The sequence below is a fragment of the Lactuca sativa genome, chromosome 1 (assembly GCF_002870075.4).
Source record: "Lactuca sativa cultivar Salinas chromosome 1, Lsat_Salinas_v11, whole genome shotgun sequence".
Classification (NCBI taxonomy): domain Eukaryota; kingdom Viridiplantae; phylum Streptophyta; class Magnoliopsida; order Asterales; family Asteraceae; genus Lactuca; species Lactuca sativa.
Window position 1 is genome coordinate 71,118,986 of NC_056623.2, and position 72,089 is coordinate 71,191,074.

Genomic DNA, 72,089 nt, shown 5'->3' on the forward strand with positions numbered 1-72,089 from the left:
ACATTAACCTATTGGCCTACATTCCATTCCCCTTTCATTATAATCATCTCAACTCATATGTGCTTTCGTATCACTACCTGTGATATAAGGAAACTAAGTGTGTCAGACTTGGGGAAGTCTAGTGAGCACATAGGTTTCAACCCACAATAATTAGATTCTTTAGTTATATTCTTTTCACCAAACAATTCAATCCTATTACCTATTCCCGTTATCCTCACATTATGAACCTAAATACTAGTCTCAGGGACATACCCTAAGGATCATTGTAAGCATTAGGGTAGACAACACTACTTGGGGGATTCCTTTGAAAATACATGTTCATAAGGTAACCATGAGGGGATGGAGTACATCTTTAGTGAACACATAGTTCAATAACACCTATAGGTTACGAGCCTGCCAGCGTTCTGCTGGACTGTCTAAAATAGTTTGTGGTCGTTATCTATACTTCGTTAGCTGACTAGATCATCTATAAAGTCAAGGCCTCTCATTTATTTCATGATTATCAGCACTTTTCTACCCAATATATAAAAATATATGTATATATACGTTTAAATAAAATAAAATCATGTTATAATATTTCATCTAGCACAAATATCAGGAAGTACATATAATAAGCACATTTATCATATAATCATCTAGATACTTCATATCTATATGTAAGTCGAAATTACTATGCACTCACTTGTTAAAGTGATGATTCAAAATTTGGGTCGCGCTTCGCTTCTAGCATTTGACATTTCCTTTGACGTGACCTTGTATCATTATTACTAAGTCTTAGTCTAACTTTCTAATGATAGTCTAGACCTATCAATCATTCTAATAAATAACGATCGTTCTATCAAATAAGGATCAAACAGGTAGGATAGTTGGGAGGCAGGACCATTTTGGTGTGTAATCTTTCTGAAATCCAACAATCAAGTCAACATGATCATTCTAGTCACCTCTCCCGTAAATAGATCAATCAATATTATAACTTGGAATCACTGATATTTCTTATTTAAAGGTTCATAATAACGACTTATGACTATAAATATGAGCTACACTGAAAGAACTAGAGTGTAGCTTAATTTATAGAGGTTCCTCCTGACCAAAGTCCGGAAATCATACTCGTAGGGCTCCTACTTGATGGATACTACTTGGTTGAATACCTCAGGTATCGCAGGGCTTTGCCGAAACATAGAAACAAAGTGAAAATGGCCTAAAAGTGAAGAGTTCTCGAGAGAGAAAGTGTGTAGGGGTGATTTCTTATACGAACGCCAATATTTATAGCCAAGAAAAGTCAACCACCGGCTCTTTTGGGCTTCTGTCAAGTGTCGTCGCCTCATTCGTCCGCGTATGCCCTTTCTAGAAAGTTCAATGTGTCAAAATCTCCTTGGTCCACGTTGGCATGTCTCGGAAGAAAGGGGCTACCCCAACAGGGCCACGTGGCTCTCTCTCGTGGTGCCATGTCATCAGTACACGCGACGCACTTCGCTCATGCAATTTTCTAGATTTTCAAAATGCCATAACTACTTTACACGAACTCCGTTTTTGATGTTCGTTATATCCCCGGAAAGCTATCGATGAGATATACAACTTTCCTTTGGACCCAAATAGCTAATTCTCACTCTATCAAAATTTATATTTTTCAAAGGCTTAGGTTGTTGAATTTGCTGCGGAAATCTGAACTCCTACATACGGACTCCGTTCTCAATGTTCTCTATATTGACGAACTCCTATTAATGAGATCTTCAATTCTGCTTTGGTTTATTTTGTATAAAAGCTACCATTCTAGAATTTGATTTTTGTGCCAACACTGCTACGCTGAAACTTTGAAAAATCATAACTTCCTCTCACGAAGTCAGATTTGGACATTCTCTATATTCACACTCTCGCTTTAATGACTTCTATGAATTTTGTTTAGATCACTAAGGCTAAAAAGTAATTTATCAAAATTTCACTTTTTACAATACGCAGAGTTGTGTTAGTTTAATTGCGAAACTTCGAATAAGCATAACTTCTTCATACGAAGTCGGATTTCAGTGTTCACTATAGATCTGGAATCCTCATATCGACTACTTCATCTTTCATCAAGTATATTCAGCCTAATTATTATCTTATTTTAGACGTGTATTTTATTTCTATTTTTATTATATTACTATAAGTACATATATTTCATATAACTACACATAGAAAACATAATACTCAAATAATTCTCTTTATTTACTTCATATAAATGTTACAATTATTAACCATAACTATTACATAATCTTATTAATGCATAGCAATAAACGTAGGTGTTGCACTACAGGGGTTCACAATGATATTTTTCAACATTTAACTTTTCGAAAAATATTTTTCGTGCATCCGGGATAGTACAAGACGTGAAAACCGTTCTAGGAAAATATCTAAAACCTTGTATAAAGAACAAATTGATTAAACAATATTTTTTACTATCTGAAAATTGGTTTTTATAGTGAAAACCGGTTTCTAAATTGGTTTTTCAAACTAGTTTCACCAAACCACTACAAACCAATTGTTCGATTTCAAATCGGACCAGTTTCAACCAAACCAATTTATAAACTGGATCAGGTGCCATTTTCAAATCAGTTTCGGATGATGAAATGTTTTTGTGCACCTATACCAAAAGGCCTGACAACCTCTACGCCTAACTCGCCTAAGGTAGTCCACCTATCTTAGCATAACCAACATTTGCTAACTCACAACCCACCATCAGTGGACTTTTAACAATGACGACAATACCAACAACCTTCCTATAGTTTTTTTGGTATCATAAATTGTTTTCATCTCCTAATATTTGACCAATTAATTTTGTGGGCATATAAATTAATGAGTAAATTAGACGAGTTGTCCCTATGGTTTATGGTAGTTTGTGCGTTTAGACCCTAACTCTTTTTAAATCAAACGGTCCTTATTATATCTTTTTGTTTCATCTTTAGTCCCTAACATATATTAAAAAAGATATTTTGCCCTTATGTATATCTTTTTAATTTATGTTATTTATTATCACTTTAAATTAAAAAAGAAAAGAAAAATAAAGCCATGCAGCTAATGTTAACCTACACCGTAATAAAAGAAAAGTTGCTCGCCATCCCTATTCCTTCCTTCGTCTCGATACCTCTATCTCAATCTTGTCGACATATCCACAAGTTGCCGCTACATCCTATTCTCCATTTTAACTTAACGAGGGAAATGGATGAAAGTGAGAAAAAAGTAAATGAAATTGATGTTCCTTTTTTTCATTGAAGGAAGGAAGTGGAAGAAATGGAAGTAAAATTTTCCCTCCTAACTTTCCTTCCAATTTGGAAGGATTTGGAGAGAAATTAACAAAATGTTTAATTTTCCCTTCACTCTCCTACTCGGAAACACAAAATACAACTTTCTTACACTTTTCTTTCTTTTCTTTTCTCTCCTTACTTTCTTTCCATTTCATTTATTTTCTTTGTTAAAATCCGGGAACTAGGAACTAGAGATAATGACCTCCATCATCAGCACTCCCCTCTCCATCTCCATCATTTTCTCGCCAGAAAAACTCTACCCTTGAAGCCTCCCTACCTCTGTCGCCCCCTCTCTTAGCTCTCTATCCTTTACATATTGGAAAACAAACAAACCAATAAGTCACTATAAAAACTCGAACCATAATCATGGGCTTGCTTCATTTTGATTTGATTTATTTCATCTTTGAGAAGAAGTTTTCATAAACTTGATTTTTCGCAGAAACCACAAAATAGAAATTTAGTTTCTCCGATGATGGTGGTGACGCTTCTCAATTTTTGGTTTTCAATTGTTATAAAACATTATTCAATTTCAATTTGTAAGTTTGTTTTTCCATGCGATTGTAATCAATTTGAAACAAATGTTAATGGTGTCCAATGAACCTTAACATTCCTAAATTCTTTAATGGAGGTCATTTTGATTTGATATGGTATTTTCATATTAACTTTTAGGGTTAATGGTGACAAGGCAAGAAAAATAAATATCTGATGATGGGTTGGTCGAAGAAGATGACCCGATAGAGTAGGCTGAAAAGGGGCGGTTGAGAAGAGACGAAAGGTATGGTTTTAATCATGGTGGGCTTCATCGACGATTGCAGATGATGATTCAAGTGAAGAAGATGATGAACCTGGAACCCTCGCTTTTTGTTTGGATTTGAATCCTTCCAAAGTTTGGGGGTATTGTTGTTTCATCTAGGTGCATTTTGAAAGCTTAAAGATTCACTGGTCTAGCGAAAAACATATTTCATTGATTTTGATTTTCCGTTGGGTTTATCTTTTGCGGTTAACTAATGGTAGATAGTAGAGGTTAACTGACAACGGATGTGGTATCCTGTCAAAACTCTTGTTTTTGTAGGCTAGTTGTAGAAGATGACCGAACTAGATGGAGGTGACATAAAAATTATCGGAAAATGGAACCATATCAAACACCTTTTCCGAAAACTATGGTTGCAATGTGTGGGTTTTATGGCAAGAAAAGGGGAGAGTTATACATGTTTCCGACGAAGGGATTGAATGGAAGGGAGGGAGAAAAAAGGAGTATGTGGCAGATGAAGTCGTCAGTGGTTTTGGAGTTTGAAGAAGATGATGGGGGAAGGTGATGGTGAGGGGTATGAGTGGGCCCCACCTTATTTAATAAACATTTTTAATAGATAGATAACAAATAAATAATAAACAAATTATAAAAGAAATACAGAAGGATAATTTAGTCTTTTAACATGCAACAAAAATATATAATAGAGACCGTTTGGGTTAAAAAATATTAGGGACCAAACACGTCAGTTACTCCAAACTACATGGATCATTCGTAATTTCCTCTAAATTAATTTATGACTTAGACTAATGTGTATATGTTTTTACTTAGACTAATCTTCATAAATGGTCCCTGTGGTTTTCAAGAATATCAAGCTTAATCTTTAAAATCATTTACCAAAGAAAAAACATCATAAATGGTCCCTGTGTTTTCCCAGATTCTGAAGTTTAGTCCCCGTGGTTTAAAAATCTCATAGATGGTCCCTGTGCTTTCAAAACTTTTGACAGATGGTCCTTATCCCTCACACCGTTAGAACCCCACCTTTAACCCTTATTTCATTAAAATAATATAAGGGTAAATCGGTCTTTTCACCTGTGCCCTCTTCTTTATTAAGGGAAATGATTATGCCACTGTCTTCTTCACGTCAAATCCCAAACACTCTTCATCACCCAAGAGTACAGTGACTTCGTCTTCAACATATCACTCTCATCCAAGAAACAAAAGTGGGGTTTAGGGTTTACACAGCACCAAAGGACAATGGTTCTGTCAATATGGTGTTTGCATGAAAAAAATGCGTGCTTGAAGGACTTGCAATCGAGACATGGTAAGATTTTTCATAAAAAAAAACTTAAGTTTTTGTTTTCCTTGAATGTATTCGTGAAGATAAATCATCTTCTTTACCCTTTCTATTTTTGTGTTTGTAGAGGGATATGATAAATGTTTCACGTTGAAGATACACTATAGTGGTGTCTTCACCAAGTCACATGGAAGGAAATACGTCGATGGTACTGTATCATACGTAGATGACGTTGACACTGATTTATTTTCAGTCCATGAACTCGATGACATGGTTCGAGAATTAGGGTACAAAGGTGAACAAACTCTTTACTACCATTTTTGTATCCCTGGATTTCCCTTAGACTACGAGTTATTGCCTTTAGGTAATGACCAAGATATTCTTAAATTGGTTTCGTATGTCCCTAAGCACAAACTTATAAAGGTCTATATTGAAATTCGTCAGACTAGGGTAGCAAGTTATTTTAAGTCTCCTACCAAAGTTGTTATTGAGGAACTAGAACCTGAGAGTCTGTCACCTGAACTTAATAGAAAAAAACCTTGTAGAAGAGAAGTAGGATCGTGTAGTAAAAAGCTTGAGTTGGACCACCTTACCAACCATGTTGTTGACCAGTCACATGTAATAGATATGGATGAAAGTCAGGATCATTCAAAGACAACGAAGTAATGTCATTGATGTGAATGACAGATTGATCATGGGCCACATAGAAGAAGCGTGTAAGGGTAATTTAGGCAATCTTGCAGAGGAACCAATTTGTGAAGATATTGATGGACAACAAAGTGTAAGACTCGATGAATTTGAAGCATTTACAGATGATTATTCAACTTATGTTGACTTTGATGCTGAGTACAATGTACCAAACGGTGAAGACAATCAAGTAGAAATGGAAATTCTATAGGGCATGGTAAGTGATGACACCTGAACTGCTGAACTCAGTTGATAACCCTCTGGCTGCTAACTGACAACTCTCTGAAATGCTGCTCCTATAGCTCCCTGAGCAACCAATACCAATAACAACATTGAGACTAAACTATCCTCCCGGGGTCAACTAAGTCAACTTTGGCCAAAGTCCTGGTCAAAGTCAACCTTCCTGATTGACTCTACTCGTTGAGTCAACCCGTCAACTCGTCGAGTTCTTATACTCATAAAACTCCCATAACACGACTTAACTCGTCGAGATGAACGATCTCTAAATTCCGTCTTGACCAACTCACTGAGTCGCCAACTGACTTACAGATCCGAAGCTTAACCAAAAGAGGTTGGGGGTCTGCGACCTGACTCGCCGAGTCCAAGGCAATCTTCAACAGACTCGCCGAGTTGTTCTTCCAACTCGTCGATTCCATGCCCATCTTTATATGACTCACCGAGTCTCTTCAATCCTTCATCCATACAGAAGTTTTTTGAGCCATGCAGGGGCTCCAAACTGTAGTTCCACTCTTCTAGGGCATAGCCCCCACGTAAAGTTGCAAACTTTACATGAAACCAAGGAGTTAAAGGTCCAAATCACTCTAGGGCTAGGGCTTAAGACAAAAGGGTTTTACCAACAAATCTTTGACTGATGCTTTATGACATTTTAGACCAACAAAAGTCTAGACCTAAAGTAGCAACCTCAGATCTAAACTCCAAACCTAAAATAAATCTCAAACATACCAAAATGGCCCCAAAGCTCATCCATGAATAGATCTAGATGAAAAAGAGGGAAGGTAACAACTTATTACCTTCAAGATGTGCCCAAACTGAAATAGATTCTGGATCCACACCACTCTCTTGATGCAAGCCCTTTTGATCTTCAAGTTTCTTCCACTAGAAACAACTTCCAAAGCTTCAATCTTCCCCCAAAGGCCTCACACACACACACACACGAGGTTAGGGTTTTCTGGTTCTCAAGGGCAATAATAAGGCTGAGATAAGGACATAAAGTCCTTTAAATAGGGTGCAACCCTCGAGATTAGGGTTTTTCTCATTCCAGCACCAACTCGTCGAGTCCAGCTTCCGACTCGGCGAGTTGGTCACTTAATTCGCGACCCAAAACCTGCTCCAACTCGGCGAGTAAGTATACCTACTCATCAAGTCCCTTCTTCAATTTACACTTTAAGCCCTTAACTCAAACTTCTGAAATTCGGGATGTTACAAACGTCATATCATTCCAACGCCTGAAGAACGTTGTGACAGGCAGTCTGGGTCAATAGTACGGTTATAAAACTCACATGAAGTATTAAAACATTTGATTTACGAGGCTATCAAACGCTTTAGTGATTATATATATACATATATAAATCTACTTGCACTATTTTAGGTATGGAAAATACTTATGCATTCCGGTTTTTGGGACTTTTAAAACTACTATTCATTTATGGAAAATATAGGATTTTCTAGAAACAAACTCAGTTACTTTATACAAAAAGACATACAATTCTTATACAAAAACGCTTATGAACTCACCAACTTAATTGTTGACACTTTTTCAAAACTACTTGTATTTCTCAGGGATTCAGTAATACAAGTAACAACAACTTTTGGGGAAGGGACGCTAAGGCGTCAATTTCGAACTTATTTTATCATCATAATGTAATTTCTTTTGAAACATGTAATACAATCAACAATGTAACTTTTTAGATTATATTTATGATGGTTGTGTTTGCTTTCTTTAACATATATTCAACTGTTATGATACTACATGAAGTCATTCGCCCTCGAATGATTCCACCGTTCTGGTTTAGGGGTGTGACATATATATATATATATATATACACACACACACACACACAAATATTTATATAATAAAATCGAGTAAAATCATGTCATATAGGTTTATCCAACACATATTGCAGATAATAAGCGCATATAACATTTAATTATTTAACAACTTCATATTTATGTGTAAGATGAAAGTAACTATGCATTCACTTGATAAAAGTGGATGCCTCGTAATTTGGGCAAAACTTCACCTTAGTACTTTATCTTTTCCTCTAACGTGACCTAGGTACAAATATCACTAAGTCTTAGTCTTATATTCCTGGCGACTAATGATAGTCTAGATTCTTCACTAATCCCAATGCTACATCAAGATCTATCAAGTAAGGATCAACCAGGTGGGATCGTAATAGAGGTAGGGTCTGTTTGGTGTACATAGTATACTGTTTGGAATTCCCACTTTAAACACCTCATTAAATCCAACATAGACATCATCCCCGTAAGTAGATCAGTCAGTATAATGATTTGCAATTACAGTTAAATCTTATTTATAGGTTCATATTAACGACTGTGACTATAAATATTAGTTACACTAAAAGTGCTATAAGTGTAGCTTAACTTATAGAGGTTTTCCTAACAAAAGTCCTAAAATTGCACTGGAAGATCTCTGGCCTGATAGCTACTAGTTTTCGGTCTCTCGGGGACCTTAGTACTAACCAAAATACCCTAAATACCAAAAATTTTGAACTAGGGAGAAGAGATTTGAGAGGGATTGTGTGGAAAAGGTGTGGAGATCAAATGAGGGTTGGAGGCTATCTATAAGGTTGAAAATGACACTGCGCGCTACACACAGACCATATGTGCGCCATGCATCTGGCCTGGTCGACCTCCCAGCTACCGACACATGTCATCTTTTGCGTGGTGCGACGTGACGACTTCTAGAAGGTGCGCGTTGCACCTTATTTGAGCGAGGTGCACTCGTGAAACTTCAAAAGTTTGTAACTTCTTCATACGAACTCCGTTTTTTACGTTCTTTATATCCACACGTAGCTATGATCGAGACCTACAAATTTCTTTAGACTTCGTTGGCTAATTATCACTTTATTTTTTATTTATTATTTTAGACGGCTTAGACTGCTAATCTCTGTTTAAATTTCATATCTTTTGCATACGACGTCCGTTCTCAACCGTCTTTATATCGACAGACTCCTATTAACGATATCTTCAACTCCCTTTTAGATTGTTTCAACTAAAAATCAACCAATCTAAAATCCGATTTCTGTGCTAACACAATTGTGCAGAAACTTTGAAAAATCATAACTTCCTCTCACGAATTCAGATTTGGACATTCTTTATATGCAAGCTCTCGGTTTTACGTCTACTGTGACTTTCGTTTAGATTTCTTAGGCTAATAAAAAACCTATCTAAAATTCAGTTTTTATGATATGCAGAGTCGTGTCGGTTTAATCGCGAAACTTCGAAGAAGCATAACTTCTTCATACGAAGTCGAATTTCGTAGTTTTTTTTATATGTACGTGATCCTTGTCGCATATACTATAAATCCAGTTAAGATTATTATCCTAAACAATATTCTATCAAAAATTTGTTGTATCGCCTAGTTGTGCAGCCCGAATATGCGGGCGTTACATCGACAGTAGGTAGGTGGCAAGGAATGGCGACTTAAAGCGGAGGAGGCGGCAGTCGGTGGCGACGTCGTTATCGGTGATTGAAAAACAAGGCTGGGAGAGCGAGAGAGAGCAGTGGGGAGAGAGGGCAACCCCCTCTCTCTATGTATAGGAATTTTTGGAGCACAAAATGTTGACAAGTGGCACCCCCTAAGCTTGACAAGTGTCACGCTCACAACACGACACTACCTCACCAAGATCTACATGCAATTTGACATCTCACATTTATTCGCACATTACTTCATTGTCCCGAAAATTATAGTTCGAAATATGTAAAAATAGTATTCTAACGAATAGTATAACTGTAACGACCCAATTTTCACGTCCAAAAATTTTGTTATATAACATTACATAAAAGCATTAATAGTTAAAACATTGTTTGATTAAACCATTTCACATCGAAAACCAAATTGAAAACCACAACATTCGATCAATCAAATATCAGAGTATCAATCCCAGAATAAACTCGTAACTGCGGAAACAAGAGAGTGTGTGTGTGTGACATGCTTCTACCGCGCCGACTCCTTTCCCCTAGCTGAGGAGGTACCTGAAACCAAAACTAAAAACCGTAAGCACGAAGCTTAGTGAGTTCCCCCACTGTACCACATACCATATAATCTCATATCATACACATATTGTCAGGCATATCTGGGTGCCCGACCTACCCCTTCGGCCCTCTCGACCGGATATTGCCTAGCATATCTGGGTGCTGGCCTCCCTTTCGGTCCTCTCAACCGGATACTTCCTAGCATATCTGTGTGCTGGCCTCCCCTTCGGTCCTCTCGACCGGATACTGGGGAACTATTTCTCCCCTCTACTACTACTACATAACATGTATCACAATATCATAATCTATCTAACATGGCTGGGTATGACTACCCCTTCGGCCCTACCGACCAGATATCTCGGAGACTATCTCCCCCTACTGTCACTAGCACATAGCATCATATCATACTAGCACATAAACACAACACAGGTAGTAGTAATCCCTAGATGAATATCACAGAGACAATCATCTACATACAACTCCTATTGGTGGGCCGACATTGTGGCCGTAGACCCACCGCTACTGGAAGGTAACTCACCTCGAAGTAGCTGCTGATCTGATCGGAAACTGATTGTCTACTGCTGCTGTTGCTGCTCCGGAAATCCTCCGGTTGAAATTCCCACAACATACTCAATCAAACACTGCTAACTGACCTTTGGGTAAAATGACCATTTTACCCCTGATCATGCCCTAGGTCAAAGTCAGAGTCAACTTTCAGTTGACCCGACTCGCCGAGTTGGCTCTCCAACTCGCCGAGTCCCTACCCAAACGATTGTCCCGAATCCCGTTTCTACTCGTCGAGTTAGGCGATGACTCGACGAGTTCTCCTTTTAAACTGATATTCAAGTCCTTCATCCTACTCGCCGAGTTGTATGAACAACTCGTCGAGTTCATCTTCATCCGATGAACACTTATGCTAAGACTCGCCGAGTTGTATGAACAGCTCGCCGAGTCAGTTCTTGATCTAAGGAGATTGCCTTGAACTCGCCGAGTCAGGGCATTGACTCGCAGAGTTCCTCCATAGATGAGTTCAGCTTCCGACTCACTGAGTCACACCCCGTGACTCACTGCTCACTCGACACTACGAAAAGGGGACAAACTCGGAGACTTGCGAACCGACTCTCCGAGTTAGATGAACGACTCGCCGTCGTCACCATGCAACCACTAACTACACGGATTTGCTCGATTCCAGTCCATGCCATTCACAGATCTGGGTTCCTAGAGCATGAATCACACGTAAAGTTTCCAACTTTACGTGTAGATATTCACCCATAAGGGTTTTAGGGTTCAAAATGCACCCAAAAGGGTAGATCTAGGGTCTTCATGCAATGAGGGTCCATAAAGGCAACAGATCTGAGCTCCTGGAGCTCAACCATGCCTAGATCTAAGGGCCAATCAGCTTATTACGAAATAATTTGCACATACAAGCTTGGGGATTGGCTCAAGAATGACTTAAATGAAGTAATAAGCATATAAACAGGGGGAAAACGGGTTATACCTCAAAGGAACTGCTGAGAGAGCACAAAGATGCTTGGATTCCTTCCCTTCCTCTTGATCTACTCCCCTTTTGCCTCAAAACCTTCAAGAACACACAACAATTGCTTCAAACTCTCAATGAACAAGCTTAGAACGAGGGTTGGGAGTTCTGAGGGTGAATGGGGGCTGGCTTGGGGCGGATATGATGTTTAAATAGGGTGCAAACCCCTGAAACTTAGGGTTTCATCCAACAGCGGTGACTCGCCGAGTCCAGGATATGGACTCGCCGAGTCGCCAACTTAAACGTGTCCCGGGTCCCGTATCTACTCAGCGAGTCGGACTTATGACTCGCCGAGTCCAAGGCTAAAAAAGAGAGAATACTCAAATAAGATTTACGTACCAGGAACCAGGTGCTACAATAACTATATTAAATTTATGTTTGAAGTCATTTGTCAGGGGATTTCGGTTTCAACGAATCGACTGTTTTTCATAAAAGTGTTATGACTTCAAGTTACGGTAATTTATAAAATAGAATCCAATATTAGAGTATTGTCTTATTCATGAAATATTTTCAAAATCACTTAACAAGATGCGTAGCTATTCCAACAAATCGTTTGAAGATTCGTTTGCGGAAAAGCCAGTATTGTGTTGTTTCATGTCGAACTTTTTTCGGGCAAAAATAGTTAGTTCCAAAATCAAATACTAAATTGACTAGTGATCATGGGAAAATTGTTCGGGATCAAAAATTCATGTTTTAAAGTACAATACATAGTGTTTGAACTTTGAAGTGACGTTTCCAGGCCTCAGATTGTTATCTGACAGTTTGTGTTCTTTAAAAGGTCGTAACTTTTGTATATAAACTCCGTTTTCAACGTTCTTTATATCCATGAAATCGTGTTCTCATGCTCTATCAGTCTAGGGTGTTATTCGTACATAATAATATTTAATACATAAATCTTATTTTCAATGCATTAATTAATTACTTATGTATAGTCCATGGGGAGAACTAGTAGGGGGGTTGTCGGACGCTTTGCCCCCCTCAATCTCCTTTACAATTCAAACTATTAGTTAAATAAATAATGAACCTATCACTAATTTGAAGCCCATGTCGGTTTTTTGTTGCTAAGACTCTTCAACCTTTTAAATTTCCAATTATTATAAAGAAAAATAATAAGGCTATACTATGACTAAAATTGAAGTACACAACTAAAATTCCACATTTATTTTAGTTTATGTCATTAATAGCTCTTTTAATTGCCGATTTACAAGTATATTAAGTTACTTTTTTCTTTTTATTCGTAGTAGTGGTTTAATTAAAAAAAATATAGTATTTAACTCCTTTTTATATGATTTTTTCTTAATCATTTTTATTTCTAATTTTTTCACTATTGTCCAAGACCTTTGGCGGGTATTAATATAAGCTCCCCCTTATCCTCAAATCATGGCTTCGCCCCTGTATAGTGGATAGAGTTTGTTTGACAAAGTTTTATATTCATAGAAGACTTGAGTGGTATTCCGCATGCATTTCCAAGTATAAAAACTTTATTTGCATTAAACTACATTGCATTAGGTCTATTACATGAGGTGTTTGTGGTGGTTTGACCGACGATCTTTGACCTAATTTCTTGATTGTCACATGTAGTTTCCACGGATGGTGCCATTTGATGCGCCTCGGGTTTCCGAGTCTAAGATCTATTGTTAACTTCTTCGCGTATGGATTATGTGACTAGCTCTTGTACCTGAATTGCATCATAAATCGTTACACGTTCATCGGGATGAACTCCCAGCAGAACGCCCCGAAGCTTAAGTTAGAAGACAAATATCAAATAAACCTCAAGGAATAGTGAATTTGATCAATGGTACATACCTTTGTTATTCGTTATGGCTTGCTTTTATACCTATTTTCCATGGGAAATAGCGGCTTGGACATGTCGAGGCGATAGTCTAGTCGCCATTAACGTTCTTGCTACCGAAGGTAGAAAATGTTGTACTTAGGTTGTGTAATTAGTCTTATCAATACGGATTCATGAACTGTTATGATTCGTTAGTGCATTACAACCTGTTTAACGACAATACTAATGTTTATATGATTTGATGTCATTCGTTAGTGTAACCGATTTGTTACTAGTGTAACCGATCTGATCATCTGAATGGTTCAGAAAGACCATACTTGCAGTAACCTCGGTGACTCAATCTAAACCATGGTTAAGGTTCGGCGAGTATTGTTGTTCTCGTTCGGGATAGTATGCCTCTCTAAGCATATACCTCATTATTTATTAAGGGCATATATAAAATAACCAAAAGTTATAGGGGTGGAATGCAAATATCCCCACCTAACCAAAATCCGATTTTGGGCGCACAGTAAACAAACATTTCAGTTAAAGTATCTTCCCAATGCATTCCAAGTTCAGTTTTTTAACTTCAACATTCTACTACAATTAGCAGCAATACCATGTGGGTGGCTCCCCAAATTTGCCACTGATATCATTATATCGCCATCTCCAATTGCGTCGATCTTCCTAACCGAAACCCCTTTCCGATTGAATTTCAGTAGCCATGTCAATTGTCACCAATAGTTGCTCTATGCTCCCTCAGTTCTGCACAAATGATATTCCATCTTCAACTTCTTCTAAACCCTATCGCTTCAGTGCGAATCCGAGAACATGTCGAATCAGGTAACTCAATTTGAAATTCTAGGAGAACATAGAAATCCATTCGGCTGCTTCATCTGTGTTAAGTTTTTTTTGTTAAAGAGGTGATTTGGACATTCAATTTACTCTGTGTGGTGGCATGAATTACTTAAATTGATTACAAATTTTTTGAATCCGATTATAAGAGATTAGTTGTGGTTGTGTCGTATGATGAATGCAGATGTCAATCAACAAGTACAGATGAGAAGACGAATAAGAGTAGGAATGTTTTGGATAACGCAAGCAATTTATTGACTAATTTCTTGAGTGGTGGAAGCATAGGTTCCATGCCTGTAGCTGAAGGTGCTGTGTCTGATTTGTTTGGGAAACCTCTTTTCTTCTCTTTGTTTGACTGGTTTATAGAGGTACTTCTCATTTATCTTTTCATTTTTCTTCTCTTTGTATGATTAATTCATAAGCTATTAACATCTATGACACCTCAATGATGATTTGTTGAACAGCATGGCTCGGTTTATAAACTTGCTTTTGGTCCAAAAGCATTTGTAGTTGTATCTGATCCAATTGTTGCCCGATATATTCTTCGTGAAAATGCATTTTCATATGATAAGGTACAATTCTTAAGTTCTTGATTTTTTTTTCCTTCACTCTCTGTAATGATACTTGATATGTATCAATTAGGGTGTTCTTGCTGATATTCTGGAACCAATCATGGGGAAAGGATTAATTCCTGCTGACTTGGAGACTTGGAAGCAAAGGAGAAGAGGTAAACTGGATATTTATTAAGCCCTTTTTTGTATTGTTTAAAAATGAGAGTTAATTGTTAAGACAGGTGTCTGTTGATTTGTAACTTTTCACAGTTATAGCTCCCGGATTCCACACCTTATATCTGGAAGCCATGGTGCAAATGTTTGCCAATTGTTCAGAAAGAACAATATCTAAACTCGAGAACCTTCTAGAAGCAAAAAACTCACAAGGAGAACATGAGATCGAGTTAGATCTCGAAGCAGAATTCTCAAATTTGGCACTTGACATAATCGGTCTTGGTGTTTTCAATTATGACTTTGGTTCTGTCACAAAAGAATCTCCTGTCATTAAGGTCTAGTCATCATTCAATACATTAACAAATTTTATTTTTTCTAAAAAATAAATAATAAAATCTTTTTTTTTTTTTAATCTCAGGCAGTATATGGTACACTTTTTGAAGCTGAACATCGTTCTACATTCTACATTCCTTACTGGAAATTTCCTTTAGCTAGATGGCTTGTTCCAAGACAAAGAAAGTTTGCAAATGATCTCAAGATTATTAATGATTGTCTCGATGGTCTTATAAAAAATGCAAAAGATACAAGACAGGTGACTCTCATTAATAAAAGTATAAAACCCACAAATGTTTTTTTTAAACTTATAAACTTTTTGTTGATAGGAAACAGATGTTGAGAAATTGCAACAAAGGGACTACAAAAATCTTAAGGATGCGAGTCTTTTGCGTTTCTTGGTTGACATGAGAGGAGTTGATGTTGATGATCGTCAAGTAAGTCTGTCATGACTCATGTGTTAAGTGTTATCTCACTTTTTTAAATTAAAATAATAATTTTCAATTTGAATAATATTTTTTTAGAAATTTTATGTAACAGTTACGAGATGACTTGATGACAATGCTTATTGCTGGGCATGAAACAACAGCTGCTGTTCTTACTTGGGCTGTCTTCCTTCTTGCTCAAGTACAAATCAAACCAAAATATTACCATTTTGGACATTTTTGTAATTATCACTTAATTTTATATGTCTAAATTTCTTATTATTTAGCATCCAGACAAAATGAAGAAAGCACAAGCTGAAATCGATACAGTCATCTCAGAGGATGGAATAACTTTGGAGTCCCTTAAAAAACTAGAGTAGGTTTCGGGTTTTCCAAATGAATGTTACTTTTTCAATAAGTATATTGCTATAATTTATAATGATTACTATTTTTGTTGCACTTGACAGATACGTTAGACTCATCATTTCTGAGAGTTTACGTTTATACCCTCAGCCTCCATTGCTCATCAGACGTTCTTTAAAATCAGATATATTACCAGGAGGTTGTAAGGGTGATAAACAGGGATACCAAATTCCTGCTGGAACAGATATTTTTATTTCAGTAAGTTAAAAATCAAACATTTTTCATAATCTTTCAAGTGGGAATTCAATTGTTCTTATGTAAAGATTTTTATTAAATTTTCAAACAGATATATAATCTCCATAGATCTCCATACTTCTGGGAGAATCCGAATGAATTTGAACCAGAAAGGTTTCTAGTTCAAAAAGATAACAATAATATTGAAGGGTGGGCTGGTTTTGATCCATCTAGAAGCCCTGGAGCTCTTTACCCAAATGAGGTTTTTACTTTTTACTTTTACTTTTTATTGTTCTTACTTGATGAATTGTTGAAAGCGTGATCTAACAGATTCATGGGTGGTGATGTGATAACAGATTGTATCAGATTTTGCTTTCTTACCATTTGGTGGAGGACCTAGAAGATGTGTAGGAGATCAGTTTGCGTTAATGGAGTCGACAATAGCTTTAGCCATGCTATTATGGAAGTTTGATGTGGAGTTGAAAGGATCGCCGGAGTCTGTGGAGCTTGTCACCGGAGCAACCATCCATACTAAGAACGGACTCTTCTGCAAACTCAAGAACAGATCTCGCAGAGAAGATTGAATTCAGGTGATTTTTGTTGTATTATTGTAGTGAAATTAATCAAATATTGATACAGAAATTAACGAAGAAAATAGAAGAATGAATATCATCTCATCTGCCATTAAATTACAATACTATGAACACCGATCAAACCAGAAAACATCAATCTCAGCATCTCACCCACGAATATGAACAAATAATTGGAAAACAAAAACTAATAAACATACCAAAAGGTACAAGTATTGGAGCGCAGAGTACAGGTTTCTACTTCCATGGTCTAATGGACAAGACGATGATGGCGATGATAATCAGTAACAGAAGGATCGCATAACAAGTCCACTTTCGTGTGTTCTTTTGTTTCTTCCTGGCTTCATTCAATTGAACAGTTCCACGAGTCACGTACGAGTTGGCTCTGTTGACATGGTCCTCGATGTTATCGAGTTGCGCTCCTTGATGTTCCACAAGCACAGCCATATCCATGAAAACCTGATGAAGCTCCTTAAGGTTTCTCTCGATCACTGTAACGGCGTCGTGTCGTTCCTGAATTTCAAGCACTGTATCCATCACCTGTCCTCTTCCTTGCTCCTGAATCGCCTTCTGTAGAAAAGTCTCGCTTTGTCCTGTTGAGATTAGGTTATCGACCGTAGCTTCATCAGCGTTTTCGCCGGTGACGGTGTAGTACCTTCTCTGAACGGTTTCCCGGTGTTCGGCGGTCATTTTCTGACGGAGCTCGTTGAAGGACTTCATCGACGTCTGGAGTTGCTTACGGAGACCGTTTACGACGGAGGTTCGTGTCCGGTCGGTGGAGGTCCCCGGACCACAGCCGGGGAGATTCCGGTTGGATGCATTGGAACGGTCTAGGACTTCTAGACGATTCTTAATAAGCTTCGCTTTCTTCAGAGACAAAGCGACGTCGTTGTCCATCTTCGTTCGTAGGGTTTTGATGGATTTAGCGTTGTGTAGGGTTTTGCTCTCCTCGTTCGACGATTGAAGTTGATCGTGAAGTAACTCAAGACCTTTGAGCTCCTCCTTTATCGCCTCCACATCTTCAAAGAACTTGTCGAGGTTCGTACCGTCGCCATCGGCGGCGTTCCCCATCTCAATATCACCGTTGCGACCGGCGGAAAACGAGCGGGATAGAAGATCGTTCATCTTTGTCGCCGGTGTTTTCAAAATTCAAAAAAATAAAACACAAAATCAGAAATCAAAATCGTTCCTTAATCTGATCGATTGGAGAAAGAAAGAATTTGTGGATTTGGGAGAGGATTATGGGAGAATTATGTAAGGATTAGAACTGAAAAACGCGGTGGCGAATTGACTTTTCTTCCACGGCTGCTTCTGGTAGACTAGTCCAGGTCGTTGGAGGATGGCGGGACGAAATTTCAGTAACCCTCGTATTACTTTCAATATTTGAATATTTTCTTATAAACTTTTACTAATATAATTAGAAAACATCACAAAATTTATCTAATTTTTAGTTAAATAAATATAATCATTATCAAATAATATGGATTTGCGTTCACAAATTATATAACTAATACGACTTAAAGAAATTCGTGTTTGAAAAAACATATAATTTGTGATTGTTTAATTATCTACAGAGAAGATAGTCAATTTTACATCAAGTGTAACATATTTATTTATCATTTACCATTTTTAATTAGGTTGATTGACTTTTTACTCGACATCTAACCGTGGGTAAAAGCTTTTTGTGTTAATTTTTTCTCAGTTTGTTAATAATAAAATTTGTAAAGTATCACATGATTAGTGTCTAACTTCAAATTATCTAAATGACCCGATAAAATACCGACTTTGGGACTTGATTGGTTGTAAATAATTCGTTTTGTTTGATAATTACTTTTAGGATTATATTATGTAATAAAAAAATAAATTTATCAGAAACACATAAACAGAAATTATATGGATGCTAATAGATTAATTAAGTCAAATGGAAAGATAATCTTTGCCAACCGAAAGATGTACTATTATGGTTGGCCACGAGAAGGATGATCGCCGCCAGGTTTGGCTTTTCGAATACTATATTGCTTCCTTCATTGTGAAAAAAGAATATCTCTTTTTGATTGTTCAAAAACTATATAATAATAATAATAATAATAATAATAATAATAATGTTTTTATAACTTTTTAATTTGAATTTATTTGTAAATATCGTTGTATGGTACTCGTTAAGTTTACTTTTTTGGTCCATAAATTCTGGATTGATAACAAAAGTTGTTGATCAATTTGTTACGTTAAAACTTTTGTTTTCGAAGTTTGCAACGTTATATTTCATACGTTTTGAAATCTCATGTCACATTTGTTTCTTAGTTATTAACATTAATTTTTGAAGTTGAATATTAAAATCTGAAAACCGACTATGAAGCTTATGGGTAGCATTAAGTTCTATTCTTAGTATAAAGTTAATGAATTTCTAATGTACATTGATGGAACAACACTTACGTTTTAGTTATGATTATGCCCCCATTTTAGAAATGTCCATACTCCATACTAAATACTGATGTGTCAATGATGTTAACTGTTACATTATGATAATAAAATCTATTGCGTTTACGATTATACATCCGCATGTTTGCTTAATGCAACTATGTGTTTTCAAAACAATAAGTTTTTCAAAATTTATACTTTTCCTATGTTATTAACGACGTTATCTCCTTATACAAATTTAATCCTTTGGCCTTCATCCTCACCTTCTTCTCCAAATACAAACACGAAGTCAACCATCTTTATTTTTGAATTCATGGTCGTTCAAGTTCTTTGCAGCGTAAATGAAATTTGAAATAAAGTTTTTCATGGGGTTAAATGGGTTGGGTGTATTAGATAATTATAAAGAAAAGAAAAACCGCATGTTAAATTTTTAAGTCGCATGTTTGCACCAGCCCAACAAACATAATTTAATCGCCATGTTTATAATTTTGTTATATACTAAATATTAAAAAGCACAGAAGCGGTTAAAACAAAAAAGTATAATTAAAACCCTAAACAGCAGCCGTTTGACTTTGCCTACCGGTGTTGACTATGTGGCTAATTTTCCAGACAACTTTCAGAATCAAGATTTTTGGAAAATATGTGAGCAATATGGAGTGGTTTCAAATGTCTATCTAATTATTAGAGATTGGTATAGAAGATTTGGATGTGTATGATTGTTAAAGGTGATTGATCAAGAAATGTTAGTATGAAACTTATGCGCCATTTGGATTGATAAAAATGGATCTACTGCTCAACATGTAATATGTGAACAAAACAAGCAAGTACAAGATCAGGAGATTATAAGGAACTCAAGGTCTTTTGCATCAGTTTTGAAAGGAAAGAAGGCGACACAAGGTGGTGGAGTAGCTAAAGGGTTAGGGAGGACAATTAAATTGGTGGAAAGGGATCTCTTGAATGTTTTGGACGCTTCATGTGTGGTTTTTGTTAATGCTTGTCATGCAAACTTGATTGCTAACCTTTACAAGGTGTGTAGGAAGGAAGGATTCCTAGATTTAGAGATTAAGAGGGTGTTTGGGAGTGCTTTTTTAACTAGAAAGTGCTTTTAGATAAAAGTGCTTATTTGCTTATAGTGGTGGTAAAAAAAGTTTTTTAAAAAGTGTTTGGATAAGCTTTTATAGTGAAAAAGTCAATAAGTTAAAAAGTGTTTGACTTAAAAAATGTATTTTGAAGTTATTTTGGCTGAAAAGCCATAAGCAGTTTCAAAAAGTCACGTTTTACATGTTTATTAAAAAATGTTTATTGAAGCTTATGGAAAAGTTATTCTGAAAAGTGCTTTTGAGTTTGCCAAACACTTTTTTTTTGGCTTATTAGCTTTTCAAAAAGCCAATAAGCAAATAAGCACTTTTCAACGCAATCCCAAACACCCCCTAATTATCTTAGTAGTGCATTGGTGTGGGGGAAGTCATGTTTATTGATGAAGATAAAAAAGAGAATGTATCTATGGGAAGAGTTTGCATCAAAACGAAAATCATGTCCTTGATTTATGAAAGAGCATGGTGATTATTGGAGATATGAATTTTGAAACGGCTTGGATTCCTATAATTGAAAAAAAGAGGAAGAAGAAGATGGGGATGGTGAAGATTGGAATGAAGCAAACTTCTATAAAAACGATTGGTGACACTGATAATATTGAAAGTAACGAGGAGGTAAAAGGAGTTTTCTTTGTCATGTGGTGGTTTTGTGGCTTGTTAGGAATAAGACATTGTTTGGGAAATAACAAACTATGAACATCTTCAACTCACTCTCATTTTCCATTTTTTTTTTCTCCTATTTCTTACCCCATTCCTCTCCAATCCTATCTCATTTATTCCTTTATTTGGGGGAAATGAATAGAATAACACCGTATTTGGTGTTATACTATTCATTTTCTCAAAAATGAAGATGAACTTTGAGTTTTCGGTTCTACTAATTATAATTTAAATGTATATTTAATACTTATAATATTGTCTTATATATTATATTATATTAATTAATTAATTAATTATAAATATAAAGTTTATTTTTTGTTTATCAAAATCATATAAAAATTTAAATACATATTAAAATTTTAAAACACGGTAATGTATTTTATAAAAGCTTATACTTAAGTGTTATAAATATAAGCTTATTTATTTAATAGTATTGTAATGAAAAAATATAGATTATATATTTGTTAAAACCAAATTATAGAAGGGGTATGGTTATATAAATTGGAAGAATGAAATATACAAGGAATATACTTTTTGGGGGTAAAAATAAGGTAAAAATGAAGCAGAGTTGACAATATTGTCTTGCAAGCTTATTTTTGGTGTTCTAATAGGTTTAAGAGGTCGTTTGATTGAGTTTTGTGGTTAAAGAATCCCATTTTTGCCATCGTGTAATGTCTTTTTGTGTACCTTGGTTGGTCTAGCTTTTTGCTATCAGGTTTTTCCCTTCTAATAAAATTCTTCTGCCGTTATAATTAAAAAAAAAAAAAAAAAAAAAAAAAGAGGATGTGGAAACTTTCCATCATGTTAAAAGTGATAAGATGGATGAAAGAGTTGAAGATGTTTTTTCAAGGAGTTTGATGTAAGGCAATATGTTAAACAAAGAAAATACTTGAATCGGGAAATTTTGCAATTCAAGTAAAAACAATTGAAAAAGCTTTGCCTTTCGACATCAAAAAAAAAACATGTAGTCTCTTCCCTATCTTAATCTGGAAATTTGGCAAGATTGACTCATTACTAGTAGAGAGTCTAGAATAGAAAACCATATGGTTTACTAATTTTTCTATACAAATTCGAAAAATTTTATAGGTTAGATAGGTCCTAAATTTTTTAAAGGTTCCTAAAAAATTTATACGGAAATTTTAAATAAATTAAAAAAATTAGTGGATCCTATAACCCACCTTCTTTATACCTAAACTCGCCGCTGTTTCTACTTAGGAATTTATTTGTATTCATATCTCAAAGTAAGAAATACTCTCAAAAGAGTAATTTCTTAAGCATTTCTTTAGAGTCAAACTTATATAAGGGGAAACAGAGAACTTTATCGACAGGGATGAAAAGCCGAAGTTATAGAGTTGTTCGCATGTATTATTTCTATAACTAGACGAATGCTCGCACGTTGCGCAGAAACACCTATATAGTTGAAGTCTTTACAAATTTTTTTTTTAATATAACAATAATGATGTTGTTAAATTTGATATAATAATTTGTATACTAAATTGATATAATATATTGATTATTTTGAATTCTATGATAATATATACATTTATTATAACTTCATAATCTCAATCGTTTGAATGACTTCTACCCGCGAGTTATACATGAATAAAATTAAATACAACAAATGGTTTAATGTTATTTATAATTGTTGTTATTGTTAATTAATTTTTTAAAATTTATTTGCTTAATGTTTTAATTCCTATCATTATGATTATTTAAAACATCAAACATTACTTTTGATTTTAAAAGTAACAATATAATCATTTATATAGAGTTATTTTTAACTATTGTTATTGTAAGTTATTTTAATCTACTTATTTAGAAACTTTTAACGATTATAAAAATATCTTTAGGAAATATTTTATTAAATTGACATTACAGTTTAGTTTTTGCATTCATCACTACAATTTATCACTTTTAACTATTTACAAAATATTATTTGGTTTTTTAATTGGAAAAGAAATTTATATTTAAGTTCACATTGTAATGCGTGATAACACCTATATCGTTAAAGTCTTTACAATTTTTTATAAATATAACAGTAACGTTGTCGTTAAATTTGATATAATAATTTGTATACTAAATTGATATAATATATTGATTATTTTCAACTATACGATAATATATATATATATATATATATATATATATATATATATATATATATATATATATATAACTTCATAATCCTAATCGTTTGAATAACTTCTACCCGTGAGTTACACATGAATAAATTTAAATATAATATATGGTTTAATGCTATTTATAGTTGTTATTATTCTTAATTAATTTTTTAAAATTTATTTGCTTAATGTTCTAATTTCTATCATTATAATTATTTAAAACATCAAACATTATTTTTTGATTTTAAAGGTAACAATATAATTATTTATATTGAGTTATTTTTAACTATTGTTTTTTGTAAGTTATTATAAGATACTTATTTAAAAACATTTAACGATTATACAACTATCTTTAGGAAATATTTAAGTTAATTTGAGATTACAATTTATTTATTGCATTTATCACTATAATTTATCACTTTTAAATATTTACAAAATATTTTTTGCTTTTTTAAGTGGAACTGAAATTTATATTTAAATTGACATTGTAATATTATATTTAAGTTTGCAATTTAAGTATTTTGTCCAAACTATTCAAAAGTTACATCTTTAAACTGATAATGGTTTATATATAACAACATATTAAATCTAATAAATTAAGTATAATATGTTAAAAATTAAAGCCATAACTTTATAAGTAGATGTATAGATATCACTTTAGTATTGAAATTTAGTTTATTTATGATTACACTTTAGGTTTGATATTTAATAACCTTATTAACCAACTTATAATCATTATTAGAAAGTCACTATAATTTATCACTTTTAACTATTTACAAAATATTCTTTGGGTTTTAAGTTAAACTAAAATTTATATTTAAGTTGGCCTTATAATGTTATATTTAAATTAATAATTTAAGTATTTTATACAAATTGTTCCAAAATTGTATCTTAAAAATAATAATGGTTTACATCCAACAATATATTAAAACTAATAAATTAAATATAATATGTTAAAAGTTAAAAACATAAATTTATAAGTAGAAATAAAGATATTATTTTAATATTAAAATTTAGTTTATATATGATTATACTTTAGGTTTGATATTTATTTAACCTAATTAAGCAAATTATAATTATTATTAGAAAGAAATTGAAAAGTCATGGGAGTTTCAAATGATTGTGGTGAAAGAAAAAATGCATGGGAGTTTCAAATGAATGTGGTGCTTGGAAAAATGCTTCCTTTATAAGTATATAATGATAGTAAGACAAAATTACATAAATGGTCCTTGTGGTTGAAATAATAGATCAACTTTAGTCATTATAACAAATTGTTTGTATAGATTGTCTTTGTGGTTTCAAAATATTGTAAAGACGGTTTTTTTGGCTAGCGGTGGTAAAATTTTCAGTTAGGTCATTTGTGAAATGATACATTTACTCTTCATGTCATAGGGATCGTTTATGTAATTTGTTCAAGCCACATGGACCATTTATGTAATTTTGTCTATTATTTATTATCTTTATACTTTATCTATTTATATTTTTATGAATTAATTTTTTTGATGTTTTTTTCAATATAATATAATGTTTAATTTTTTATTTTTTTTCGCTTATATTTGTTTGACTTTTTTGTTCAAATAAGTTTCTTAAATTTTTTGACGCTTTATTGTTTCCAAATCGAAGCAAAACAAATTGGTTCCAAATAATCATATAAAAAACAATTCGGTTCCAAATACTCATATAAAAACACTTCAACTTTATTTTGAACATATAATCACATATAATCATACAAACAATTAACACATATCCATAACTGTTGAAGCTCTTCATCGGCAGAAGACATTTTTCAAAGTTGGAGTAGCATGGAACGGAGAAGTCCAAAACATAGTACAAAATGAATGTCTTGGATTGGAGGTCCACAATACCGAGCCATATTTGTCATGTTTAATAATACGAGTCGGAATGTATACATTGTTGACTAAGTGATTATTTAAAAAAAAATGGTTATTTTTATAAAATACAGTAAACTCTTAGAACAGTGATGAAGGGAAAAATATTGGAAAAATAAGGACACAAACAATCCTAATAAAAGGCGATCAATATATCTATATCTATATATCTTATAATAGAAGCATTTTTCTAAGCACCATATTAATTTGAAACTCCTTTGTCTTTTTATATTCTCAAATGACTATATTTCTAAGCACCATATTGATTTGAAACTCCTTTGTCTTTTCATATTTTCAAATGACTTTTCAAATGTCTTCAAAGTAATTGATTTAGCATTAAACACCAAACATGTTATATAAACTCTTACATGTAAGAAGGATGTCATACGAAAATTAAAAGAAAAAATTTCAGTATGCACAATTCTTTTAGAACGTAGTAGCAGTGATGGAGTTCCTAAAAAAGCTCTACAAGTCATGGTTGTGGATGAATATATCATTTTTTACTCATAGTTTGATCGTGTTATATTTTTTTCAGTAGGGATGTGCAATTCGAGTTGTGGTTTGCAATTTTCGAAGTTACATATGAGAACATCAACATTAGCCTATTTGATTTTATATCTTCGTTTTTGTTATGAATATTTCAATATGCTATGTTTTTTCTTAGATTTATGTTTCCTTTTATATTTACATTTGTACATGTATAAAAGGTTGTTTGAACCACATATTGTAATTGATTAAAGCAATACATGTTAAGTATATTGATACGCTCTATAATTTGTATCATAAAAGCTTAATTTCAAGTCAACCATTATAGCAAGTTGTACAAATCTTATATGAAGTGGCCAAAAATGAGAAGTTTACAAGCATAACAAAGTTTCTTTCATAATTAGTTTAGTGTTATTAATAGTTTTTTTATTATATGCCTTAAAAGACAGCAAACATGCAATAATGAGTTTTAATATCAACTTCGTATAAATACAATTATTTCAAAAGTAATAATAGCGATATGATTATTTTAATAACATATATGTATGTATATATGTATGTGTGTGTGTGTGTATATATATATATATATATATATATATATATATATATATATATATATATATATGCTGCGCAACGCGGAAAATTTACTTAAATCAAATTGATTTGAAATTTTCACAACAAAAGAGTTTTCTAATTTGTGTATACTTATGATTTCAAATATAAAGTTATTAATCACTACAACTCAAAAGTTTTTGTAACTTATGGTTAGTAATTAGTAGTGACTTTTTATTTTCATCTGATTTATATACATTGTATCCATTTAGTAATATATGAATAAGTTTTCTCACAAACAATCATGAGTTTTAGGATATTTTTAATTAAAATATGAAGAGTTGAAAAAAAAAAGTGTTTTGTCGCATCATGGTTATTACTATGGCGGATTTTTCTTGGAACAATAAGTATTCTTTCATAATTAGTTTAATGTTATTAATAATTTTTTGTTGTATGCCTTAAAGGCATAAAACATCTATAATGAGTTTTTATATCAACTTCGTATAAATATAATTATTTCAAAATTAATAATAGCGATATGATTATTTTAATAATGCGTATGTATGTATGTGTCTGTATGTGTGTGTGTGTGTGTGTATATATATATATATATATAATATGTCTTATATATATTTTTAGTATGATTTATCAGTGTTTAATAAGGTTTTTTTGTTACAAATGTTATAGTAGACATTACAGTGTTTTTATGTTTTAAAAGTTATAGTATTTATGTTTTTCATATATTTGTTATTCATTAAATACATAAATTAACATACAATTTACAAACCTTAAAATGGTCAATAAAATCATCAGATATTTATTTTTTATATTATTTATTATTATTTATATATAGATATCAATATATGTTTTATATACATTTATTAACATTATTTTATCATTTATAAATATTAAATCACAATTTTATAGAATTAAGAGAAGGATTAAATAATTGTGTGGATGTGTGTGTTTGTCATTAAAAAAACTATATAAACATATTCTTGCGCAACGCGCAGGGATTCGTCTAGTTTAGAATATGATCAAATAGTGTTGGTGTATTTAATTCAAAGTTAAGCACAATGATTTCTTCACAAAGAGGCTAGTCGGTTACTTAGATATAAAGCTTGATGCGCCACGTCTAGATATATAAACAAAACCAGAGACCGGAACAGAAGACATGGTAAGGAAAACCACTATTGTGTAGGCTCCTCTATAAAGAAGGTACATTTCTAAATACGACTTTTGGGAAGCCATACACATTATAATTTCCTAACTATTTAATGATCAAGACCAAATCTCCGACATGTCTACTAATCACTATAAGTGTTAACAGTCTCACCATGCACAATGTACATTACATTAAAACCATCATATTACCATCCATATTTTTTCCTCCCTTGGAACATATATCTATGTATATTCCCCGAACCTCGTTCTGAAACACCTCCACCCCTCCATTTTTCTTCTTTTAGATTGTTTCAACTTGTGGTTCGTTCAATCCACGCTAGTGATACAAAATCGAGATTTCCTCTCTTTAAGGGGGGTGGTTGGGATTACTTATTTAAACTCATGATTTGTTTATATGGGGTTGGCACTGATATTAAGTAGATTTTAGTGTTTGGATACCAATGATTTATAAACACTTATTGGCTTGAATAAGGAGTTTTAAATAAGTTTATTATTCCTTATTTATTTGAAACTCCTTATTGACTAGGAAGCCTAATTATTTTTTTTAATGACAGTATTATTATAAAAAGAAAGCTCTAGCGAAAAGCTAGAACAAAAACCAAATGATTACATCAGAGAGTTTAACATAGGGTTATGAAGTCAATCATTCAATTTACCCTGGAACTTATGCTTCCTATGAGCAACTCAGTAAAAAGCAAACAAAACAATATCATCAAATAATATAGGTTTACTTATTTACCCTATCTTAATGTAATACCTTTTTTATATATCATCGATACCTTTGTCTTTTTTTCCTTAGAACGTTCGTGTTGTTTCATCGTTGGTGTTTTTTATTTTTATTTTTATTTTTATTTTTACATTAACGCCACCTGATTAGTATTTATTAAATTTAATTTATAATGATTTTTTTGAATCATCATATTATTTTTTCTCATATGGTAGAATTTTTATGATGCACTACTCATGAGATGGTATAGATGTTCAAGTTTGTCCACTTGAACGATTTTTTTTTTTTTTTTTACTTTAACATCTTCACTTTTTGTTGTTTTTAATTTTGTAATTCACGTCTACGCATGCAAAAAACCATAAAAAAACTCTTTTGAGATCATATTTTTATAAATGAAAAAAACATAGGTTATATTAAAAAAATCAATAATATTTAAGATGTCTTGTTTATAACCACACTTATTAATCACACCACCAAAAACTAAGTTCTTCATAATCTTAAGAACATGTATAACATTTCTAAGAAAAACACTTTTGGATAACTAAAACATAAAGACATAGAACTATGACCAACAAGAGGTACTTTATTGTGGCCTCTCATGTACCACGCCAATCCATCATCTACTACTTTATAATCCTTGAACCAAAAGAGATATTTACATACATAACTTGTCGCCCACAAGTCTATCCAACATGCATGATCATCAACCTGAACATAAAATGCTTCAAGAATAAGTGTTACATGATATATATATATATATATATATATATATATATATATATATATATATATATAGGGAAGAGTTATTTGGAAAATAAATGATTAGGGCAACACATATTTGAACCAATGAAAACATGACAACACATCACTTCCACAATAACTTCCACAATACATTACTTGTGAAGAAAGAAATGGACACGTGTCATTTGATTATTAGTTCCGGTAGATGTTGCCTTAGTTATTTGTTTTCCATAGAACTCATTCCTATATATATATATATATATATATATATATATATATATATATATATATATATATATATATATATATATATATATATATATATATAGTTTCTCCATAAATAAAATTCTAACCTTATTTTGATTTTGGACCTTGATCATGAGGTCCTTGTGCAAAAGTGCTTGCACCATTCTTGTTTCTTGAATGAAAATCTCATTTCATGTGACCAACAATTCCAACACATAAGTTTTCGCTTTCTTGTTCGAACCTTTGTGGTGGTCATTTTTCTTCTCCATTTTTTCTTTGTTATTTTTCTAATGTTTCTTATCTTCCACCATATTCATAAAAGATCCAAGAACTTTTTTTTTTCCTTTGTCACTTTCTTGAACCTGAATGTCTCTTCAATTCTCAAGTGACTGCCAAGATGTACAAGAGACAACCCTTCATTTTGGTGTTTCAGTGTGTTCTTAAAGTCTTTCCATGACGGGGCAATTTTTCAATGACACCTGAGACAAAAATGGATTCATCCAATTTTCATATATCCTTGTTTAAATTATCCTAAAATCCTCATGAGTTTATTGTAGTGTTTTATGACAAGTATTGAACATTTTGTAATTGTTAAAATCACTCATTAGGAACTCCTTACTAGAAGCATCATGGGCCATGTTTTTGGATTTCAAGACATCCCAAAGATCCTTTGCAGATTCATGATTTTGATAGAGATTAAAGAGCGAGTAAGACATAACATTCAAGATGTTCTCCCGACATATGTAGTCATCATTGTCTCACTTGCATCTTCTTCTAGTTTATTCCACAATTTCACATTCCATTGGTTATGGTGCAGGAGTGCTTAGACATAAACAACTTTCATAGTGGTGAGAAGGAAATGCATATTCTTTAGCCATCGACAAAAATCATTTCCTTCAAACTTATCCAGTTTCTCGAATTTGGAACTCATGCCCCTTACCGATTCGGCCATTGATATTCCTTGTAAAATTACAAAATTTGAATTTTAGAGTTTAAAGGAATTAGATTAACAGTAACTTGGATATCTCTTGGATTGTGTTTGGACATCACTTTAAAAAATATGTAATTTGACCCTTATTACCGGGGTTTGCACGAATACAGAGTTATGAGATAATCCAAATCAAATTGCAGGACTAATCTAACTCACAAACACATAATACCTTTATTGTGTTATGAGTACTTGGAGATAGTTCGAATGCAAAGAGACATAAATCCATTTTTGGGTAATCAACTTGTCTCTAACCTTTGCATGGAAAGTTCTTCTTCCTTTTATATAAGGAAGATGACATTTAAATAGTGGTTATCAGACCATATTGACTCTTTTCCTTGGACCCTACTAGGGGTGTTGCTATTTGAAATCCTGTATCTAGGATGAGATGTTGTCCTAACCCCCGTATTTCCGAGTTCACATTTATCACTCGTTGTATACAGTTTACACCTCCAATTTTGATGACTAAATTGAATTCAATTTGTCTTGATATTAATATTAATTATACTAAAATACGTAAATAACACTAAAATTACCAACGCTGTATTGTATATTTACTTGTTTCTTAGATTATTTTACTAATCTTATCTTTAATCATGTCGAATTATAACATTTATAGAAAAATTTTAAACAACTTGAATTTTCTAACCTTCTTTTTTTTTTTTGGTAGTTGGGTTTCTATTTTTCAACACCCTCTAGTCTCACATTCCACTCAACCTGGCCATTATCATCCCTATAAAAACCGAGTCTAGTGCGATGCGAGTGCATTTGCGCTCGTTTTCTCCGCGTTTCATCACTAATTGCTGCTACTTCTCAACTACTATTCAGTTGGCTACCACATCCATGTCTTACCGCCCTAATGCTCAAGGCGGCCGTCGCGGTGGCGGTCGCGGAGGAGGTCGAGGAGGTGGTCGCCGTGGTGGCGGCGGTGGAGGTGGAGGTGGAAGAGGTGAACAGAGATGGTGGGACCCTGCTTGGCGTGCTGAGCGGCTTAGACAGACGCAAGGCGAGGTTGAATTCATTTAGGTTTTTGTTTCCGTTTTACAGATGAACTTGATCTCGTTGCTAGGGTTTTACATTTTGAATGAATCATCAACAGTTACTAATTTCAAAACATCTATAAATACATGCTTCTGATGATAGAATGATGATATGATGATTGTCAGGTTGAGGCTTTTGATAAGAACCACTGGTGGGGAAAAATGGAGCAAATGAAGAGCGGGGGAGATGTAGAGTTGATAATAAAACATTTCTTCAGTCGAGGCGATCAACAAACTCTTTCTGATATGGCATATCAGCTGGGACTTTATTTGTAAGTACTGCAATTATTTGTATGAATCGTTTATATAACATTGAGTAATTAACCTTGTTCTCAAAACAACCAAATATCTCCATTGTTATCCACATTGTACCTTACATTACTGTTTTCGTATCTTCTTTGTGCAAAGAAAGCCATGCATACAACAAAGGCAAGGCACTTGTGGTGAGCAAAGTTCCATTACCAAACTACCGTGCAGATCTTGATGAGCGCCATGGATCTTCACAGAAAGAGGTACTACAACTACAACTACAACTACAAGCTAGTCTTTGTATACATTTTGAACTCATTCTTATTTATAATTCTGCCAAATCTATTTTGTAGATACATATGTCTACAGAAACCGAGAGAAGAGTTGAGAATCTATTGGATAGTTCAACAGCAACTGAAATAGTTAACAACTTTTCTACCACATCCATTCAAACTGCCAAACAATCACCCCAAGAATCAGATAAAGCCACTGGAATCTCAGATAATGCTAAGAAGGCACTTAATATTGAACTCAAAGAAAGACAGGAAAGACAGAAGGAATCTGATCGTGTTAAGGCAATGTGCTTATTCAGAGAGAAGCTTCCTGCACATAAAATGAAATCTGAGTTTCTAAAAGCTGTTGCAGAAAACCAGGTTTTAGTGGTTTCAGGGGAAACAGGTTGTGGTAAAACCACACAGCTTCCTCAGTTCATTTTAGAGGAAGAAATATCATCTCTACGTGGCTCTGAGTGCAATATTATCTGCACCCAACCCCGCCGTATCTCCGCCATATCAGTAGCTGCTCGAATAGCCAATGAGAGAGGAGAAAACCTTGGTCAATCTGTTGGTTATCAAATTCGCCTAGAGTCAAATCGCTCTGAACAGACAAGATTATTATTCTGCACAACAGGAGTCTTGCTTCGAAAATTGGTACTCTGATTCTTTTCACATTTTCCTTGAATCTAATAACATAAATTGTACATTTTAAATTTCATCAACTAATATAATGTCTTCTCTGTAATGCTGATTTGTAAGGTTCAAGATCCAAATCTAACAGGAATCAGCCATTTGTTAGTTGATGAAATTCACGAAAGAGGAATGAATGAAGATTTTTTATTAATTATTTTACGCGATCTTCTCCCTCAACGTCCAGATTTACGCCTTATATTAATGAGTGCTACTATTAATGCTGACTTGTTCTCCAAATACTTTGGAAATGCCCCAACCATTCATATCCCGGTATTACTTTTTCTCATCTTCTTGAATATTTACCCTTCAACATTTACTTAAACATGACATTATCACATTAATCAAATCATTCTATTACATTACAGGGATTGACTTTTCCTGTGCAAGAACTATTTTTAGAAGACGTTTTAGAGAAAACCCGTTATGTAGTGAAATCTGAGGCTGATAATGTTCAGGGTTTTTCAAGGAGAAGGAGGAGACAACAAGAGTCCAAAACTGATCCCATTACTGAGAAATTTGAGGCATGATTATATTTTGCTGAACCATTTAGTGCTTATGATTGATTCAGTGGTATAGAGCATTAGAGCTTATTGAACTTGATTTTGGTGTTGTAGGAAGCGGATATCAATTCTGTATACAAAAGCTACAGTGCAAATACTAGACAATCTCTTGAAGCTTGGAGTGGTTCAGAAACAGACTTGGGTTTAGTGGAAGCAACAATTGAGTATATCTGTAGACACGAAGGTCCAGGGGCAATTCTGGTATTTCTCACAGGTTGGGATGAAATCTCAAAGCTTCTCGACAATGTCAAGGCTAACAATTTTCTTAATAATCCCACAAAGTTTCTTGTCCTCCCTCTTCATGGCTCTATGCCTACCATTAACCAACGTGAAATCTTTGACAGACCTCCTTCTGGAACAAGGTACATCTTTGACTGTTTGACTTTTCCTACTATTTTAATCAATTCATATTGTAAGAAATAGTTTTTTTTTCCAATTTTTTTTGCAGAAAAGTTGTTTTAGCAACGAATATTGCTGAGAGTAGTATAACTATAGATGATGTGGTTTATGTTGTGGATTGTGGAAAAGCAAAAGAGACAAGTTATGATGCTTTAAATAAGCTTGCGTGTTTGCTTCCATCATGGATATCAAAAGCTTCATCACATCAGGTAGGAAAATTTTATTACATGTTTTATAGTAAATTACATTTTTGGTCCCTGAATATATCAGGGACCAAAAATGTAATTTTATGGGTTGCTGATGTCATGTTTGGGTGGTGATGACAGAGACGTGGGCGGGCGGGTCGTGTACAGCCTGGCGTATGTTACAGATTGTACCCAAAAATGGTGCATGATTCCATGCTTCAATATCAACTACCTGAAATTCTTAGAACACCATTGCAAGAGCTTTGTTTACAGATAAAAAGTCTGCAACTTGGAGCTGTTGGATCTTTTTTGGCTAAGGCACTTCAGCCACCTGATGCGCTTTCTGTTCAAAATGCTGTTGAACTTTTGAAGACGATTGGGGCTTTAGATGATAGAGAAGAGCTTACGCCACTTGGACGCCACCTGTGCACTCTTCCTTTAGAGCCGAATATTGGGAAGATGCTTCTCATGGGGTCCATTTTTCAATGTGTTAATCCTGCTTTAACAATTGCTGCTGCTCTTGCGTATCGGAGCCCGTTTATTCTTCCAATTAATAGGAAAGAGGAAGCTGATGAAGCTAAAAGATCCTTTGCTGGTGATTCATGCAGGTATTTATTTATTTATTTTTTAATCTCTTACTGAATATGAAATGGTTGCAAAATAACATATAACAAAAACTTTTTTAAAAACTTCTAAAGGTATCATGAGTGACAGAAAGGATACATGTATATATTATTAAAAAACATAACACTCATATAATAATTTTATCTTTTTTTTTAACTACACATTATATCAAAAATGACTTTTGCTTTATATAACATTTTAAATAGATGATGATAGATATCTAATTGTTAAAGAAAAAACTACAAAAAAGATTTCTCATTGGGGAAAATATAGGATGATAGGTTTTCGTTAAATAAAGTTAGTGGGAAGCTGATGTTACAAAAATAGTAAGCTATTATAGAAGTCAACAATTGTAGATGCTCTAATCATCTTGTATACATTGGTACTTTGCTGAATCCAAAAAGCTAGAACTTTGCTTCTACATACCTAAGAACATATTTTCATTTTCAAAACAAGGGTTAGGCTTAATATAGTATAAGGGTAATCTCCAAAAAAGTCCTAATATTTACCATAATTTATGAAAAAAGTCCCAAACTAAAATTTGTCTACGAAAAAACATGAATTTTCGGTAAAAATGACGATTTGACCCTTTTTTCCCACTTTACCGGTTTCATTACTGACCTTGTTCCATTAAAGTCCCATTATTTTACCATAATTTACGAATAAGTCCGAAACTAAAGTTAAGTGATGATTTGACCATTTTCTCCCTGTAACATATTTTACTGGTTTTATTGTTGATCTTGACGCCTAGTCATTAAATGAGCTGATGAGATGGATATGTTGGGTTATATAATGCTATGTTTACCATAAAACTTAATATTCGGATGTATTGTATATTTTTTGTAATATAAAATGCATCCAACGAAGACTGCAATAATTACATAAACTAGCAACAACTTCGTCATTTTTTAAGTTAATAAGAAATTTCAAATTGTCTATCTAATCTTATGTAACACAGAATATCCATCTCATTAGTTCATTAGGGTAAAATGAGGGACTTTAATGGAACCAAGTCAACAATGAAAACCAGGAAAAAAGGGCCAAATCGTCATTTTTACCGGTAATTCATGCTTTTCTGTAAACAAATTTTAATTTGGGACTTTTTCATAAATTAGGGTAAAATAAGACTTTTCTCAAGATTTCCCTATACTATATTCATATTGTATAAAATAATGATACTTATTAGGAAGTTAAAGGGGGATTAATATGTAAATAATTAAATAATACATGAATAAAAATAAAACATGGTCAAACAGTGAGGAAATAACTAATACCTAATAAATATTAAGATACATAATGTATATTAAATAGAGACAGGTGCTGGAGCAAAAATAAATAAACGAAACACATTCTAGATATCATATACAAGTATGCAACTACTATTAGATATAAAATATTTGCAGTGGAATATTGACTAAGAATACTAGATTAGGTCAAACCACTAAATATTATATTCTAAATAAAAAACTCTATTAAATAGTAATACCTACTAAATCTTATAAACTAAATACATCCTGGATATTAAAATACTGGCCAGGTAGTCTGTCTTGACTAGAAAAAAAATAATAAATAAACAATTAAGGAGAATAGCTGGGCAACAATAATCATCTGACACTTTGAGAGTTGACAAACACAAATATTCTAATCATGTCCAACACTAAAAACACACAGATCCTTACATCACAAAACGACATTGGCAATTGCTCAATTTTCATAATTCATTTTTTTTCCTTCCAAATTTTTAATTTCATCCATTATATTCAATTCATTATTCATGCAGTGACCACATAGCTCTTCTTAAAGCATTCGAAGGGTGGAAAGAAGCAAAACGTTCCGGAAACGAAAAATCCTTCTGTTGGGAAAACTTCTTGTCAGTTCAAACCTTAAAAATGATAGCCGACATGCGTCTCCAATTTCTCGACCTCCTTTCGGATATCGGCTTCATAGATAAATCCAAGGGCGCAAACGTAAATTCCCATCATCATCATTTTCACTCATTCCAACTAAAACCTAATCTAATTTATAATGTCCATTAATTTCTCAGGCATATAACCAATATAGCGATGACATGGAAATGGTGTGTGCGATCCTATGTGCTGGGCTGTACCCGAATGTGGTCCAATGTAAAAGAAGAGGAAAACGAACAGCTCTTTACACAAAAGAAGTTGGAAAAGTCGATATTCATCCAGCTTCTGTCAATGCTGGGGTCCACATTTTTCCTCTTCCTTTCATGGTATACAGTGAAAAAGTGAAAACAAGCAGTGTGTATATTCGTGACGCCACAAATATATCGGACTATGCTTTGCTTATGTTTGGTGGTAATCTTGTTGAAACCAAAAATGGTGATGGGATTGAGATGCTGGACGGATACCTTCAGTTTTCAGCATCCAAGAGCGTGATGGGATTGATTAAGGTATCTTATGCTTTTTTTTTCTACAACAAATTGGAGATCACATTTTTTTTAAAAAAATTTGGTATTGATGGAATGTTGCAGAAATTACGAGGCGAAGTTGATAGGTTATTGAACAGGAAGATTGAAGATCCGAAATTGGATGTTAATGTTGAAGGGAAAGGAGTTGTTGCTGCTCTTGTTGAGTTGTTGCATAACCAAAATGTTCGCTATTAATTATTAAGCGAGCATTGTTTTTGTTTTCAGAGTTTCCATTCCTTTCTAGATATCATCATATACCCAACCAACTTTGACAGCGACACCAACTCGTTTGTTCTTTCCAACTGTAACTTTTATTTTAAATCTTATAATTGACGTTTAAAAATAATATATTTTAAACCCAATTGGATTGGTCTTAATCGGACCCATTCTCATTTCTCAATCTCAACACCGGTCTAGACTCTAGACCCATTACTGCTCCTAATAAATAACCAACGTGGGAGAAACTCAAGTTGGACCGCTCACTATTAACTAGTAAATAGTAACACTACCCATACCATGGGCCATGGCTTGGACCGGTTCTCACTTCTCAATGTTGAAATTTCTGTACATGTATTATGTATACAAGAAAAGTTATTTTTCTTGTCCAAAACCGACATTTTAAAAGAATTTGTATATCACAATTCAAATATATCCATGGTTAATCAACATAACCATAAGATTGGTTTTTATTATCAATGAAATCATAGATTACTATCATCTTCAACTTGGTTTCACACTTTTGATTGTCTTGTCTCTTGACATTTATTGTTGTTGCTAAGTTTGGAAGAGGGCAATAGCATATATTTTGCATAGAAGTTATGTTTAACATCTTTAAATTTTTGAATGTTATTTTATTTATTTATTTGTTTGAGAATGATAAACTCAAACATCTATCTAATCCTATTCCTAACACTATGTTTGGCGTGTCATAACTTAGATTTCTTAGATTATAAAATTTTCAAGTTTTTTTTATGTTGTTATTTTTGACGAATTAAGTAGTAGTTTATAAGCTAGTTTTTTAAAACTATTCAATGTAGCTTTTTAACTAAAACTTTTCTAAACTTCTTTCATATATAACTTTAATTAACTATAATAAACATATTTTTCTACATGCCTTTATATATTATTTTATATTTTTCAGTTAGTTTGTTAGTTTGGTCATCAAATATTATTTTTTTATCAAGCTTATTAGTCATCAACTAGTTTTTCAACTAGCTAGTCTGTTAAACATAACTTAATTCTACAACTTTTGTACACCACGTGACTTGAACCTCAAGTATTTGCGGTACGGGAAGTGACATATTATTAACATAATTGATACATTAGACCAAATGCTTTTTGATGTTCAAGTTTATAGTAGTTTAGTCCATTTGTTATATGATGTTTACCGTAAGATATTAATTTTTTATTTTTGTAAAAAAGAGAATTAAAATCAATAAATTGTGTTGATAAGACTTGAGACTAATGATCAACAAGAAACAATAAAATTATAAACAGATGTGAAGTATAGAAGGGTAAGTCCAAAGGCCGAGTCCAATTCAGCCTGATCTTCTTCTTTCATGATTTTATGATTTCATCTACCATTTGAATTTTTGACCAAATCGATATTCAAATATTGTGGATTTTCTAAGATGATAAAAATTCGATTATTTTATTAAAATATATATTTTGTTCCAGAATTTCGTCTTCCCATAATTTATTCAAGGCCTACATGGATGCTACATTTAACTACCCTCTTTTTGTTTTCTTTATTAATACATATTAATTAAACAAATATTTGATAATACTTCTTGTGGGTGTTGACTAGGATTGAGTATTTGACCCAGTCAAATCAGACCGGAGCGAAAAAAAATAAATTGGAACTAGATCCGAACCGGGGTATTCAATCCGGTTCAAGCTGGGCCCGAAACTGAACACATTTATAAAGAGCACATTTACTTGTTGAACCGAACTAGAATTGGGATGTTAGCTCCAGTTCCCGGTTCCATTAAATCGATTCTCGGTTCTTGGTACGGTTCAGTCCGGGTTCGGATCGACGCTCATTCCTCGTGTTGGCTGCAAACGTGGCTATATCATATTATTATTATTATTATGTCTTTTTATTTGCAAAGATTGCTCTGTCAGGCATCGTACTCTTATGAAATTAAAGAAAACATTGCCCCCACCCCCTTGGAAGCACCTTTACAATTTTTATTCCAATAATTTTTTGATTTTCCATTGGTTATTAGATGAGGAGTAGAGGGTGTGTGCTTAATACTTACGTCGATGTTTTCCTCACGGGACTCATGTAAGAATAGAATATTCTTTTATTCAAGAAACGAGAAGAGAATGGTGATAGTATCCACAATACTATGATACAAGGGAGAAAGTTGTCGTCGTATTTGCATGAGAAGCTCAACTTCATTTCTCGGTGAATCAACATAAGTTGGTTGATGTGTAATTGGGCAAGTGTATGCAATTGTACAACAATACGGTTGAGATAAGACTAGGTTGTTGAATTCTTAAGAAACGAATACAATTTAATGCAAAATATCTAAATACTAGTGAAACTAACAAGACAAAAAAGTAAAAGGGGAATTAAGTTTAAACTAAATCAAACGAAACTAAAGATTGGATTAAAAACAAGATATTTATAGTATTTTCGTTATGGTAGATTTCTTAGAAGTGCAATAGATTTAATTTATTGTTTATTGATTCTTATATTAATTATTAGTTATCTTAGTCCGATTAATTAACCCTAGTAAATATAAGGACAACTACACATGGTCATGTTTATAACAATCTAAATAATCAATATTAAGTTTGTATTATGTAAGACTTGATCTAGTAATTAACTTATGTAAGACTTGATCTAGTAATTAACCTTGTCATGACAATTAATTTATGCACAAAATGGTAATCTTTTTCTAGTCATAACATTTTAGCGGTCATAAATCCGTATGATTCAAGTCAACACACTTAGATTGGTCATCTGGATTATATAAAGCTCAACAATAGGTAATAAAAATATAAAATTTAACACATAAGGATCTTTGAACAAGCAAATATAATAATTTAGCCAACTAATAATTCCAAATATGATAACCAAACCATAAAATAAGAGGTTCCTTTACATCTAAGAAAAAGTAAATGGGATTAGCCCATAATCATAGAAGAAAATAGAAACAAACGATCAAAAATAGGCTAGACATGATAACTAGACAAGCCACTTAGAAGTATAACGATTCCATTTTTTGATTCTTCAATTCTTTGCTATAATGTTAATCTTTAGCTTCAAAATCGTTCCAGAAGGGTTTCTGGTCATTAAAATAAGGCTATGCCTTAGAGGCTTGTTCATTACGTTGAAGAATTAAATGCTTTATACAGAATTTATGCAGACCTATTTATGCGAGGTGTAGATGGACACGTCGCGTTCTCGTAAGTTTCCATGTTTCATTCGAGCACTTTAGCCTCTAAGTGACACATGCATAGTTTGGATGTGACACATTTCTTCGTCTTCATCTCATTCATATCTTCTCTTTGGTGCTTATCTGCTCCATTTAGCTTCATAATCTTTTTAGCTACGAATTTATCTATAAAATATCAATTCAAAGCATTATCAATATCATTTATCTTAAAATATGTCAAATCATAGCTGAAAATACTAAGATATTATGCAAAATGTATATACAAATAAAGCAATATCAATAGTGCATTGGCTAATTCTTTAGCATGTGACAAAATTCAGTGATAGATGTCGTTTCCTTCTTGGTGTTCATGAGCAGATCGTGTAGTTAAAGAATTACAAACATCTTATTGTTCAAGAATTCATAAAATTTATCCCATAAATCCTTTGTAGTGCAATTACCATTGGAAATTATTTGAAGTAAGTTTGGTCGCAAGTAGAGTAGAACCAAGTTTTGACCAGCGAGTCAATAGATTCCTAATCTTCAACATATTCCCCGAATGATTTTGATTTTACATTGAGACGACCTATCACTTTTTCACCTTTGCAAATATCCAAAAAGATTAATTCGACTGCATAGTTTGTACTTAGATTCATCAAGTGACAATTTAAAATTAAACTGAGAGTGCACATTAGTTATTGCATAGCTAGATAAGCTGATGTGATGATGGAGTAGTAGTAAAGTCTTTGTTGGGAGTGGTCATGGCAAAACAAAAAGAAAAAAACTAAGAGAAATAAAAGAAATAAACAATGCTAAGAAGTCGAGGCGAGCATTTAGACCAAACTATTTTATAAAAATTGATGGATTTTGGACCGGACTTGTTGATCGAGGCTTACCAGGTCCATGTTCGGGTCTGAGTCTGATTTCGGTTCTTAGACGTAAAAGTGAGCATTTGGAGTGGACCGAACCGAATCGAACCGAACTGACTCTTGGATCAAACTTGTTTTTGTAGAAATTGATGGACCTTGGACCAGACCTACTGATTGAGTAAAGCAAAGGTGTCATCGAGTAGCAACAGATCGATGGCAGATCAGAGAGAACTCGTGAGGAAAAGAAATCCGGCCTTTAGGAGAGACACAACCGATAACCCTAATAACGATGACTTGATACCATACTGAATTGTGCAAAGACCGCTATGACATTCCATTGATATAATTAATACAATAAGTTACAAAAGGAATCCCATATATGGATACAAACATAAATAAAATTACAATTTCAATCACGGGCAACTAATAGATCATAACCATTTTTATTTATATCCTTCTACATTTTATTCCTACAATTCCTCCAATCCATTTAAATAATGACATGTAATATATTACTATCTTAAAATATCTTTAAATTTCATTAAATGAACATTAAATGTTACACATGTCACCATTTAATTGGGTAGGATGATACGTAAAAAGAAAAAGTAGGATGATATTTTCTTTCTATATGATTTCAAAAATAAAAAATTTCTTGCTCTATGATGGGTATGAAACAATTAAATTGTAGGGTATGCAAAAAGAGTTCTTCCAAACCCTAGAATGCATCTTTAGAATCTCACTTGCACTCTCCTTCGTCTTCCTTCCACAGTCTACTTGCAGCGCCAAACACAATTTTCCGACCACCCCCAAATGCAACATCTCTTGCAGAACACTTCTGTTACCGGAGGATTTCGCCACCGAATGCAAGATGCTCACCGCCTTCTCGCTAGCCAAAGATGACACTCGAAAGATCTTCTTGGAAACCACCGCTAATCCACCTCCGTGTTTCAACAGCTCCGATCGTCCTTCTGCGCACTGACAAAGTTGGTCTAGAACCACAATAACCATCTCCGAGACTCTCTTTTCTGTGCAATCCAGGAGGATGTCGATCAGCACCTGAACCGCCCCTGCCTCCGCCGCTTTCATCCTGTTCCGCCCCCATGGACAGACGTTGATGAGTAGCTTTAGTGTTGCTTTTGTGGCTTTCTGGGAGATTTCATCCACCAAGATTTGTACAAGCACAATGAATAAACGAGGGTTTAATGACGTCACTTTCAAGGGCTCCGCCACCTCTAACATTGCTTTCAGTAACATGACGGCGTAAGCACGTGACTCGTAACTGGTGGCGCGTTCCATCACGCGTGTTAACGTCTCAACGAAATCTCCAGTCTTTCCGAACAACGATTTAAGACTCATTGGTGACAGGTGTAGGTGGTGAAGAATGCTTAGCGCTTCGTCTGTTCCAGTCGAAATAAACTCGTCGACACCGGAAACGTCTCCAGCCGGTGGTGAGGACGTCATCTTATTATCCATGTTGGTTAAGATCCACGCAAGGTAATCAGCTGCACCTACTGATTCCATCAACTTCTTGTTCTTTTCGTTCTCCATAACAATCGTTTTTAACTTCTTCAAACACTTCATTTGCAGGTGAGGAGACTTTGAAGAAGAATCCTTCAAGAGTTTTACGATTTCAGTTTTGGAGATCGGAAGCCGTGGTGTTGGGAATGTCCCGATGCCAGACGACGGATTAAGGGTGCTCCATGACTGGATCAGTCGCAGGAGGGTGTGGTTCGGTGTGAGCTCAATATCAACGACGACTTGTTTGGTTACCGGACAAACTTCATTCTTTTGAGAAAACAACCATTTCTCGATGCAATCACGATCATATGTGATCCCTGTAGAGAGAGTTACAGGGTCTTTCATGATCTCAAGCGAAATTGGACAAATAAAAAAGCGAGGAACTTGGACATCTTGTTCAAGATCAGCCATTAACGAATCAGGAATTTGAAGAATAAGTTAAAGAGATCGGAAACAATCAGTTTTTGTTGTGAAGTTGTCACGAATATCGATATGAATGATGCCAAATAGTGAAGAGAACTTGGTTTTATACGAAAAAAGATACTAAATTTACTAAAGAAAGTCAACACACGCAAATATTTTGACTTTTCAAAGAGAAGTTAGAAGCTCAGAGTGGGAAAAGTGTGTTTGTGGAGTGTGTGTAAGCATAGAATTTGCATTTTTAATCCTTTAACTTAAATCAATTCTCAAAATAAGTTCAAACCTTCCTCTTAGAAAAATAATCCTGGTATTCTATAGGGATACGCAAAACCGAACCTGAGAACCGAAAAATCCTAAACAAAATAAAAACTACCAGTTTGAGTTTGAGCTTTTTAAAAACTGAAATGTTGGGTTTTGTTTCGATTTTAGAAAATATAAAAAACTAAGAAAAACCAAATCAAACCGAATTTTATGAAACATATATATTCTATGAAATATATACCTATCACATTGCCTAAGAAAAATTAACTTTAAGCCAGGAGGCAAAATTTAATACGAAGTGTGCAATATTTGAATATTTTTTTTCTTGTTAATGGGTTAGTGGGGGTGCACTGGTGCTGTTTAGATGAAACTCGTTGTCTGCCAAAGTGCCAAGCGCCAAGTGTTGATAGGCAGTAATTCCCTTTGACTTTTCTCTCTCCTAGGGTCAACTGTTTTTCATAACCGACTTTTCTATTTTGAATAAAATTTAAAATATTTAGTAACATTTAAAGCTAAAGTTGAACAAATATCAAATATAATAAGATGTATTATTATTGTCAATGAGATTTTGAATACTTCAATGGTTTATCAAGTAATACATCTGTAAAACTATGTAACAGTTGATGTCTTCTTTGTCATACTATAAACGTATTTTTTACAAAATATATTACCAAAACACGATATAGCTCTTCAGAAATGTATGGAAAGTTAAATGTTAGAACGTATCAGATATTGCAATTTGAGTGTTAGTAAAATGTTAAAACTACCAACACAAAAGTATATATTTCTATCTCTTAGATTTTAGCATCGACAAATAATATATATTCCTTCTAGACCTATGACATTTGACACCATAAGGCGACAACGTTCAACTAATTAACATGTATATAATCTAGCATTTTAACATAGGCTCAACGCCACCACAAACTTCAGGTCAATTAATTAAGCTGACCCGTAGTAAATATTTAATATAGTAGTGACATCAACTTGCTAATTTTGTTCATAATTGACTTCTTAAAAATCAAAATCTTTATTTTCTAGCCAATTGGATTGGTCCTAATCGGACCCGTTCTCAATCTCAACACCGGTCTAGATCCATCATTGGCATTGCTCCTAATAAATAACCAACGACAAACAATTTGATCAGTTTAAGTTACACCAGTCATTTCTAAAAGACAAAACTTCGTAAATGGTTCCAGTGGTATCTTGAAATCTGAAGTTTAGTCTCTAAGTTTTAAAAACCTCACAGATGGTCAATATGGTTTCAAAACTTTTAACAAAAGGTTCTTATTATTAACTCCGTCAAGTTTTGTCCGTTAATTGAATGATATTTCCGTCATTTCATTACCACAGTGACCATTTATGAAGTTTTTAGTTATTTAAAAAAAAAAAAGAAAAAATATTATAATTATTTAAATACAAAGGGTCTCTCTCTCTCTCTCTCACGCACACACACACACACAAACTAGACAATACTGACCAAAATCAAACTCACCCAATCACCGCTACCCTCTCCTCCACCCCTTCCTTGTCTCCATAATGTCACTAACACACACAATGGAGCGTGCACGCAGGCTAGCAAACAAAGCCATTCTCAAGCGTTTGGTTTCACAAACCAAGCAAAATTCACCATCTCCTACGTTGTATTCATCTTCGATGTATGTTTCCTTGTTATCTCCATACCTTTCTCGTGATAGAAATGTTAAAACAAAAAGAAATTTTCATGGGTTTGTTTCTCAAACTCAATTCATATCGGTCGAAGTTCTAAAACCAGTGACACCTATGCACACCGCCATAACTCTGCCACACCATCAGAACAAACCAAAATGGCCGAATTTGTTGGCTTATCGAGTCTCGATTCACTCATTGACTCCACTGTACCTAAATCGATCCGCCTTAATTCCATGAAGTTCCCCAAATTTGATGAAGGCTTAACCGAATCCCAAATGATTGCATATATAAAAAATTATCAAACCATATCAGGAACAATTTTGTATGGCGAAGTACTGCGATTCGCATAAAAATCGAATTGGTTATAGGTGTAACTTAACCAATGTCGGGAGAATTTGCGAATTTTGGGAGGCAATAACATAAACACCTGATTGACAAGAGCTCGAATTAAATAAATCGAGTTTTACACCATGAAACAGAAACACATATCAATCAATGTATATCAAAAGGAAATCGAGGAAATCTGAAGATAGTTGAGTAGAATACCATGTATGGTCTTCAAGGCTAAATAAATCAGGTTTTGTATCGAGCTTCATACCAGCCATTTGTAAATGTCAATGTTTTTTTTTCTTTTTCTTCTTCTTCTTCTTCGTCTGGACTTGAAGAAACATATATCAAGTGAAAGAATTAAATCACAAAGGATGACGGGGCGGTGGCGGAATCCATTGTTGAGCATTTCCAAATCATGAACTAGAATCCATCTAGCGGGGGTGGCGACAAAGGGGTGTCGGTGATTGTAATATCTCAAAATCAGAATAAATTTAAACTTTTTAAAACAACCCATTTACTGAAATGAAGTGTTTACATATTCATTCTTTTCAGAACATTATTCAAAAACGGAGTCTCCAAAGATCCAGTCAATCATAAAACCAAGGATGTACGATCACACCTTCGCATTGCTACGATCCTCTGAAGTACCTGAAACAAAACTAAAACTGTAAGTCAAAGCTTAGTGAGTTTCCCCCACAGTACCACCACACAAACATATAATTAAACATATAACGGGTCCACAACCTCCTGGTTGGATTATCCTTGGCACACAACCTTACGCTTGGAATACCCTGGCTCACAACCTTACAGTTGGAATACCCTGGCTCACAACCTTACGGTTGGAATGCCCAATACATAACGGGTCCACAACCTCCTGGTTGGATTACCCCCGATCCACAACCTTCCGGTTGGAATGCCTTGGTCCACAACTTTCGGTTGGAATGTCACGGTTTGTTGACTTACATCATAGAGCAGTATAGTCTCAACCCCACCATACCATGTCGACATTCATATAACAAATAACATATATCTAAAAACAAATAATCATATAACCAGTTAACAAACTAGCAGGCAAATCTATAGATTACTACTGTATAGCAACATCCTAAATACCAGGATACATAACCAAAGGGGTCGGCATTGGTGCCTTCGACCCCAAGAACATTGAGGAAACTCACATAACAATCTGAAGAATATCTGATAAACACTTTGCTCCCAAATACCGGCTCAATCCAAATCCTAAATGTCAAAATATTTCCGTTCTAAATTAATAACATTTTCCCACAATACCCTTGGTCAAAACTACTCAAATTCAATAAGTCAACCGAGTCAACACAACCGAGACAACTCAGCCGAGTTAACTCAGGCTTCGTACGCGGGGCGTACTCCGGAGGTAGACAGGGCGTACAAGCGTGTCCAAGGCATCAGGGTACAAGCGTGTCCAAGGCATCAGGGCCAGATTTTATGTCGAACCAGTTGGATGGGGAACCGATGGAGAGAGCGGTTTAACTATCATCAATTTTATGTCGATTTCTGAACCGGATTGAACCGGCCGGTTTTTAGAAAAACCTGGTTGAACCGAATAAAAACACATGAAAATCAACCATTTACACAATAAACTTTGGTGATTTTTTTCAAATCTATTTAGTTTTCTATAAATAAAAACATATGGTAAATGTTATAAAGTTTTTTGATGTGTTTGTATTCATCTAAAACTGTAACATCCCGACTCCCAAGTATAAATTTTAAAGCTTTTATATTCATAATTATAGACCTACTCGATGAGTTGGCTGCACCAACTCATCGTGTAGAGACTGATCAGGCCGCATGGTTTATGGAACCTACTCGACGAGTTGGAGGACTACAACTCGGCGAGTAGAGGTTGTGCATTAAAACCCTAATTTTTAGGGTTTTCACCCTACTTAAAGGACCGTAAGTAGTCCTCACAGCCTCCTTACCACCTTTTCTCGTACAGAAGCAAACCCTAATCGAGCTATCCCTATTTTGAGGGTTTGTGAGGCTAAAAGTGTGTGTTTGGTGCATTTCTGGAAGAAACTTGATGATTTAGAAGTGTAGAATGAGAAGGGGCTTGTAATCCAGCATCTACATCGTTTTTGCATTCATTTGAAGGTAAAAATTCATTACTTTGATAATTTTCTTGTTAGATCTCTTCATTCAAGATATTAGGGCCATTTCTAGCTTATCCTTGAAGCATTTCTAGTTTTGAGTACGATTTGAATTTGTAACTTCAGATCTGGACTCCTCTATGCCCTCATTGACATAAAGTCTCAAGCTTTATGAAGCTTTGGCCCTTCTCCATGCAATAAACCTCTTCTTAAGGCTAGTTTTGAGTGTTTTAGCTTCTTGAAGCCTTGCATGCATGTAAAATTAGCAACTTTACGTGGTAAATACACTCTATGAGGCTAGATCTACAATTTGGAGCTTTGGTCTTGCTTAAAAGCGTTTGAATGAGAAAATGACTTAAGGAACTCGACGAGTTGCATAGTCAACTCGTCGAGTTGGATGAGGGCTTCCCGCTTTCTAGATTCTGCATGAACTCGACGAGTTATTGAGATAACTAGACGAGTTGGTTAGGGTTTTTTCCGATATTTTAGATGTTGCATGGACTCGACGAGTTGCTTGATAACTCGGCGAGTTGAGTGAGGGTTTCGTGATTTTCGGAGTTCTGAAGGAACTCGACGAGTCTATAAGCTGCACTTGACGTGTTGGGTCAACATGGATTGTTGACCTTGACCGTTGACTTTGACTTTGACCAATGATTGACCAATTTGAGTGTTTGACTTCTGAGGGTATTTTGGTAATTTGGAAATTTATGGAATTGGATCAATGGTGGTTGTAGGTGTTGGTGTTTGGAGCTGTGTTTCGGGAGTTTGATATTTCAGTTCCAATCGACATTGTGAGGTGAGTTGTTCTCACTATATCAACAGGGTCGAAGGCACCAATGTCGGCCCTTCTTTTGGATTGTTATCCTGGTTATCGCATGGTGATATGCTTAGTGACCTGTTAGGTCGGTATCCTGGTATATAGGATGATGTTATGTTGAGTGACCTGTTAGGTTGGTATCTTGGTATATAGGATGATTCTATGATTAGAGATCGGTTAGATCGCTTTGATTGTTTATACATGCTAGCAATTGTTATCTAGGTGTTGATTGTATGCTTGGGGGTGGGTTGAGGCGGACCTGCTTTGTGATGTAGGCAAACATACCCAGGGTGGCCTGGATAGACTGAAGGTCCAATGGGGCATACCAGTCAGGCCTAAGGCCCAAAGAATGGTCCAGATAGGCTGAAGACCCGATACGGCAGACCAGACATGCTGAAGGTTCTGAGAGTGGGCCAGATAGACTGAAGGCCCGGTGTGGGCGGTCCAGTTATACTGTAGAGTCTATATGCATGCTGTTTAATATGATATGGTTATGGTTCGTAAGGCGTTTGTATTTTGGGGGAACTCAATAAGCTTCGGGCTTAGTGTTTTGGATTTTCTTTCAGGTACTTCGGATGATCGCGGGAAGGCGAAAGCGTGATCCTGCACCTCCTCGCATTTTTATGATTTGATTTCTGGGATACTTTCATATGAAACTATTTTGAAAACATATTGTAATAAATAATGGTTTTTGAATATCTTAAAAAGTTTTAAATTTTTGTGAACTTTTATGGATGTTACATAAACTATATTTTTTTTTGATATTATACTTTATTTTCTTTTTGACGTATATGGATTGATGTAAAACACTAAAACTTATGGTTATGTATTATTTTAATGTATTTGGATTCATCTACAACTTATTTGTATGTGTATTTTAATGTTTGAACTTGTAAACATCAAATTCATAATTTATATATGTATGTATGTGTAGGAAAATAGAAAAAACGTGAAAAATATAGAAACCAGTTGACCCGACGGTCGAACCGGGAACCGCTCACCATACCGGTTCAACTAAAAAATCGATTTTTAAAACATTGTGCATAGCGTATCCTGCGGTATGCCCAGTGTACGCAACAACCCTCTTCTTAGCCTATTAAGCACTTATTTCTTCGACTTAATACGTCCAATTGCATATCCAAGGCTAAAATACCATCATGAGTCATAAATTTTCCAACTTCATGACTTTCCGCGTCCATTAAGTGCTTAAAATACCAAATCTCAACATCTTACTGCATTAAGACCTTCTATAGCATGCGTGGAGTAAAACTAACCATCAAGACCACATTTTTATGACTTAAAACCCCCTATAAGGTCTGAAAGGACACTTATTTGATCAAGAACATGCCATGCTCAAGAATCACCATATTTGGGACCAAAAGTACCTAAAGGAAGAAATGGCTAGATCTAAAAGATAGAGTGATCTAGTTGTGAGCTTTTTACCTCCAGGATGTTGCTAGCAAGTGTGGAATCCCACATCTAATTTGCTTCCAAGCTCCAATCTTTTCTCACCACCTTTTTTTCTTCAAGAACACTACCAAAGTACACTAATGGGCTCAAAATACACTCTTATCACTTAGGGTTTGCTTGGGGTCGATTTTCATAGAGGGAGGCTGGTGAGGGAATGAGAAATGAGAGATTATGATGTTTATATATGGACCAAACCCTAAAAATCAGGGTTTGCATTTTCTCTACGTACACCCTACATACGAGGTGTACGCCTAGCCTACTAGGGCGCGCCCTAGTACGCCTACTACTTAACTGCCCAAATTACTAAAATGCCAATATGGGCCATTTTGTACTCTTACTTATACTCAAGGACCAAAATGAAATATTTAATCGTACATAGTATTACAATTGAAAATACCTCAACGTCGGGATGTTACAGTGATATCATAGGTGGGTGAGCTTTGGTGGAACACATCGACAATGTATTTTTGTGGCGAATCAGGGAACTCCAATAAGATATGAGCCTTATTCTCCTCGACGAGCTTTAGATTCCGATTAGGCATAATGAGACGAACACCACACTATAAACATCAGATTTGAAAATTTGGTGTTTAATTCTTGATATAGAGGAGAAGAAAGGGCTAGTGGGGACCAGTGAATATGACAGATCGAAGGTATCAGAATCAGAGGAAGAAAAGATGATCTCTGTGAGTGTATATGTATGTGAGAGAGATGTTGGTAGGTGGGTATGTTGAATTTGGGAATATGAACAATACGATAATTACTTGGGTTCTAAAGATGCAAATGCTTGCAAATGAGAGAGAGAGAGAGAGAGAGAGAGAGAGAGAGAGAGAGAGAGAGAGAGAAGGGCGTCCTACGCCTACGAGTGACAATTGTTATTAACAGTTCTGACACCTTCAAAGCATTGTTTCAGGCCATCTAGTCATAGTATGGTTATAATAACTCATTAAAAAGATATTACCAATACGGTTAGTGTAAAATTATCTAAACATGAGTACAAATTTCAAAGAACCAGTTTTACAAAGGAATAGAAACACAGAACACTAGTTTACAAACAGAGAGCGTACAATACAGAAACATTCATCTTATAGTTTTAATAGGATTTAAAACTATGTTATACTATTTTATACAAGTACAACAATGATTACACATAACGGTTTTATGGTTTAAAACTACATTTCATTTACATCAGAAAATATAGGCTTTTCTGGATCAGTTTACATATTTAAATAACAGAAAACAGGCTTTCAAACATAAATACTTATGCACTCACTCAAATTTATGTTGATACTCTCTTTTTCAAATTGCTCGTATTCTCAGAGAATTAGTAGACTGGTACTCTTCGAGTTTTTGAGAAGACGGAGCTGTTTTTGAGTTGTTTCTTCTATCTTTTGCTATAAATATTTTGGTGTCAATATATAATGTTTGAACACATGTAAAAACTTATACTTATTAATGTAATGGTTATTTGTACTTTGATTACTATGATGCATGTGTTGTGATACTACTAATGAAGTCATCCATCCCCGTGTGTGACAATATCTTGCAGATTGGAGGATTATATGATCACCTATCTTAGGACACGTTACTGACTAGGTCAGAGTTCGACATTGGCTTTTAGTGGCTACAATTTGCTGATCAATTTGGAATATTATACTAGCAGTTATAGTTATTAGACTTATCCAAGTGGGAGACCGTTGGATTAGGTGTCTAAGCCCATAATTATATATTGGTATAAACTTTAATTGATAGTAATACATTCCTTTTGGGTTGCCCTCAAAGCTAGCAATTGGATAACATTGTTTTGGAGAGAGAGAGAGAGAGAGAGAGAGAATAATTTATTATTTGATTAATAAAATGAAATATATAATTTGTTAATATATTATGAGAATAATATATTAATTAGAAATTATGATATTTGATTAATAATTAATCATAAATTAACAAGAAATTAATTTTGGGGTTAATTAGATTAATCTATAGTGCAAAGGCTATTTGGCAATTTATTGATAGTTGATGAAAAAACCATAGAACCTCCATGAAAAGAGGTTGGATGAAATCTTCTAGGAAGGGCCTAGAAATTTTGTCCAAAGGCTCTTGGATGGAGGCCTGTGGGTTGCTTGGTCACCAAGCTAAGGGATTATGGTTTCCACCCTTAAGCCCTAGCTTTGGCTCTAAGCTACCTCACCTATATAAAAAACCTTAGCCATCACATTTTCAGGACTCCTAACCCTAAGAGACTTCTAGCCTAAATTCTCATCCCCCCTCTCCATATTACTTATTTGCTAGCCTTGGGTGTGAACCATCAGAGGCACACCGCTTGTGGTGCTAGCTACCAAAGTTTTGAAGAAGAAGGATTCAAGATTGCTTACAATAACAATCTAAATGTTAGTTTTCTTATCTTATGAATTAGTTAATTCATAGGAAAGTTTTGTATACCAGAGATTCATAGTATGTTGCTATATTTGAAAAACATAGATCAAACTAGGTTGCATGTGCCCTAATCAATTAAATTGTTTTCCACTTATGGCATTGTACTTGTAACCTAGATTCCCCATCATGAAAGTCCTTGGAGTTGTGGTGTTGCTCTTAAGATTTTTGATCTAAACTCTTTGCATCTTAGTGCATCTTCAAGACGTATAAAGTTCAGAATTTGTTGATTTCTTTGTTAGATCTTGATTAAGATTAGATTTATGTCCTTTTTGTCCCAAGATCTTGATCTTTGTGAGTTTGGTATACTCCAGAGTTTTGAGTTGTCCTTTTAGGCATTTTAGAGTGTTTAGTATCATAAAAATGCAAACTTGGATCTTGGTACTCTTCCACGCAAGAGTTATGGAGTTTTAGATGGTTAAATGAGTTAGGATTTTGGTGTTGGGATCCTTGTAGCCATGCAAAGGCATAAAGGTTGAAACTTTATGGCTTTATACATTTTATTAGGTTTGGATCTAAAGTTTGGATGTTAAGCCTTAACCCATTAAGACCTTAGTTTGGAATTTGGAACTCAGGGGATTATGTCGGGTGTAAACCTGAGTACGATGGGCGAAATGGTACATCGGGTGTCATACAGAGTATGTCGGGCATACTCCCAGAAAGCTAATTGGGTTGATTTTGGGCCTTGGGCCATTAGGGGGTTTTTGGCTTTGATTAGTTGGGTTATGTATGGAAAGGGAAAATTTGTCTTTTTCCCTTAATATGATGAAGGATAAATTGGACCATTGATTATGGGTTAAAACCCTAATTATTGATTAGGGTCATTATTGGATTATGTTTAGTGTGAGGATCCGTGTTCACAATAACTCGAGTCTACAATTTAATTATCTTCATTTAGAGGTGAGTAATCTTACCACCTTAGTGGGTCGAAGGCACCACAACCGGCCCACTGTATTGTATAAGTAGAATGTATGCTATTGTATGACTTTTACTGATGTGATTATATGATACATGCATGGAGCCAATCTGGGCTCGGAGTCATTATGGACTCGAGGTTGGTATGGACCCGGAGGTTGATACGAACATGACACAACTATTTGCTGTTATTTGGGGTTGATACGGAACTAACACAACCACATGTTGTTATATTATGTGTATGGTGTATATGGTAGTTTGGGGAAGCTCACTAAGCTTTGTGCTTACTTATATGTTTGGGTTTTAGGTACTTCCGGTATAGAAGGGAAGGACCCGGCGTGACGACACAACATTCACCCCTCATGATCTCCATACTTTTTGTATACTTTCACTATGATGTTTTGGATATTATACATTGTGATTGTCTTGAACTATTTAGCGATGGACAGTTTTGACTCGGTGATAGATTTTTCTACAAATTATTTTGACGGAATATTCATGTGAGCTCTTTTGCATTTCTATTGCTAACTTGGTGCCACTGACGATGAGAAATCTATCACCGAATATAAATTGGGTTCTACTAAAAACACATCATCCTACATTAAAGACCTCGTATTCTATAATACACATATCCATTAAAGACCTCCTATTCTATAATACACATATCTAAGTTTATTTTTTCATCATTATCTAATAATAATTATTTGACTATCTTTTATTCGCTTACTTCATTATAACATAATTATTATTTATTTTATTCTTTAATAATTATATTTTTATTACTAACTTTATATTTTAATAAAATAAAAAACAACAATAATCTAAGAAACAATCTAAGCCCTTATAATCAACCCCAAAAATAGGAAAAATCTTTAATAAAAAGAAACCATTTTTTCCTCAATAAATCCATTGTTTTCATTTTGATTAAAAAAACCAAATTTAAATAAAAAAAAAAAAAGCATGATTCACTTATAGGAGTATTATTTAGATTGAAACGCTTAAATTCATTCACACAAATTAAAACATTTATTATTTGAGTTGTTTATTATACAGAATAATGTAAATAGAAAATAAAGTATCTAATTAATCACCTTTGGTATTATATTACAACTATTGATGATTGATTAAACGACAATTTATAAAAGTTAAAAAAATAGACGATCATTTAAATTAAATCATTTAAATAAATCATATTTAGTAATTGTATTAAAATCGAATATGCTAAATTAAGGAATCTTTACTTGTAAATAGTTATAAATGATTTGGTAGTTACTAATTTAAATTCACATTAATAAACTTACAATTATATGAAAAAAGAGAAAAAAGAAAAGGAGATAAAAAAAACAACAATAATATTATTTGTATAATATAATAATATAAAAATATTATAAAAATAAAATATCAAATAAATTCTCATCAATTTTTTAATCCTTGTTTTTAGTTGTAAACTTAAAAATTTAATGCATTTTTTTTCCATTTCTGTAAACCCATTTTTTTTATAGCATAGTTTTTTTACTAATTTTGTTTTTTGTTAAACTTAAGCTACAAACGTTTTTTTTAGATTTTTTTTTCATAAACCTAATATCATTAATTATAAAAAATGTATATATAGTTATAATATATTATAAAATATAACATAAATAATTATAATATATATATATATATATATATATATATATATATATATATAGAGAGAGAGAGAGAGAGAGAGAGACAACGTTATAATATATTATTAAAATTTATTCTCATGTTATAACTAGGCGAATGCCCACGTGTTGCGCATAAACACTTATATAGTTAAATTTTTACGAATATATGTTTTCTTAAATACTCCCTCCGTCCCAAAATTATAGTCCATATTTCATTTTTGGTTTGTCCCAAAATAATAGTTCACTTCTAAAAATAAATAACATTTTTACCAAAATACAAACCAAACATTTAATGGAACATTAAATGCAAAGTAAGGACAAAACTGTCATTTTATTATATAAAGTTAAATGTAATTAATGCTTTTCTTAATTTGTGTGTTTTTTTGTCTGTGGACAATAATATTGGGACGGAGGGAGTATAACAATAACGTTGTTGTTAAATTTGATATGATAATTCATATACTAAGTTGATAAAATATATTGATTATTTTGAATTATATGTTAATATATATACATTTATTAAAACTGCATATTTCAATCGTTTAAATGACCTATATCCGCAAGTTACTCATGAATAAAATTAAATATAATATATGGTTTAATGTTATATATATATAGTTGTTGATATTGTTAATTAATTTTTTAAAATTTATTTGCTTAACGTTTTTATTTCTATCATTGTAATTATTTAAAACATCAAACATTGTTTTTGTTTTTGAAGATAACAATATAATCATTTATATAAAGTTATTGTTATTATAAACTATTTATTTGAAAACTTTTAATGTTTATAAAAAAATAATTAAGAAATATTTTAGTTAAATTGAGATTACAATTTTTTTTTTTTTTTTTTTTTTTTTTTTTTTTTTTTTTTTTTTTTTGCATTTAGCACTACAATTTATCACATTTAACTATTCGTAAAATATTTTTTGGGTTTTGTAAGTGGAATTGAAATTTATATTTAAGTTGATCCTGTAATATTGTATTTAAATTAACAATTTAAGTATTTTATCCAAACTGTTCAAAATTTGTAGCTTTAAACTGATAATGGTTTACATACAACAATATGTTAAATGTAATAAATAAATTGTAATATGTTAAAAGTTAAAGACATAACTTTGTAAGTAGAATGAATATATTATTTTAATATTAAAATTTAGTTTATTTATGATGATAATTTATGTTAGATGTTTATTTAACCTTATTAACCAAATTAAATCATTATTAGAAATACACTATAATTTATCACTTTTAACTGTTTACAAAATATTCTTTGGGTTGTTTAAATTGAAATAAAATTTAAGTTGAATATTTAAATTAACAATTTAAGTATTTATCCAAACCGTTCAAAAGTTGTAGTTTTAAAATGATAATGTTTTACATACAACAACATATTAAAACTAATAAATTAAGTATATAATATGTTAAAATTTAAACACATAACTTTATTATGGTTCATTGGTTTTAAACCACTTATTTTTATTAATAAACGAATGAAAACTTTTAAAAGACACTTATTATTATAATTAAAATGTTAAACATATACTAAAATATAAAGTGATAAGATAGATAATTGCATTTTAAAGAGACTTACATAGATACTATGAATAATATTGCATATCCAGATTTTTTTTATTAATTATTACTTTGAAGCAACACAAACATAAAAACATATATACAATATTTAATTAAATATTATCCATATCATTTTCCATAGAATATGATCGATAACATGAATCTAATCTAATTTACATTAAAGTTTTAACTATATATATATATATATATATATATATATATATATATAATATAATATCAACCACTGTTTGTAATGTAACATAATTTAATTTATAACTTTATGTTATTTTTTAATTATTATTATAAATTAATTAAAAAAAACAATTTAACTAAGTTTTAGTTATTATAAAAACTAGTTTTTGGACATTATTAGTTAATTTGACTTTTAGATTTAAGATTTTTATATTTATCGTATCTAATATTTTCCTTTTAACTATTTTAAAAAATATACGTTGAATTTTAAACTTTATTTTATATTTTAGTTTAGGTTTTAATTTTTTACACTATATTTTTAGGTTTAATTAATACATTAATTTAGGTTATGTATTTAACACTATATTCAAGTCAACAAAATGAGTATATCATATTGATAGTTCAAGATGTCTTTCATTGATGATAATGTTTATAGGTAACAACATATTTAAGTTAATAGATTAAGTAATTATATGGAAATATGAAGAGTTGGAGTTTCAAATTGATGTGGTGAAAGAAAAAAATGTTTCATTTATAGTAGATATGGCAAAACATGACACGATACGAAATTAGCGGTTTAAGGTCAGAGATTTTTACATGTGTATGTAAACGGGTTTACACGACACAACACGATAATTAAACGGGTAGGGTTAGGGTCAAGACTTTCAACTCGAAGATGACTCGAATATGACCCGTTTAATTATATATTATTTATTATAAATTTCATATTTTTATAAATATATTATATGTTATAGACTTATAGTGGGCCAAACTCAAGAATTAGAAGTAATATTCAAATTTTCAAAGTTACTTAATTTTAGTCATCCTCACCACCTATCCCTTTGCTCCCCGACTTTAACTCTTTTAATTTTTCCTTTTAAACTTACTATAAATTTTGTCATTCCATCTCATAACTCCAGTGTTTCACCTTTTCCTGTATGCCCCAACAACTCCTACTTTCCAACCTTTAAAATATTTCAATATGTGACATCCCCAAAATCTCGGCCAAAAAAAACCGATTTTCATTTATGCTTTTAAAATAATTTCAGAGTAAATCCTTTTGATTTGAAAGAGTTGCGGAATTTGTTCCCAAAAAAAAATGATAAAATAATATTTACCAAAGCATTTCATAAAGAAATGTATTTTCATTATGTAATCAAAACTCGGGATGTCATGTTCCGATACAGACCATAAAGCATAAACGATAACATTACAAGTCATTCAACAAATATATACATATACAAACTTGTAAAAAAAACAACTTGATGGTTCATCCATCCTATGCCCTTGCACCACTACCTGTAATACACATAAACTGAGTGGGTCAGGCTTGGGAGCCTGGTGAGCATATAGGGTTTTCAACCCACAATAAATAATTATATTTAATTCCACCAACCAACAATAACCCAATTACCCATTCCCGTTATTCTCACTTTACGTCCCTAAGACAACTAACATAAGAGACCTAGTCTAAGAATATTTCATCGGGGCGACAACACATGCTTCGGGGGTTCCTCAGCAACATAAGTCAAATAAGGCAACCATGAGGGGGATGGAGTACAGTGAATGAACACCCGAGTTCATTAACACCTACAGGTGGCGAACCTGCTAGCGTTCCACAGGACTGTCTAGAAAAGTCTGTGGTCGTCATCTAAACTCCGCTAGATGACTGAATCAAAAACAACATCGAGGCCTTTCATCTGTTTATCACACGTCAACTATCTACCCATGTTCTAGCCAACATATTAGTAGATAAAAATATATATTTTTTATACATAGTTTAAAACCTGTATAGCATTCTCATTCAATACATATTCCACATAACAGATGAGGCACACCCACATAACACGTATTTCATAGAGAATAAATCAGATCTATGAGATAGAAGAACGTGAATATACATTCACACATATAACAACAAAGTATACACATAACACGTATTTTGTATATAATACTTCATAATTATGCGTTAGAAGAAAGTAACCACACACTCACTTGATCAGAAGATGATCGGACAACACTACGGCTTGTAGAAGTAGTATTCTTCGGCAGATCTGAAAGATCTTCACAAAAATCGAACTCCTTGCGGGCAGAGCTTCGGCTCGGGAATCGCACTTCTCGGGATCTCGGGAGCGTAAAACTTCCTTCTTAACTTGGATATGAGATCCGGGGTGTCGGGGTGACTTCGGGGGTTTACACGCAGAGCTTCGGCACGAAAAAGAGAAGAATTGAGCAAATATGCCCGGAACCCTCGCATCCAATTTATAGGAGGCTAAGGTCTCGCAGTACGCTGGGCGTACAGCCTTACGCGGGGCGTAAGCCTCCGAAATCGTCATTGCATGCGTCATCCGAAGAACTCGAGTGCGAGGCGTGTCATGCTTCGCTGTATGCTGGGCGTACGCCAGTACGCTAGGCGTACTTCGGATAAGTCTGGTGATTCCTCTTCGGATAATATCGGATATAATAAACAAATTTAAATATTAATTATTTAATGAATTTGAAAATTCATATCTTCGTCATACGAACTCCGTTTTCGACGTTCTTTATATCCACACGTAGGTGAGACTACGCTCTATAACTTTCGTTTAGAATCCGTTGGCTGATTTTGACTTTATTTTTATTATTTATTTTTAGTAGTCCCAGACAGGAAAACTTCGTTATAAATTCATAACTTCTTCGTCTAACGTCCGTTCTCGCCTAACTTTTCATCGTTTCGCTACTAACAACGATATCTTTGATTCTCGTTTAGATTGTTTCGGCTATAAACCGCTCGATCTCAAATCGAGTATTTCGAGTTGCATACCGCTAAGTTGAAACTTCAGAAATTCATAACTTCCTCATACGAAGTCAAATTTGGGCATTCTATATATATTCGGAAACCTCGTTTCGGCCACTACAACTTTATGCAAAGATATCGGGCTTATCTCATACTTTAATTTTGACGCTTAATTTATTCTTAATTCATTAAATTATAATAATTAAGTAAATAAACACATAATTCACATCATTCACATAATACTCAAATATTTCATCATTAATACTTCAAGAGAGTAACAAGGGTTAACTTAGACTATTACATCAACGAAAATGCCTAGCCTGGAAACGCGGGCGTTACACAATCCGACATGACACAACATATTTACAAGGTCTAAACCTTAACCCAAAACCCGAAACGAAACCATAACGAAAATGAACGGGTCAACACGACACGACATAATAATTAAATGGGTCGAGTTAGGATCAACCCCTTTCAACCCGTATAATGTCTTGACACGACACGTACGCGACACGACACGACACGTTTTCCAGGTCTATTTTATAGTATAGTTTAATATATTAATTAGGTTATGCATTTAACACTATATTGACATCAACAAAATTGGTATATCATATTGATAATTCAAGATGTATTTCATTGATGATAATGTTTATAACAACATATTTAAGTTAAAAAATTAAGTAAATTATATGGAAATATGAAGAGTTGAGAGAGTTTCAAGTTGATGTAGTGAAAGGAAAAATGACTCCTTTATAATACTATTTGGCGTAACCTCGCGCGTTGCGCAAGAATGCATTTAAGTGGTTAAAATAATTATGTTAAAAAAATAGAAATATGTTGAAATTTACGTTTTTAGTTATGTTTTAGGCATTAACCGAATTATCAAATAACATAAAAATTCATCAACTTATATTTTGATAATATCTAATATAGTTCATACCATATAAAGTTAACTTTTACTTTTATAATATCCAATATATATTATAAGTTTTGGTATAACATTAATGTAATCTACTATTCTTATGTTCGATAATATTTTTTTGGATAAAATAAGAAATAATTGGTTTTGAATGAGCTATTAATAAACAATATTGAACTAATAAATTTTGTATCACACTATTTATATTACACCAAAACATCCAATGTTTCATATATGAACTTTCAAATATTAAACATTGAAATTAAGAATGAAGTCATATAAAATATATCATTATACATAAATGTCGTCAAGAGTTTTAAAATAAGTCGATTTGTAAATATGATATTTAATTTTAATTACATATTTTGCAAGGCCTACGTTTGACTTTATGTTGATGCGTTGAGAATTTTCTTCCTTAATTTGTACCTAAAAAATTAAGGTGAATAGGAATATAAAATAGATATTACTAAGCATTAATATAAATAATTAAAAAGGGTATGTGGATCTCCTACCACCGGTTAAAGACAACATATCTCTCTAGTGGTATCGATTCCTATGTGAAATTGAAGTAGTCATTCTATATACACATTGTTTTCTAATTACATAAACAAATATGAGTAACCAAACATAAACATGTTATCTTTATGTAGGAAAAATATTTTAATTAACTAACAAATTAAATAATATAAGTTTAAGAGTTAGGAGTTTCAAAACATTAATATTTTTATTAATCAATCAATTAAGTAATACAAGTTGAAATTTTTACAATCATTATTAAAAAGCATTTGAAATATTAAATTTTAAATGAATTTTGATTGAAGTGTTTTGACCTATATATATATATATATATATATATATATATATATATATATATATATATATATATATATATATATATATATATAGAGAGAGAGAGAGAGAGAGAGAGAGAGAGAGATGAAAAGTATAACATTTGTATGACTTTTAATTAATTATCTTTTTGAAATGGTACAATTACAAAAAAAAAAAATTTAATTAAATATTTCGACATCACCCTATATAAGATATGATCAATATATTAACGATTAAACCACAATATACAACGACTACATTACAATAATCCAAAAACGAAGAAAATATAAAAACGAATTAGTATAACAAATTTACAAATTAAAAGCTCTAATATAATAACATATATCCAAAAGTGGTCATAAGACCTCAACCAAACACAAAAACCTTTAAGTTTGTTTTCTTTTTGAAATCTGTATATGATTTGTATGCATGTCTTCCCAAAAGATTGACCTTTTCATAGTAAATTTTTCAGTAAATGCTAATTAAACATAATATAAGTTATAAAACTTTTGAGTGTTAAATCATAATTAAAAAAACTTTTGAGTTGCATTAGTTAAAAAAAAGGTTCAAATGAATGTGGTTTGAGCAAGTTAAAAAAGAGGGTTTCAAATGTATGAGATTCAAAAAAAATTGTTAGTTTTATAAATATGTATGATATGATATGATGATATGAGAGAAAGAAACTTATGCTATTAAAAAAATTGAGTAAATGGGTGTAAAAAAAAATAAAAGAAAAACAGGAAGGGTTCCGATCAAAATTAATGTTCGTGTCTAAATTAAAAACTCTATTCTGTGTATCAAAAAGATATCCTTATAAATTCTCAATAAAATTTTCTGTTTCTAATTCTTATTCCTTGTCATAATTAGCGACAATATATTTGGTGTCAAAGTGTCGTATTACCAAAATTCACAAATGAAATCCAAATTTATACGACAAATTTAAGGCATTATTAGTAAATTTTCTAATCCAATACATTAATAATCAATATTAAAAAAATTTATATTTTTATTTCAAAGTATCGAACCCATATGAAAAAAATGCCATAGCCTAATTTGGTGGATTTTTTAAAACATGTCATGCATCAACTTAACTTTGTAGAATTTTATACAGAAAAATCTTATTATTTTGAATTTTTTTATAAACTCTTAAATGTTTTTTAACAAAAAAATCTTATTATTATGGGAAAATCACATGATCTATCATTTCTTGTTAAAATAAAATAAAAATCGTTAATTTGGACAAAATGTTAATAATCGAGACTTTTCTGTCCAATTTTTTTTAGGATTTTATCATAAATAAATAAATAAATAAAAATATATATTCCAAAATAATAAAAAATTTCTACATAAAACCCTAATTTTGTGTATACCAATGTTATAGTCAAGATCTTTAAAGTCATTTAAACCAACCCTACTATCCTAGTCTTAATTTGTTGTTATTATTTTCGAAGATAAATACACAAAGTAAAGTTTTGAATTTAAACCAAGTCACAAATCGATCATTCATATTCTTGATGCACTTATAGGCAGTGTACCTACTTAGTGTGGTGTAGAAATATACCTAACTACTTATCTACTAATGCACTTATAAATAGTGTACATAGTTAATGTATAACATAATAAAGTAAGTTGGAGTCGAACACAACAAACAAATTTAATTTACTAACCTAACTACTAAAAATAAGTAAATGTTAACATGGTTTTTTTTTATCTGATTTTGCAAGTTCAAACAAACTTAAACTCTTTAACTAACGATTTCAATCAATTACTAAAAATACTTCCATCTAGTTCGAATCCTCTTCTCCTCTATGTTTAGCTACTAATTATGGTTTATTAATGTTGGTTATCAATTATTATTTTATTAGCAATTCGAGTCCAAATTTACTAATATTTTTACTAATTCATGTAAATGTATGATCATACACTAGCAAACACATAATCAGTTATAGAATGTAGATAAACTATGTAAGATTAATCTAAATAAATACAATTGTGGTCACAATTTATGTTCTCCAACACATCTAAATTAGTTTCTTTTATTACTTATCTAAGATTAGATCGATCAATGAGAGTTGTGAAACACTTTTAGATAAAAGCATTTCGAGGGTACACTCAAAAACATCTAATTGGATAAAATTCACAATGAATAGATGATGTATACCCCCCCTCCCTCCCCCCCCCCCCCCCCCCCCCCTTCTGTCACCATAGATACAAAGCCATTAAAAAGGACTAAGCTTATAATGGCTCTCATGGGCGGCTCAACAAGTTTGGGGCTCTAAGCAAACTAACAATTTGGGGCCCTTACACATTTATTATATTTAATGTTATAAACCTTCATCCTTTATCCGAATTTGGGACGGTAATCATAAACTAAAAAATTTAAAAATGGTGGAGTTAATTATATATATATATATATATATATATATATATATATATATATATATATATATGTTTTTTATGAATATATTAAGACATAATTATTTATTATTTGATTAATAATAACAATCAACAATGTACAATCACCAAGATGGATTAGGATTTATGATTATACCTGCAGCTTGCTGACTTGAGATTTGAGAATAGAAGTATACAAGATAATGGAAATTGGAAAGATCAAATTTGGAAAACTGAAAAAATATCATTTCAGTGAAAAAATAAAAACTGAAAATAAAGAGAAACAGATTAAGAATACAATTATTGTGTAATCTGTTGTAAACTTGTAATTAATGAACAATGAACAATGAACAAATTCACATAGAATAACTGAAAATATAAAATACCATTACAGTGTAACATAGTGACAATGAACTTTGAGTTTGGGAAAGATCAGCAGTATTTGAATAATGGACTGATGGAATTTACCATCAGTGATAGATAATCAGATGAGTAGATGACAATAATCGATCTTTCCTTCAGAGATCAAAATGCTGCCTAATAATCGATCATATTCACAGATTGTAATGTTTTGATTCTTGAACAATAGAGTTTACCTACAAAAGTACAAATCGTGAGAACTGAGAAGGAGTTAGCAGAATGTTGTTATGGGGAACAGGAGAAACTGAGAATGGAGGAGCCTAGAATCTTGATCGTTAATCAGAGATTCACTGATTCAGAGTCCGAGAAATCGAGAATGGAGAAGAAGAAGAAACGTCGTAGTATGTAGAAGAAAAAGAACAAAATTGGTATGCATGAGGGCTAGAAATCCGGATTCACTGATGGTAATAGGTATTGGGTATTTGGATTAAGTGCGGCCATAAGCCCTTTCTTTGGTCAAACATAAATAAAGTCGGCCCTGATAGCTCTAACCAATGATTAATGATGACTCAAATGTTTTTAATGGTAGCTTTTAGCAACTTGAAGAGATAAATAATTAAGATTTAAGAAAAGTAAAACGTCATTGTGAGTTGGAACATACCTCAGTAAAAACACTAATTCCAATAACACCTTTCGATTTCGTGGCCCTATGAGCACGAATCCTTCGATTCCGGTAAGAAACAAAGCACTAACCCTTCGATTTCAATTTCGTGTCCCTATAAGCTGAAACCCTTCTATTTCAATAAAAACCGAAACACTATTTCCATCAATAGTTGATTGTGTGGTCGTGTGAGCACTACTCGTTCGAATTCCGGTGAGAAGTGAAGCAATGAAGATCGAGCTATGGAGGACAATACATACTTGAAGAGGGTTTAGGAATTATAAGACGACACTTAAGCTAAGATGACACACATATATCAAAAAGTGTATTCCATGTTTTTTTAATTATTATTATGAAAATGAAACATGACATACATAAATGAGTGTCATGTATAGTTTACGTATCATTAAAACACTTACTTGCTAGTAGTGGTCGCTGAACCGAGGGAATGATTATGTTGATGATACTTCTTTATAGCAGTGAATATTAGGTGTTTAATATAATATTTATTTATTAAATATATATTGGTGTTCGGTTCAGGTTCAGGTTCAAGTTCAGGTTCAGGTTCAGGTTCAGGTTCAGGTGCAAGGATGGATTGGTATCCCCATCCCCCGTTTATTTATTCGGGGATTACCATCCCTGCCCTCGTACTCGGTCCGCTCGAGGATTCCCCTGTCAAATCAGATTAAAGTATCAGATGCCCCGTACGACATGAGTTTTTTCGTCATCTCTAATACATATTAGAAAAAAATAATAAAAAGTTTTAAAAAATGAAACGATAATGTGATAATTTATTAAACTCTTTTAATCCGATGTGGATGTCTTGTTTTGAATGAATACAAGAGTACGATAATAGGTAAGAAACAAATTAAAGTTATGTAATCACGATGTTGGGATTTACGTTTGCAGAATGCGAATAAACAAAAAATTGACGACTTAGAAAGATATTTTCAAGCTCTAACTATTTTTGCCATCTCGAAAAAAAAACATCTCAAAGGAGTTTTATTTTTCCCCCATTTCTAAAATATTTAGAGCGAAAATCTTATTGTTTTACAACTAATTACAAGACAATTATGATCATGAAGTTATGAAATCTTGACAATATATCAAGCCCAAGCAATAAATCATAACTATATTTATCCATATTTTCTTGCTTTAAGATGGATATGAAACACTTAAATTGTAGGGTATGCAAAAAGAATTCTTCCAAACCCTAGAATGCATCTTTAGAATCTCACTGGCACTCTCCTTCGTCTTCCTTCCACAATCTACTTGCAGCACCAAACACAACTTTCCGACCACCCCCAACTGCAACATCTCTCGTAAAACACTTCTGTTGCCGGAGAATTTCGCCACCGAATGCAATATACTCACTGCCCTCTCACTGGCCACCGACGACACACGGAAGATCTTCTTGGAAACCACCGCTAATCCACCTCCATGTTTCAACAGCTCCGATCGTCTTTCTGCACACTGACAAAGTTGGTCTAGAACCACAATTATCATCTCTGAGACTCTCTTTTCTGTGCAATCCAGGAGGATGTCTATCAGCACCGGAACCGCCCCTGCCTCAGCCGTTTTTATCCTGTTCCGCCCCCATGGACAGACGCTGATGAGTAGCTTCAGTGTCGCCTTCGTGGCTTTCCGGGAGATTTCATCCACCAAGATTTGTACAAGCACCATGAAGAATCGAGGGTTTAATGACGTCACTTGCATGGGCTCCGCCACATCTAACATCGCTTTTAATAACATGACGGCGTAAGCACGTGACTTGAAACTGGCGGCACGTTCCATCACGCGCGTCAACGTCTCAACAAAATCTCCAGTCTTCCCGTACAATGATTTAAGTCCCGTTGGAGACAGTTGAAGGTGGTAAAGAATGCTTACAGCTTCGTCGGCTTCGGTTGAAACAAAATCATCGTCATCGCTCACTTCTCCGGCCTGTGGCGATGACATGGTGTTATTATCCACGTTGACTAAGATCGACGCAAGGCAATCAGCTGCTCCTGCTGATTCCATCAACCGCCTGTTCTTTTCGTTCTCCATAACAATTGTTTTTAACCTTTTCAAGCTCTTCAATTGTAACTGTGGAGACTTTGAATCCTTGAGGAGCTTTATGATTTCGGTTCTGGAGATCGGAAGGCGTGGCGTCGGAAACCTCTCGATGCCGGAAGGCGCGTTAATGGTGCACCAAGATTGGTGTAATGAATGGAATACCACCGGATCCTGAATAGAACATGAATTTTTCGAGAAAAGGACATCAACATCATTATCAGAAGTCAACTTGCTAACAAATAATAAATTTTTAGTAAGTTTTGGGACAACTAAAACATCTCGCAAGTTAATACGATTTGTGAGAGTAGAAGTCCCAATAGAGGTAATTGGAAGAGTTGTACCATTACCAAAATGAACCGAACCGTCTCCATGGAAAGGCTCGGATTGAGTGACCGAGCCCGAGGAGGAGACCATATGGTCCGAGGCCCCAGAATCAACATACCGATCCGGAGCGGGTGGAGTGACGCGACAATTCGCTAAAAACGCCTTTGTCAAGTCCCTTTCATTTGGAATAGAGTTAGATGCAAAAGTGGAAAGTCGAGGGCAAGCACTAGCAAAATGCTCGTTTAGTCTACATAGTTGGCAATGAGGAGGCCGACGACCGCGACCACGACCGCCACGAAAAGCACCACGACCACCGGAGCCACCACCGCGACCCCGACCAACAGAAAACGCGGGAGCAGCCCCGCTAGGCGCTGGCGACAGCAGAGGTGGGCTGCCCATGTATCGATTTGATGAACAATTCATGGCTTTCGGCTTGTGCAAGGAGATCCCGGAATGAGTGAGTGATACGCGAGGTGCGAACCCCAATGGAAAAAGCTTCAAAACTGCCGCCGAGGCCACATAAAAACCAATGACATTTGTCAGATTCATCAACGGCTTGACCAATAGCCGCTAGTTGGTCACAAAGGGCCTTGAACTTGCAACCATAATCAGAAACGGGAGAGTCACCCTTGGAGAGAAGCCGAAGTTGGTCGCGTAGATTTTAAACCCGTTCCATGGAGAAGTTTCCATAGGCGGATTCGAGAGCAGTCCAGATGGCGCGGGCGGAGGAAAGACCCACGATTTCAGAAAAAGCTTCCTCCGTGAGGGAGGCTTGGAGGAGAAGAACCGTGCGTTGATCGGCGGCTTGCCATTCTTCAAAGGCCGGATTCTCAACTTGCTTGGCGTCCACGGTATGATGAGTGGGTGGAGCTTCCGATGAGCCATCGACATGTGCAAGGAGATGTTGATAATTTAAGAGGGGAACCATTTGATTTACCCACAAAAGATAATTGGAAGAAGAGAGACGAATGGTGATGAGATGAATGAGGGTGTGCATCGGGAGGGTGGAGTCATTAGAGGAGCCGGCCATGGTGAGATCGCCGGAAACAATGGAGGAGTCGGTTATGAGGAGGGAGAGGAAGGGAGGGGTTGAAGGGCTCTTGATACCATGTAATGAATGGAATACCACGCCAATAGGCATGAGAGTTATCTTATATAAATACTAGAAAAATGATACAGTATACACCCCTCAAGTATACAATAAATCTAATAGTTTACATAAATATAAGCTAGGCTAATAATTGGATCAACCGGCGAAGGGTGTGATTTGGGGTGAGCTCAATATCAACGACGACTTGTTTGGTTACCGGACAAACGTCATTCTTCTGAGAGAACAACCATTTCTCGATGCTATCATGATCATATGTGATTCCGGTGGAGAGCGTTACAGGGTCTTTCATGATATTAAGGGAAATTGGACATATGAAAAAGCAAGGAATTTCGATATCGCTGTCAAGATCAGCCATTAATTAATGAATCAGGAATTTGATGATTATCTTAAAGAGATCGGAAACAATCGATTTATTTTGGTGTAGTGGTTACGAATATAGATATTAATTGAATGATGCAAAAAGTTGCGAGAACTTGGTTTTATACGAGTTCAAGAAGATACTAATTTTGGAATGAAAGTCAACACATGCAAAATGTTTGACTTTTCAAATAGAATTGAGAAGCTTAAAGAGTGGCAAAAGTGTGTTTGTGGAGTGTGTAACTATGTAAGCATAAATGTTCATTTTTAGACCTTTAACTTAAATCAACTGTCTTTTACATGCTCTAACGTTTATTATTTCCGCAAAATGGGTCCAAAACTTGCCACTTGGAAACGTAATTAATCCTAGTTTTTTATAATATAAAAGGGTAAAGAAATAATTATCATAGCAATACTAATATATATTTCGAAAGAATATTTTTGATCCATTAATAATGTTAATTGTAAAAAAGTTTGTCTTCAAATAGTTAAATACAAACAAGTATTTACTTGTAATTTCATGGTTGATTTGGAAATTTTAATACAATGTGTGCAATTTGTGAATATTTCTTCTTGTTGTTACTGGGGACTGCTTAATGGTGGTGCTGTTTAAATGAAAGTCGTTGTTTGCCAAAGTACCAAGTGTTAATAGGCAATAGTTTCCTTTGACTTTTAAATCTACTAAGGTCGACTGTTCTTTCCTAATCGACTGTTCTAATTTGAATAAAATTTAGGAACATTTAAAGATATCGATAATGTTGAACAAGTAATAAATAATATAAGAATTGTTATTTGAGTCGTGAGTAAAATCTTAAACTAGCAACCGAAAAGTGTGCATTTATACTTTTTAGATTTTAGCATTGAGATTAAAATTTCTTGATATTTTTACATTTTACCAATAAAATGTTATGTATCCATTATTCATTTTTTATGATTTATTCATTAAAATGACTATATCAAAAACTTATAGTTCTCAAAAACCATACTTTTTTAAAATATAAAAAAGACACTTATCTTGTTAAATGGTTTCGCTAAATTCATTAAAAAAGACACTTATCTTGTTAAATGGGTTCGCTAAATTAACGAATAGGTCTAACATAGAAACTTGTTTACGTTTTCTGATACAATCTCTTGTAGATTTATTAATCTTCGTGAGAATTGCATTTTTTTTATGAATTGAAGTAATATCAACTGGTTAAGGTTCTTACTCTTTATAGCGAAGATTCTATATAATGAGATTTTACTTTCCATGGATTTGTGAAAAGCTATATCAAGCTTTGACAACATAGTTTTCAAAATGTCTTACTTGATAAATCATTTAAGTATTCAAAAATCTGTTAACGAAAACAATACTTTGTATGCTATTTATTAGTCGACAACTTCAGCTTTAAATGTTACTAAATACTTTGAGTTTTATTCAAAATTAAAAAGTTGATTAAGAAAGGACAGTTGACTTTTGTAGTTTTGTAGGCTGTAGAAGAAAATTTCACAAAGGAGTATTGGCACTTGGCACCTGGCAGACAACGAATTTCATATACATCACCACCACTAACCCCACTAACAATAAGAAGAATATTCAAAAATTGCACACATCGTACTATAATTTCCAAACCAACCCCCAAAATTACTTTTAGGTGCATTAAAACCATTAAGTTTTTTTTTCTTCTTCTAAAATACAGTTTTACCCTAAAAAAGAGTGTTATATATATATATATATATATATATATATATATATATATATATATATATATATATATATATATATATATATATATATATATATATATAGGGAGTGGTTCAAATGAGAACCAAAAAAGGTTAACAACCGTAAGAACCTCTAACTTTAGATGTTTATAAAGGGTTTAGATAACCCTAAACCCTAAACCCTAACCCCTAACCCCTAAACCCTAAACCCTTTATAAACACCCTAAACCTTTATAAACACCCTAAACCCTAAAACCTAAACCCTTAACCCTAACCCCTAAACCCTAAACCCTAAACCTTAAACCCTAAACCCTAAACCCTTTATAAACATCTAAAATGAGAGGTTCTTACGCTTCTTAACATTTTTTTGTTCTTATTTGAACCTTTACATATATATATATATATATATATATATATATATATATATATATATATATATATATATATATATATATATATATATATATATTCAAAGTACTACGAATTGATTATGAAAATGCTAAGAAAACAATCAAAGCCATGAATCAAAAGTTTTAATTTTGACAATACTAAGAAGTCAATCAAATACGAAAGCAGTGGAACCTTCTTCTCTTTGTAGCTTCCCCATTCCCCAACCCTCGATATCTCACTCTCTAGTGGATCCCCTTTGTACGCGGTATTTTCTCATCGCCTCCTACTAGTGCCTAAACAATCGACACATCAAAATCAAAACCTTCGATGTAAACTACCAAAATACAGTGAAACGACTGCATAATTAGATTCTTAGCTCGACGTCATTATTGTTTCACTGATAATTTGAATCAAACCTCATTCCCTTCATTATCTCCCTTTCTAGTTTCATGATTGCACACAAAGGAAAATGGTCTCATTTTGCTTCTCTCCACAATATATGAATGCGTTTCCATTTTTCTTTTGATCGTTCCATGTAATATCCAAGTTCCTGGTATGTATTCTTAAATTGAATTTAACTTATTGGGAATTTTCCTATCTAGAAGCTGAATATTGATTTGGGCCTGTTTGGATTGATAGTCGTGACACACGTATATGAATTACACTGCGATTTAGGCTTATAGGCTTGTTTGAGATTTAGGGTCCTTGAGGGTTATTTAAGGAACCTTAACCCTAAGGACTGATCATTCTGATCCCCCAACAAACCGTAGTTCATCCATTGTGTGAAACCCTCGTCTCTTTGGAGTATTGTGAGCCATCCTTTTTCCTATCATCCTCTTATGTGTGTTTTTGGTGCATAAATTCAAGAAATCATCCAAAGTTTTGCCATTGGTGTTGTTGCAAGTGAAGATTCAGCCATCCTTATACTTTTGGACATTTTGTAAGTCTTAAAGTTCATTGCTTTATTGTTTTACATCTTAGGATCCATGAATATTTGGTGTTTATGTCCTTATTTATGATGTTTTGGTCTCTCCTTGGCTTGATCTATGGAGTTTGGGAAACTCCATGATCTTAGGACCATTTAATACTTTAGATATTAGTTATTGGTTGGAGCTTTTGGTGGATGCATGCTATTTTGTGCTACATGCATGTATAAAAATGCAAACTTGGACTTTTATTAGATTAGGGTTCTAGATCTAGTTGTCTTGGAGCTTGGTAATGGATAAAGTTGGAATATTTATCCATTAAGACATCATTTAAGACCAAATACGGGATTTGAAGCTTTGGCTTAATGCATTAAGTTGTTTTTGAATAACTAATTTTGACCTTGTCACGACGTGCCTTCTAAGGGTGCGACGTGTTTTTAGTAAAATTGCTCCATGACTGTTTTCGACTAAATGACCCGACTATTTTGTCCTTTTGTAAGCACGAGGTGCCCAAATGGAGGCATGGTGTTCTCGTTGACCAACATGCCCAACTGCGGACTTTTTGACGAAGTTTGACCTTGGGTCAAACTTTAGGGCTTCGTGTCGTGGACTAGGGGTTGACTTTATCAAATGTCTAGGTGAATCGTGAGACCGACCTCTACCTTATTTGCATGTAATGGTGTTTATCCAGTTATCTATGTGAAACGACCCAAAATACGACCTAAATTTTTTTTGTTAAAATAATACTAAAGATATCAACCATCATAATATATCATGAAATCGTACGTCATAAATCCCAAAAAGTTATAATAGATGTGTCATGACAAAAGAACTGTATCAACATAACATAGTATCTGAAATAAACTCCCAGGAAAAAAAGTTGAAACTGTGGTGTGTGCAATGCCATCATCCCGAGCTCTTCCCTTTGCTTGCGGAAGTACCTGAAACTGTAAGCACAAAGCTTAGTGAGCTCCCATAAACTAACACATACCATACAATAACACA

The 72,089-nt window shown here is 33.4% G+C and overlaps 5 protein-coding genes across 6 annotated transcripts; 2 read left to right on the forward strand and 3 right to left on the reverse strand.

Moving 5' to 3' along the window:
- Window positions 1–14,106: 14,106 nt before the first annotated feature.
- Window positions 14,107–17,181, forward strand: LOC111916633 (cytochrome P450 97B2, chloroplastic). Its single transcript, XM_023912301.3, has 12 exons — window positions 14,107–14,400; window positions 14,597–14,780; window positions 14,877–14,984; window positions 15,055–15,139; window positions 15,234–15,472; window positions 15,556–15,729; window positions 15,800–15,907; window positions 16,011–16,097; window positions 16,183–16,271; window positions 16,363–16,516; window positions 16,605–16,754; window positions 16,849–17,181. The coding sequence occupies exons 1-12, from the start codon at window positions 14,282–14,284 to the stop codon at window positions 17,074–17,076; spliced, it is 1,725 nt and encodes a 574-aa protein (XP_023768069.1). The 5' UTR covers window positions 14,107–14,281; the 3' UTR covers window positions 17,077–17,181.
- Window positions 17,135–18,544, reverse strand: LOC111916634 (syntaxin-121). Its single transcript, XM_023912302.3, has one exon. It carries the CDS (start codon window positions 18,205–18,207, stop codon window positions 17,320–17,322), a length of 888 nt encoding a protein of 295 aa, XP_023768070.1. The 5' UTR covers window positions 18,208–18,544; the 3' UTR covers window positions 17,135–17,319.
- Window positions 18,545–30,869: 12,325 nt separating this feature from the next.
- On the forward strand, window positions 30,870–37,018 carry LOC111916635 (DExH-box ATP-dependent RNA helicase DExH1). 2 transcript variants are annotated; one of them, XM_023912303.3, is made up of 12 exons: window positions 30,870–31,196; window positions 31,352–31,497; window positions 31,638–31,737; window positions 31,828–32,403; window positions 32,509–32,712; window positions 32,808–32,963; window positions 33,057–33,364; window positions 33,451–33,610; window positions 33,728–34,194; window positions 35,991–36,177; window positions 36,255–36,623; window positions 36,705–37,018. In XM_023912303.3, the coding sequence occupies exons 1-12, from the start codon at window positions 30,942–30,944 to the stop codon at window positions 36,834–36,836; spliced, it is 3,060 nt and encodes a 1,019-aa protein (XP_023768071.1). In that variant the 5' UTR covers window positions 30,870–30,941; the 3' UTR covers window positions 36,837–37,018. The 2 variants fall into 2 exon arrangements, with proteins under 2 accessions (XP_023768071.1, XP_023768072.1); XM_023912304.3 differs by lacking the exon at window positions 30,870–31,196 and having other exon boundaries at window positions 31,357–31,497; window positions 31,634–31,737.
- A 4,388-nt stretch (window positions 37,019–41,406) lies between these two features.
- LOC111916636 (E3 ubiquitin-protein ligase PUB23) lies at window positions 41,407–43,265 on the reverse strand. Its single transcript, XM_023912305.3, has one exon. It carries the CDS (start codon window positions 42,826–42,828, stop codon window positions 41,557–41,559), a length of 1,272 nt encoding a protein of 423 aa, XP_023768073.1. The 5' UTR covers window positions 42,829–43,265; the 3' UTR covers window positions 41,407–41,556.
- A 22,107-nt stretch (window positions 43,266–65,372) lies between these two features.
- On the reverse strand, window positions 65,373–68,116 carry LOC111916567 (E3 ubiquitin-protein ligase PUB23). Its single transcript, XM_042898291.1, has 3 exons — window positions 67,842–68,116; window positions 66,146–66,417; window positions 65,373–66,115 (listed from the first exon to the last, which is right to left on the reverse strand). The coding sequence occupies exons 1-3, from the start codon at window positions 68,060–68,062 to the stop codon at window positions 65,373–65,375; spliced, it is 1,236 nt and encodes a 411-aa protein (XP_042754225.1). The 5' UTR covers window positions 68,063–68,116.
- Between the last annotated feature and the right edge of the window lie 3,973 nt (window positions 68,117–72,089).

Excerpts from the sequence above, each read along its gene's own strand:
- LOC111916633 (XM_023912301.3), top strand. The coding sequence starts at position 14,282 with ATGTCAATTGTCACCAATAGTTGCTCTATGCTCCCTCAGTTCTGCACA. Across the intron at positions 16,098-16,182 it reads CTGTCTTCCTTCTTGCTCAA|CATCCAGACAAAATGAAGAA; the intron begins GTACAAATCAAA and ends CTTATTATTTAG. Across the intron at positions 16,272-16,362 it reads GAGTCCCTTAAAAAACTAGA|ATACGTTAGACTCATCATTT; the intron begins GTAGGTTTCGGG and ends TGCACTTGACAG.
- LOC111916634 (XM_023912302.3), bottom strand. The coding sequence starts at position 18,207 with ATGAACGATCTTCTATCCCGCTCGTTTTCCGCCGGTCGCAACGGTGAT.
- LOC111916635 (XM_023912303.3), top strand. The coding sequence starts at position 30,942 with ATGCGAGTGCATTTGCGCTCGTTTTCTCCGCGTTTCATCACTAATTGC. Across the intron at positions 31,498-31,637 it reads TATCAGCTGGGACTTTATTT|CCATGCATACAACAAAGGCA; the intron begins GTAAGTACTGCA and ends GTGCAAAGAAAG. Across the intron at positions 36,178-36,254 it reads ATAAATCCAAGGGCGCAAAC|GCATATAACCAATATAGCGA; the intron begins GTAAATTCCCAT and ends TTAATTTCTCAG.
- LOC111916636 (XM_023912305.3), bottom strand. The coding sequence starts at position 42,828 with ATGGCTGATCTTGAACAAGATGTCCAAGTTCCTCGCTTTTTTATTTGT.
- LOC111916567 (XM_042898291.1), bottom strand. The coding sequence starts at position 68,062 with ATGGCTGATCTTGACAGCGATATCGAAATTCCTTGCTTTTTCATATGT. Across the intron at positions 66,418-67,841 it reads CACACCCTTCGCCGGTTGAT|CCAATCTTGGTGCACCATTA; the intron begins CCAATTATTAGC and ends CCATTCATTACA. Across the intron at positions 66,116-66,145 it reads GCCACAGGCCGGAGAAGTGA|CCGACGAAGCTGTAAGCATT; the intron begins GCGATGACGATG and ends TTTCAACCGAAG.